Source organism: Haliotis rufescens, unplaced genomic scaffold, assembly GCF_023055435.1.
Source record: "Haliotis rufescens isolate VD_foot unplaced genomic scaffold, xgHalRufe1.0.p SCAF_9, whole genome shotgun sequence".
Lineage (NCBI taxonomy): Eukaryota > Metazoa > Mollusca > Gastropoda > Lepetellida > Haliotidae > Haliotis > Haliotis rufescens.
In genome coordinates, this window is record NW_025964383.1 from 17,338,452 (window position 1) to 17,405,752 (window position 67,301).

The 67,301-nt window shown below is 40.0% G+C and overlaps 11 protein-coding genes across 13 annotated transcripts in view; all 11 read right to left on the reverse strand.

The window, feature by feature from the left end:
• Positions 1-745: 745 nt before the first annotated feature.
• LOC124119715 lies at positions 746-1,627 on the reverse strand. Its single transcript, XM_046482318.2, has 2 exons — positions 1,455-1,627; positions 746-1,309 (listed from the first exon to the last, which is right to left on the reverse strand). The coding sequence occupies exons 1-2, from the start codon at positions 1,534-1,536 to the stop codon at positions 915-917; spliced, it is 477 nt and encodes a 158-aa protein (XP_046338274.1). The 5' UTR covers positions 1,537-1,627; the 3' UTR covers positions 746-914.
• A 7,751-nt stretch (positions 1,628-9,378) lies between these two features.
• LOC124119858 lies at positions 9,379-10,789 on the reverse strand. Its single transcript, XM_046482519.2, has 2 exons — positions 9,919-10,789; positions 9,379-9,773 (listed from the first exon to the last, which is right to left on the reverse strand). Exons 1-2 carry the CDS (start codon positions 9,998-10,000, stop codon positions 9,379-9,381), a joined length of 477 nt encoding a protein of 158 aa, XP_046338475.2. The 5' UTR covers positions 10,001-10,789.
• A 963-nt stretch (positions 10,790-11,752) lies between these two features.
• Positions 11,753-13,686, reverse strand: LOC125377534. The gene is made up of 2 exons (XM_048391263.1): positions 12,462-13,686; positions 11,753-12,316 (listed from the first exon to the last, which is right to left on the reverse strand). The coding sequence occupies exons 1-2, from the start codon at positions 12,541-12,543 to the stop codon at positions 11,922-11,924; spliced, it is 477 nt and encodes a 158-aa protein (XP_048247220.1). The 5' UTR covers positions 12,544-13,686; the 3' UTR covers positions 11,753-11,921.
• Positions 13,687-14,473: 787 nt separating this feature from the next.
• On the reverse strand, positions 14,474-16,242 carry LOC124119717. The gene is made up of 2 exons (XM_048390351.1): positions 15,013-16,242; positions 14,474-14,868 (listed from the first exon to the last, which is right to left on the reverse strand). The coding sequence occupies exons 1-2, from the start codon at positions 15,092-15,094 to the stop codon at positions 14,474-14,476; spliced, it is 477 nt and encodes a 158-aa protein (XP_048246308.1). The 5' UTR covers positions 15,095-16,242.
• A 782-nt stretch (positions 16,243-17,024) lies between these two features.
• LOC125377323 lies at positions 17,025-17,778 on the reverse strand. The gene is made up of 2 exons (XM_048390352.1): positions 17,565-17,778; positions 17,025-17,419 (listed from the first exon to the last, which is right to left on the reverse strand). The coding sequence occupies exons 1-2, from the start codon at positions 17,644-17,646 to the stop codon at positions 17,025-17,027; spliced, it is 477 nt and encodes a 158-aa protein (XP_048246309.1). The 5' UTR covers positions 17,647-17,778.
• A 1,798-nt stretch (positions 17,779-19,576) lies between these two features.
• LOC124119856 lies at positions 19,577-20,330 on the reverse strand. Its single transcript, XM_046482515.2, has 2 exons — positions 20,117-20,330; positions 19,577-19,971 (listed from the first exon to the last, which is right to left on the reverse strand). Exons 1-2 carry the CDS (start codon positions 20,196-20,198, stop codon positions 19,577-19,579), a joined length of 477 nt encoding a protein of 158 aa, XP_046338471.2. The 5' UTR covers positions 20,199-20,330.
• Positions 20,331-22,128: 1,798 nt separating this feature from the next.
• LOC124119704 lies at positions 22,129-22,882 on the reverse strand. Its single transcript, XM_046482303.2, has 2 exons — positions 22,669-22,882; positions 22,129-22,523 (listed from the first exon to the last, which is right to left on the reverse strand). The coding sequence occupies exons 1-2, from the start codon at positions 22,748-22,750 to the stop codon at positions 22,129-22,131; spliced, it is 477 nt and encodes a 158-aa protein (XP_046338259.2). The 5' UTR covers positions 22,751-22,882.
• A 1,810-nt stretch (positions 22,883-24,692) lies between these two features.
• Positions 24,693-25,912, reverse strand: LOC124119840. The gene is made up of 2 exons (XM_046482495.2): positions 25,233-25,912; positions 24,693-25,087 (listed from the first exon to the last, which is right to left on the reverse strand). Exons 1-2 carry the CDS (start codon positions 25,312-25,314, stop codon positions 24,693-24,695), a joined length of 477 nt encoding a protein of 158 aa, XP_046338451.2. The 5' UTR covers positions 25,315-25,912.
• A 3,674-nt stretch (positions 25,913-29,586) lies between these two features.
• LOC125377576 lies at positions 29,587-33,401 on the reverse strand. The gene is made up of 2 exons (XM_048391509.1): positions 30,296-33,401; positions 29,587-30,150 (listed from the first exon to the last, which is right to left on the reverse strand). Exons 1-2 carry the CDS (start codon positions 30,375-30,377, stop codon positions 29,756-29,758), a joined length of 477 nt encoding a protein of 158 aa, XP_048247466.1. The 5' UTR covers positions 30,378-33,401; the 3' UTR covers positions 29,587-29,755.
• Positions 33,402-34,772: 1,371 nt separating this feature from the next.
• On the reverse strand, positions 34,773-38,652 carry LOC124119854. 3 transcript variants are annotated; one of them, XM_048391447.1, is made up of 5 exons: positions 38,569-38,652; positions 38,150-38,315; positions 36,080-36,210; positions 35,833-35,944; positions 34,773-35,254 (listed from the first exon to the last, which is right to left on the reverse strand). In XM_048391447.1, exons 2-5 carry the CDS (start codon positions 38,271-38,273, stop codon positions 35,154-35,156), a joined length of 468 nt encoding a protein of 155 aa, XP_048247404.1. In that variant the 5' UTR covers positions 38,274-38,315; positions 38,569-38,652; the 3' UTR covers positions 34,773-35,153. The 3 variants fall into 3 exon arrangements, with proteins under 3 accessions (XP_048247404.1, XP_048247405.1, XP_048247403.1); XM_048391448.1 differs by lacking the exon at positions 38,569-38,652 and having other exon boundaries at positions 34,773-35,052; positions 35,117-35,254; positions 38,150-38,540; XM_048391446.1 differs by lacking the exon at positions 38,569-38,652 and having other exon boundaries at positions 38,150-38,539.
• A 26,661-nt stretch (positions 38,653-65,313) lies between these two features.
• LOC125377503 (glycoprotein 3-alpha-L-fucosyltransferase A-like) overlaps positions 65,314-67,301 on the reverse strand; it is a 5,121-nt gene continuing 3,133 nt past the window's right edge. Inside the window, exon 2 of the mRNA XM_048391114.1 lies at positions 65,314-67,301. This exon is cut by the window's right edge and continues 890 nt beyond it. Within this exon, the coding sequence (XP_048247071.1) occupies positions 66,999-67,301 (303 nt within the window). The 3' untranslated portion in view covers positions 65,314-66,998.

Sequence of the window (67,301 nt, forward strand, 5' to 3'; positions counted from 1 at the left end):
GCACATAATGGAAATTGGAGTATGTTGCTAGATAAACATAAGCACGTTGTTAGCATTGTTTTTGAAAGATGCCCACTGTTTCATGTCAGGATATTCTGATCTTTACTTTTTAGTGCCTTTCAGGGGAATAGTATTCATCAAGTGCTGACTTGGATCAGAAATGTTATTTGGCCTGTGTTGATGTCAATGTTTCAATTTCCTTTTGTTTTCCATGCTGTCTACATTGACAATTTTTAACATGCATGACTCTCTCCTTAAGCACTTGGGCATGTACATTTCAAAAGGAAAGAGAAACAATTAAATGCTCTGATAATATGAAATACAACCTGACATATATATCTCGCAGATCAATATCATATGGGGTTGTGGTTCGTCTGTCTAAATCCTTTTGCTATAGGATCGGCATGGATACGGAAAACGAATTGCAACGTTCCAAACTGTATTTAATGTTATGGTGCAACCATTACATTGGAATCTCTTCTTCTCCATCATACCTAATGTCCAAATGTGTTTCATTTCAATTGATCTTATATTCAATAGTCTGTATCTTTTTCCTATTTCAAAGAATAGATTAAGGACGATATCTGCGAATGATTGCCATACTCAGAACCAAGGAAAATGATCGAAGGCTTGGTATTGTGAGATACCATCTCAAATTAACCTTTTCTCTCTCTCACAAACTTTCTATACGAATGATGTCTTCAAGATGTCGTGAGCGTGTCAGCAAATGATCAAGATTATAATATCGACTTCATTATTTATTTCCTCAGCATATTCATCAACAAACAAATGTGGTTTACAATATAATAGGATGCCCTTTGCACACTGTCAGGCAACATTTGTGTACAATAACAAAAAATGAATAACAAGGTAAATGCAGCACTAGTTGATGTGGATGGGACTTGTGATTTCCCTTAGGCGTTTCTATGAAGTGCACTGTCGTCTACAGACAAAGCTCGACTGAGAGTCGTCATATCGTAGCTGCTGTCGTTGCTGTATAGGTCTCCCTGGTCTTCGTCGTCCTCACTATATGAGCTGTCGGACAAGAGTTCCGTGAAGGAAGCTTCATCATCATTGAAAGAGGTATCTGCATTCCAGTCCGCCTCCGAATCACTCTCTGCAGAAGCATCTTTGGTGATGGCGTTTACACAGGCTTGCACCTCTTGCCACTTGAGTTGTCTGTAGATGGTAAACATCTCCTTGACACCTTCCAGCACCCATCGTCTCTGGATCAGCTGTTCACCTCGGATTATGCAGTTGTTGGAGGAGTTGGCTGTCATCTTCCGCATCAGATGGTAGACTTGGGTATCTGAAAACAATAAAACGGGTAATTAGAAATCTCGCTAAATGTGTTCACAACAATGTCATTTTATTTTGTTCAATTCTAAAATTCAGTGTGATACCAATATTGCCATGTTTGCAGGGGACTGAAAAAGAGCACAGTTCATATTTACCTAATGTCAGGATCTCTTTCACTGCATTGTCGTGGGCAATAAGGAGACGTCTCAGCTTGATGGCAACTTGAACTGGATCCATTTTCTAGGGCCTTCGGACACAACACTAGAATGCAGTCGGATGAAATACTACAGGAATTCAGTAGCGCCAAATTTGGATAATTGGAAAGTAGATGTGTTCGTTTTCACGGATTGAGATGAAGTGAAGGACTCCACTTACTTACTTACTTACTTTGGAGATTTAACGTGCGCTTTCCGACTGATGCGTATTTCGCACACGGGCCCGGCCAGGCCATTTAATGTGTTTCCGAAAGGGGCGAAGGTGGTCTGTGCAACCCAAGAGGGGGGTTTTAGGGGTTGCTTATATAGAATTTGGGAATTTTGAGATTTGGAATAGATGCCGATGGGATTGGGGAGGAGAACTAAGGGAGCTGGGTATGGTGGATGTTTGTTTGTTTATGTGATTTTGATTTGGTGAGTTATTGTGTTTTTAGATGCGTTTTATTAGTTCCGTTTTGATTAAGAATACGCCTAAGGCCTTGAAGTTTTCTAGTTTATTTTGTGGGTTTAGTATTGCTTCTAGAGTTAGAGCCTTGTTTAGATTGAGGGTGGTTTGTAATGCGGTTCGATGTGTTAGGTAGTGTGTGCAGTGGATGAGTGCGTGTTCTGGGGTTTCTGGTTGTTTGCAGTGTGGGCAGTTACCTGTAGTGTGTTTTTTAATTTTTTTTAGGTGGTTATTTAGGTTGGTGTGTCCTGTTTGGAGTTTAGTGATTACTCTGTCGATTTTTTTGGATGGATGGAGAATTTTTGGTTTGGTTAGTGGTTTGCTGAGCACTTTTTTGATTTGGCTATTTGAGTTTAGATATAGGTTATGCCATTTTTTGGTGATTTTTTGCTTGTTTACACTTTTAATTTCTGATTTTGAGATGGGTAAGTTTAAGCTTATTTCTGGGATTTTGAGGGATAGTTTAGCTGCTTTATCGGCGTTTTCATTACCGTATATTCCTACGTGGGCGGGTATCCACAAGAAGGTTATTTGTTTGCCTGCCTTAGTTAGGTCGTTGGAGCTTTTAAGTATTTGATTTATTAATTTAGGTCGGTTTTTGGTATTTTTGTTTTGGAGGGCTTGCAGTCCACTTAGGGAGTCGGTAAGTATTAGGATTTTTTTGTGGTTTTTGGATTCTTGATTATGGAGGGCTGAGGCCATGCCCATTAGTTCTGCCGTGAATATTGATTGGTTGTTTGGGAGTCGGAAGGATTGTGTGGTTTTAGTTGGTTGTGTGGTATGGACTCCGAAACCTGTGTGTTTGGAGGTCGGATCTGAGGATCCGTCCGTGTAAATGTGACACCAATTTGGCCAATTTTCGTGTATGTATGCTAGTGTGGTAGTTTTAGCTATGTTTGGGTCGGTTTGTTTATTTATTTGGCTAGCTAGTGTTGTGTCTATTTTGGGTATTTTAAGTTTAGGGGTGAAGATATTTGATTGTTTGCAGTTTTGTTTAAGATTTTTAATTTGGTGTTCATTTAGGTAGTTTGTTATTCTTTGGGATATTGGGGTAAGTAAGGGGTGTTTACGAGCTAGAGCTTGGTTTTTGGGGCTGATGTTTTGGTTTATTAAGTTTTGGATGAGAGGGTTTGATTGGGACGCGGCCCAGAAATTTAAGCTTAGCTGTTCCCTGCGTAGACTTAGTGGCATTTCTCCTGTTAAGGCCTGAAGTGAGGTGTAGGAGGTGCCATGTTGGGTGCGTGTAATTAGTTTGAGAGCCTGATATTGTATTGAGTCAAGTTTTTTAGATAGAGAGTTGTTTAGGGTGTTGTATATGGCGCAGCCGTAGTCTAGTTTTGATCTAATTAGTGATATGTAGAGAGAGAGGAGGGTATCTTTGGATGCTCCCCAGTTAGAACCAGTTAGGCATCTTAGGGTGTTTAGGTCTTTACTGCATTTAGTTGTTAGGTTTTGGATGTGAGCATCCCAGGTGAGATGTTCATCGAAAATAAGTCCTAAGAATTTGGTTTGTTTTTGAAATTTGATTGTTTGATTGTTTAGCTGGAGGATTGGGGAGGCGGGTTTCATGTTTTTATGTTTGAATACTATTCCTGTTGTTTTTTCTGAGTTAAGGGAGAAGCCCCATTTGTCAGCCCACTGTTGTATTTTATTAAGAGATTTTTGGAGTAAATTTTGGACCATGTTCATGCTTTTAGTGCGGATCCAGATGGCTCCATCATCCGCGAATTTTGATGTGTTTACTTTAGGGGATAGGCCCTCGAATAGATCGTTTATCATTATATTGAAGAGGGTGGGGCTGAGGATACTGCCCTGTGGAGTACCATTTTCTAGGGGACATTGGTCCGATAGAGTTTGGTCTATACCCACGGTTATTTTACGATTGTTTAGGAAGTCGAGATTATTTGCTTTTTGGGCGGGGTTGGTTGAGTTGTCAATGTTAGGGTTTTTTTTATGTCGTTTTAAGCCTCTGATGGCGTGGATTTTGCGCCAGACCGTTCTGGCATCTGTACGGTTATTTATACCTTCGCAGAATTTTTTCCAGTCTCTACTTTTGGCTATTTGGACTAGTTTTTGAACCTGGTGGTTTAGTTCGTGGGCTATGTTTAAATATTTGTAGTCGCGTTTTGCTTTATTGAAGGCTGATTTACGTTTTCGTCTAGTCTGTTCTATTTCCTCATTCCACCATGGTACCGTCGGTTTGCCTGTCTTAGATGTTTTGAAGGGGATGGAGGTTTTGGCTGCGTTTATTATATAGTCTGTTAGGTTTTTACAATAGGTTTCTGGATCATTATTTTCTATTTCGTTTAGGTTAGCTTCGTTGCAGATATCTTGGAATTGGTCCCAGTTAGCTTTATTGTAATGGAATTTTGGTTCTTGGTTTTCTGTTTGGATTGGTACGTTTGTATTCCCTATGGTTATGTTTATGGGGAAGTGGTCACTACCTAGCGGGACGTCGTGCACTTCCCATTGAGTACTTTGGGCTAGATCTGCGGTGCATATGGTTAGGTCGATAGCCGACATTTTTTGGTTTATCTTATCGTACCTCGTGGGTTGGTTGCTATTAAGGAGTACTAGGTCGTTTGTTTCTATCCATTCGGAGATTAATTTGCCATGATTATCTATTTTATCATCTATGCTCCATGTAGGATGGTGAGCGTTAAAGTCTCCTAGGAATATAGTAGATTTATCGCTTATTTGGAGTAGTTTGTTTAGATCCTCAGGTTGGACTTTTTGTTCCGCCCAGTGGTAAATATTTATGATATTTATGTTTCGGTTATTTAATGTGATTTTAATGCCGTTGGCTTCTAGGTTTGGCGTGTCTATTTTTATTTCTTCGTAATTTATATCTTCCCTGATAAATATGATTAGTCCTCCTGCGGCTCTTCTTGTTTTCGGTTTAGCTCTGTCAGTTCTAACTGAGTTGTAGTTAGGTAGTGTGAATTTGGATTTTTTTGAGAATTTGGTTTCCTGTATACAAGCAATGTGAGGGCCTTTATTTAGTTTAAATTTAGTTTTTAGTTCATGGCCGTGGGAGGTGAGTCCGTTGGCGTTCCACTGAAAAATATTTAGTCCTTCGAATATTGGGTTCGGGTGATTGGTGATTTATTTTTTATTTTTTATTTTATTCGGTGAGTTCTTTTAGATGGAGGTTAAAGAGGAAGAAGGGAAGATCGGTTAATTTTAGATTGAAAGCTACTTTGTAGAAGGATTTCATGCTAGCTTTTGGTGAGTTTTGACTATGCATGTATGCTAGGAGTAAGGTGAGGTTGTTTAGGTTTTGGGTGTTGGCTGGTTGGGGAGTTTGGTTTGTTTTAGTTGGAGTAGTGTCTATTGTTTCCTCAGTAGTGGAGAAATCTTCGTCATCGGTTAGATTAGGTTTAGCTGATTGAGTTTCCATGGGGGAGGCATGTGATGTGGAGGATTGTGAAGGTGTTTGTGGGATGGGTGTAGCTGATGATTTCATAGTGTTTGTGTTTTGTTGTTGTGCTTGCTTGTGGGAGAGCGTTGTTACCATATTGGCTGTAGGGTGCTTGGATGAGGGTCGTGTTGTGGTGGTCATTTTGAGGTTTGTTTTGCATGCGGGGGTTGATGTTTTGGCTATGTGAGATGTGGGAGGGTTCGTGGTTGGTTGAGTGGCTGCTTGTATGTGTGAGGTGGGTGCGGTTTCTCGGTAGGGGCCCCAGACAGAGCTGTCGGTTATGGGTGTGGTGTTTGTTTGTGGGATGGTGTTTGGGTGTGGTGTAGGGAGGAGTGGTTTAGATGCAGGTGTAGCAAATTTTCGTGTTTGGATTTTAGCCGTGTCTATGTTTATGTGTTTGTTGGCCTGCTGGGTGAGTGTGTGTCTGTATGGGCATTGGTTTGAGAGTGAAGTGTGTTGGGTGGATTTGCAGTGGATGCACCAGGGTGTGCATGTGCCTGTGCAGTCTGTTTGTGCGCATTTTTTACATTTAGTTTTACGGTATGTGCATTGGGAGGCAGTGTGGTTGTATTTGAGGCACTTTGTACATTGCTTAACCTGCTTTATATAGGGTTTGACTTCTAAGTTGGTGTGGGCTCCGAAGGATATGTGTTTGGGGGCTTCAGGGAATTTAGCGGTCTTTTTGAAGTTGATTATGACAATGGAGGTTGGGACCGTTTTTCCGTTTCTAGTTGAGGTTATTCTACGCGTGCTGGTGATTAGGGGTTGAGGGTTTTGGTCTTGGTTTATGTTAGCTTCTAGAGAGTATAATTGTAAGTCCTCAGTTGTTTCCCTTGGGTTAACCCTAATTACGCCTCGTGTATATTGTTGCCAATTAGGTGTTTGTTTGATTACTGTGACGTGGAATATTTGAGTTATTTTATTTGCTGCGTTGTAAGATTCTCGGTTAGGGAAGATTATCTGGTATCCTTTGTTGGCTTTTTTAATATTGTTGTAATTTATTTTTTCTCTTTTAAACCAAAGTCCTATTTTATCTGCCGAAAGTTCTAGTGAGAGAGTGGTGCCTGAGCCTGCTGAGAAGAAGTAGAGGGCGAAGGTCGTGAGGAAGGCGGCCGGGGTGGGTGTGGGCGATGGAGGTGGAGTGGATGTGTCGAGTTTGCGTTTTTTGGTGTTTTGAGGTGGCGAGTTAGCTGGTTTGGTGGGGGTGGTGTGTGTCGTGTTTTCGCCATACTCGGTCGGGACGATGTTTTCGAGTGACCTCCCGGAAGTGTTGTGCGCTTCCGCAGGCGTGGGTGAGTTAGGAGCTGGCATGTCTGCGAGTGTGGCGTTGCGGGTGTCAGTCATGTTGTTTGGAGAGTTGGAGAGCGTCTGTTGTGGTGAGTGGTGGTGGAGTGGGAGTGGTGTTTTGGGGAGGTGAGTTGGTTTGTTGTTTTTACTTGGTGAGTTGTGTTTAGGAGGCGGAGGAGGTTGCGGTGGTTATTTGTTGTTGGTTTTAGTAGGAGGGTTTGTGAAATGGATTAATTATTAAAGATTTATTTTGTTGCTGGAAGGCTGGGATAAGGTGAGACAAGTGGAAAGCGGGGATTAGGAGATATTTAGTCGAAGGAGTGGAGGTATGTGAGTGGTGGGCGTGGGTGGTGAGTAGGAAAGAGCGTGCGTTGTGTTAAGGAGAAGGGGGGATTAGGTGTTTTTTTGTTTTTAGGAGTTGGGTCAAAGGGTGTGTTTGAGTGGTGGGCGTGGGTAGCGAGTAGAAATGAGTGCGAGCTGTGTTAGGGAGATGGGGGAGGATAAGGTGTTGGTTATTTATAAGAGTTGAGTGTTGTTGTTGGTTTTAAGGATTTAGGGGTTTAGTGATTAATTCGGTGAGAGTGATGTATGTGAATAAGGATGAAAGGATAACGTGATAATTACCGATGATGGAGTTTCCTTGGCTGGCTATCAGGCAATGCTCTGTGCTGGCTTGGGAAGTGTTGCTCGCTTGGCCAAGACTCGATTATTTACAGACCGCTGTCCTATAGCTGGAATATTGCTAGGTTCGGCGTTAAACAACAAACAAACAAACGATGAGAGTGATTTTAAGAGTATGTGAATAAGGCTGAAAGGATAACGTGATAATTACCGATGATGGATTTCTCCTTGGCTGGCTATCAGGCAATGCTCTGTGCTGGCTTGGGAGGTGTTGCTCGCTTGGAGTACAAACTGCAACTGCAGTCCGTGCAAAACATTTATACTGACCCTTAGTATAAACATAGTAGTGGAGATTTATAGATCAAAGAGAGCATTTTCGAAGCCAGTGGCGAGATCAAAGCTACACTGCAACTTCATTAGGCTTTGATCCGAAAGGAATCTCACTGTCCACTTGAGAAACCAATCAACTTCTTGTCAAAACAAGTTTCCGTATAAAGGGAGAGGTCTGAGAAGAGTTCAACCAATCTAGTCCTGTTATCTCCAGGGATTATCAATCATTGTTAATTGATTAAATCGGGATTGATCAAACGGCGCAGTACGTTGTGATACTTAAAAATCCGATGTGGTTACTTTCGCATCCACAGAAACCAAGTCACAGAAACTTCTATCAGCTTGGAAATCGTGTGATGCTTCTCTGAACGTTTAGTTTCAATTAAAAAACCCGAGAAAACCATGTCCACAATCCTAAGAAATCCTTACTCTGGTAGGCAAAGGCAAAGTGAATAAATGTACAGTCAAATCTTGAACTTATTGTACACATCTGTTTGAGGTCGTAAATGCTATGATAATCTGACCATTTTCCCAACCCGTCTTACATGATCGAAATACAGCACGTATGTTTTGAAGCATTTCAAATACTATTTTTTATGAATACCATCATCATGGTATAATTGAAGCAGCTCATGTATCTGGATATTAACCATCTTAGAAGCTTTTGGATGGACGTCGGCTACTTAAAAGGTTACTATATAAATAAATAAATAGGCATGTACAATAAAGTTTATGTGTGTTAAATGATCTAGAGACATCATCTTCAGTGTATAACTGTCATGTTTTTGGGAGAATTACAAAGCACGGTGTCATGATTTATATCTTTGAATACAGAATGCTGTTAAAGCACATGATGGAAATTGGAGTATGTTGCTAGATAAACATAAGCACGTTGTTAGCATTGTTTTTGAAAGATGCCCACTGTTTCATGTCAGGATATTCTGATCTTTACTTTTTAGTGCCTTTCAGGGGAATAGTATTCATCAAGTGCTGACTTGGATCAGAAATGTTATTTGGCCTGTGTTGATGTCAATGTTTCAATTTCCTTTTGTTTTCCATGCTGTCTACATTGACAATTTTTAACATGCATGACTCTCTCCTTAAGCACTTGGGCATGTACATTTCAAAAGGAAAGAGAAACAATTAAATGCTCTGATAATATGAAATACAACCTGACATATATATCTCGCAGATCAATATCATATGGGGTTGTGGTTCGTCTGTCTAAATCCTTTTGCTGTAGGATCGGCATGGATACGGAAAACGAATTGCAACGTTCCAAACTGTATTTAATGTTATGGTGCAACCATTACATTGGAATCTCTTCTTCTCCATCATACCTAATGTCCAAATGTGTTTCATTTCAATTGATCTTATATTCAATAGTCTGTATCTTTTTCCTATTTCAAAGAATAGATTAAGGACGATATCTGCGAATGATTGCCATACTCAGAACCAAGGAAAATGATCGAAGGCTTGGTATTGTGAGATACCATCTCAAATTAACCTTTTCTCTCTCTCACAAACTTTCTATACGAATGATGTCTTCAAGATGTCGTGAGCGTGTCAGCAAATGATCAAGATTATAATATCGACTTCATTATTTATTTCCTCAGCATATTCATCAACAAACAAATGTGGTTTACAATATAATAGGATGCCCTTTGCACACTGTCAGGCAACATTTGTGTACAATAACAAAAAATGAATAACAAGGTAAATGCAGCACTAGTTGATGTGGATGGGACTTGTGATTTCCCTTAGGCGTTTCTATGAAGTGCACTGTCGTCTACAGACAAAGCTCGACTGAGAGTCGTCATATCGTAGCTGCTGTCGTTGCTGTATAGGTCTCCCTGGTCTTCGTCGTCCTCACTATATGAGCTGTCGGACAAGAGTTCCGCGAAGGAAGCTTCATCATCATTGAAAGAGGTATCTGCATTCCAGTCCGCCTCCGAATCACTCTCTGCAGAAGCATCTTTGGTGATGGCGTTTACACAGGCTTGCACCTCTTGCCACTTGAGTTGTCTGTAGATGGTAAACATCTCCTTGACACCTTCCAGCACCCATCGTCTCTGGATCAGCTGTTCACCTCGGATTATGCAGTTGTTGGAGGAGTTGGCTGTCATCTTCCGCATCAGATGGTAGACTTGGGTATCTGAAAACAATAAAACGGGTAATTAGAAATCTCGCTAAATGTGTTCACAACAATGTCATTTTATTTTGTTCAATTCTAAAATTCAGTGTGATACCAATATTGCCATGTTTGCAGGGGACTGAAAAAGAGCACAGTTCATATTTACCTAATGTCAGGATCTCTTTCACTGCATTGTCGTGGGCAATAAGGAGACGTCTCAGCTTGATGGCAACTTGAACTGGATCCATTTTCTAGGGCCTTCGGACACAACACTAGAATGCAGTCGGATGAAATACTACAGGAATTCAGTAGCGCCAAATTTGGATAATTGGAAAGTAGATGTGTTCGTTTTCACGGATTGAGATGAAGTGAAGGACTCCAGTCCGTGCAAAACATTTATACTGACCCTTAGTATAAACATAGTAGTGGAGATTTATAGATCAAAGAGAGCATTTTCGAAGCCAGTGGCGAGATCAAAGCTACACTGCAACTTCATTAGGCTTTGATCCGAAAGGAATCTCACTGTCCACTTGAGAAACCAATCAACTTCTTGTCAAAACAAGTTTCCGTATAAAGGGAGAGGTCTGAGAAGAGTTCAACCAATCTAGTCCTGTTATCTCCAGGGATTATCAATCATTGTTAATTGATTAAATCGGGATTGATCAAACGGCGCAGTACGTTGTGATACTTAAAAATCCGATGTGGTTACTTTCGCATCCACAGAAACCAAGTCACAGAAACTTCTATCAGCTTGGAAATCGTGTGATGCTTCTCTGAACGTTTAGTTTCAATTAAAAAACCCGAGAAAACCATGTCCACAATCCTAAGAAATCCTTACTCTGGTAGGCAAAGGCAAAGTGAATAAATGTACAGTCAAATCTTGAACTTATTGTACACATCTGTTTGAGGTCGTAAATGCTATGATAATCTGACCATTTTCCCAACCCGTCTTACATGATCGAAATACAGCACGTATGTTTTGAAGCATTTCAAATACTATTTTTTATGAATACCATCATCATGGTATAATTGAAGCAGCTCATGTATCTGGATATTAACCATCTTAGAAGCTTTTGGATGGACGTCGGCTACTTAAAAGGTTACTATATAAATAAATAAATAGGCATGTACAATAAAGTTTATGTGTGTTAAATGATCTAGAGACATCATCTTCAGTGTATAACTGTCATGTTTTTGGGAGAATTACAAAGCACGGTGTCATGATTTATATCTTTGAATACAGAATGCTGTTAAAGCACATGATGGAAATTGGAGTATGTTGCTAGATAAACATAAGCACGTTGTTAGCATTGTTTTTGAAAGATGCCCACTGTTTCATGTCAGGATATTCTGATCTTTACTTTTTAGTGCCTTTCAGGGGAATAGTATTCATCAAGTGCTGACTTGGATCAGAAATGTTATTTGGCCTGTGTTGATGTCAATGTTTCAATTTCCTTTTGTTTTCCATGCTGTCTACATTGACAATTTTTAACATGCATGACTCTCTCCTTAAGCACTTGGGCATGTACATTTCAAAAGGAAAGAGAAACAATTAAATGCTCTGATAATATGAAATACAACCTGACATATATATCTCGCAGATCAATATCATATGGGGTTGTGGTTCGTCTGTCTAAATCCTTTTGCTATAGGATCGGAATGGATACGGAAAACGAATTGCAACGTTCCAAACTGTATTTAATGTTATGGTGCAACCATTACATTGGAATCTCTTCTTCTCCATCATACCTAATGTCCAAATGTGTTTCATTTCAATTGATCTTATATTCAATAGTCTGTATCTTTTTCCTATTTCAAAGAATAGATTAAGGACGATATCTGCGAATGATTGCCATACTCAGAACCAAGGAAAATGATCGAAGGCTTGGTATTGTGAGATACCATCTCAAATTAACCTTTTCTCTCTCTCACAAACTTTCTATACGAATGATGTCTTCAAGATGTCGTGAGCGTGTCAGCAAATGATCAATATTATAATATCGACTTCATTATTTATTTCCTCAGCATATTCATCAACAAACAAATGTGGTTTACAATATAATAGGATGCCCTTTGCACACTGTCAGGCAACATTTGTGTACAATAACAAAAAATGAATAACAAGGTAAATGCAGCACTAGTTGATGTGGATGGGACTTGTGATTTCCCTTAGGCGTTTCTATGAAGTGCACTGTCGTCTACAGACAAAGCTCGACTGAGAGTCGTCATATCGTAGCTGCTGTCGTTGCTGTATAGGTCTCCCTGGTCTTCGTCGTCCTCACTATATGAGCTGTCGGACAAGAGTTCCGTGAAGGAAGCTTCATCATCATTGAAAGAGGTATCTGCATTCCAGTCCGCCTCCGAATCACTCTCTGCAGAAGCATCTTTGGTGATGGCGTTTACACAGGCTTGCACCTCTTGCCACTTGAGTTGTCTGTAGATGGTAAACATCTCCTTGACACCTTCCAGCACCCATCGTCTCTGGATCAGCTGTTCACCTCGGATTATGCAGTTGTTGGAGGAGTTGGCTGTCATCTTCCGCATCAGATGGTAGACTTGGGTATCTGAAAACAATAAAACGGGTAATTAGAAATCTCGCTAAATGTGTTCACAAAAATGTCATTTTATTTTGTTCAATTCTAAAATTCAGTGTGATACCAATATTGCCATGTTTGCAGGGGACTGAAAAAGAGCACAGTTCATATTTACCTAATGTCAGGATCTCTTTCACTGCATTGTCGTGGGCAATAAGGAGACGTCTCAGCTTGATGGCAACTTGAACTGGATCCATTTTCTAGGGCCTTCGGACACAACACTAGAATGCAGTCGGATGAAATACTACAGGAATTCAGTAGCGCCAAATTTGGATAATTGGAAAGTAGATGTGTTCGTTCTCACGGATTGAGATGAAGTGAAGGACTCCAGTCCGCGCAAAACATTTATACTGACCCTTAGTATAAACATAGTAGTGGAGATTTATAGATCAAAGAGAGCATTTTCGAAGCCAGTGGCGAGATCAAAGCTACACTGCAACTTCATTAGGCTTTGATCCGAAAGGAATCTCACTGTCCACTTGAGAAACCAATCAACTTCTTGTCAAAACAAGTTTCCGTATAAAGGGAGAGGTCTGAGAAGAGTTCAACCAATCTAGTCCTGTTATCTCCAGAGATTATCAATCATTGTTAATTGATTAAATCGGGATTGATCAAACGGCGCAGTACGTTGTGTTACTTAAAAATCCGATGTGGTTACTTTCGCATCCACAGAAACCAAGTCACAGAAACTTCTATCAGCTTGGAAATCGTGTGATGCTTCTCTGAACGTTTAGTTTCAATTAAAAAACCCGAGAAAACCATGTCCACAATCCTAAGAAATCCTTACTCTGGTAGGCAAAGGCAAAGTGAATAAATGTACAGTCAAATCTTGAACTTATTGTACACATCTGTTTGAGGTCGTAAATGCTATGATAATCTGACCATTTTCCCAACCCGTCTTACATGATCGAAATACAGCACGTATGTTTTGAAGCATTTCAAATACTATTTTTTATGAATACCATCATCATGGTATAATTGAAGCAGCTCATTTGGCTTAAGTATCTGGATATTAACCATCTTAGAAGCTTTTGGGTGGACGTCGGCTACTTAAAAGGTTACTATATAAATAAATAAATAGGCATGTACAATAAAGTTTATGTGTGTTAAATGATCTAGAGACATCATCTTCAGTGTATAACTGTCATGTTTTTGGGAGAATTACAAAGCACGGTGTCATGATTTATATCTTTGAATACAGAATGCTGTTAAAGCACATAATGGAAATTGGAGTATGTTGCTAGATAAACATAAGCACGTTGTTAGCATTGTTTTTGAAAGATGCCCACTGTTTCATGTCAGGATATTCTGATCTTTACTTTTTAGTGCCTTTCAGGGGAATAGTATTCATCAAGTGCTGACTTGGATCAGAAATGTTATTTGGCCTGTGTTGATGTCAATGTTTCAATTTCCTTTTGTTTTCCATGCTGTGTACATTGACAATTTTTAACATGCATGACTCTCTCCTTAAGCACTTGGGCATGTACATTTCAAAAGGAAAGAGAAACAATTAAATGCTCTGATAATATGAAATACAACATGACATATATATCTCGCAGATCAATATCATATGGGGTTGTGGTTCGTCTGTCTAAATCCTTTTGCTATAGGATCGGCATGGATACGGAAAACGAATTGCAACGTTCCAAACTGTATTTAATGTTATGGTGCAACCATTACATTGGAATCTCTTCTTCTCCATCATACCTAATGTCCAAATGTGTTTCATTTCAATTGATCTTATATTCAATAGTCTGTATCTTTTTCCTATTTCAAAGAATAGATTAAGGACGATATCTGCGAATGATTGCCATACTCAGAACCAAGTAAAATGATCGAAGGCTTGGTATTGTGAGATACCATCTCAAATTAACCTTTTCTCTCTCTCACAAACTTTCTATACGAATGATGTCTTCAAGATGTCGTGAGCGTGTCAGCAAATGATCAAGATTATAATATCGACTTCATTATTTATTTCCTCAGCATATTCATCAACAAACAAATGTGGTTTACAATATAATAGGATGCCCTTTGCACACTGTCAGGCAACATTTGTGTACAATAACAAAAAATGAATAACAAGGTAAATGCAGCACTAGTTGATGTGGATGGGACTTGTGATTTCCCTTAGGCGTTTCTATAAAGTGCACTGTCGTCTACAGACAAAGCTCGACTGAGAGTCGTCATATCGTAGCTGCTGTCGTTGCTGTATAGGTCCCCCTGGTCTTCGTCGTCCTCACTATATGAGCTGTCGGACAAGAGTTCCGTGAAGGAAGCTTCATCGTCATTGAAAGAGGTATCTGCATTCCAGTCCGCCTCCGAATCACTCTCTGCAGAAGCATCTTTGGTGATGGCGTTTACACAGGCTTGCACCTCTTGCCACTTGAGTTGTCTGTAGATGGTAAACATCTCCTTGACACCTTCCAGCACCCATCGTCTCTGGATCAGCTGTTCACCTCGGATTATGCAGTTGTTGGAGGAGTTGGCTGTCATCTTCCGCATCAGATGGTAGACTTGGGTATCTGAAAACAATAAAACGGGTAATTAGAAATCTCGCTAAATGTGTTCACAACAATGTCATTTTATTTTGTCCAATTCTAAAATTCAGTGTGATACCAATATTGCCATGTTTGCAGGGGACTGAAAAGAGCACAGTTCATATTTACCTAATGTCAGGATCTCTTTCACTGCATTGTCGTGGGCAATAAGGAGACGTCTCAGCTTGATGGCAACTTGAACTGGATCCATTTTCTAGGGCCTTCGGACACAACACTAGAATGCAGTCGGATGAAATACTACAGGAATTCAGTAGCGCCAAATTTAGATAATTGGAAAGTAGATGTGTTCGTTTTCACGGATTGAGATGAAGTGAAGGACTCCAGTCCGTGCAAAACATTTATACTGACCCTTAGTATAAACATAGTAGTGGAGATTTATAGATCAAAGAGAGCATTTTCGAAGCCAGTGGCGAGATCAAAGCTACACTGCAACTTCATTAGGCTTTGATCCGAAAGGAATCTCACTGTCCACTTGAGAAACCAATCAACTTCTTGTCAAAACAAGTTTCCGTATAAAGGGAGAGGTCTGAGAAGAGTTCAACCAATCTAGTCCTGTTATCTCCAGGGATTATCAATCATTGTTAATTGATTAAATCGGGATTGATCAAACGGCGCAGTACGTTGTGATACTTAAAAATCCGATGTGGTTACTTTCGCATCCACAGAAACCAAGTCACAGAAACTTCTATCAGCTTGGAAATCGTGTGATGCTTCTCTGAACGTTTAGTTTCAATTAAAAAACCCGAGAAAACCATGTCCACAATCCTAAGAAATCCTTACTCTGGTAGGCAAAGGCAAAGTGAATAAATGTACAGTCAAATCTTGAACTTATTGTACACATCTGTTTGAGGTCGTAAATGCTATGATAATCTGACCATTTTCCCAACCCGTCTTACATGATCGAAATACAGCACGTATGTTTTGAAGCATTTCAAATACTATTTTTTATGAATACCATCATCATGGTATAATTGAAGCAGCTCATTTGGCTTAAGTATCTGGATATTAACCATCTTAGAAGCTTTTGGGTGGACGTCGGCTACTTAAAAGGTTACTATATAAATAAATAAATAGGCATGTACAATAAAGTTTATGTGTGTTAAATGATCTAGAGACATCATCTTCAGTGTATAACTGTCATGTTTTTGGGAGAATTACAAAGCACGGTGTCATGATTTATATCTTTGAATACAGAATGCTGTTAAAGCACATGATGGAAATTGGAGTATGTTGCTAGATAAACATAAGCACGTTGTTAGCATTGTTTTTGAAAGATGCCCACTGTTTCATGTCAGGATATTCTGATCTTTACTTTTTAGTGCCTTTCAGGGGAATAGTATTCATCAAGTGCTGACTTGGATCAGAAATGTTATTTGGCCTGTGTTGATGTCAATGTTTCAATTTCCTTTTGTTTTCCATGCTGTGTACATTGACAATTTTTAACATGCATGACTCTCTCCTTAAGCACTTGGGCATGTACATTTCAAAAGGAAAGAGAAACAATTAAATGCTCTGATAATATGAAATACAACATGACATATATATCTCGCAGATCAATATCATATGGGGTTGTGGTTCGTCTGTCTAAATCCTTTTGCTATAGGATCGGAATGGATACGGAAAACGAATTGCAACGTTCCAAACTGTATTAAATGTTATGGTGCAACCATTACATTGGAATCTCTTCTTCTCCATCATACCTAATGTCCAAATGTGTTTCATTTCAATTGATCTTATATTCAATAGTCTGTATCTTTTTCCTATTTCAAAGAATAGATTAAGGACGATATCTGCGAATGATTGCCATACTCAGAACCAAGTAAAATGATCGAAGGCTTGGTATTGTGAGATACCATCTCAAATTAACCTTTTCTCTCTCTCACAAACTTTCTATACGAATGATGTCTTCAAGATGTCGTGAGCGTGTCAGCAAATGATCAAGATTATAATATCGACTTCATTATTTATTTCCTCAGCATATTCATCAACAAACAAATGTGGTTTACAATATAATAGGATGCCCTTTGCACACTGTCAGGCAACATTTGTGTACAATAACAAAAAATGAATAACAAGGGAAATGCAGCACTAGTTGATGTGGATGGGACTTGTGATTTCCCTTAGGCGTTTCTATGAAGTGCACTGTCGTCTACAGACAAAGCTCGACTGAGAGTCGTCATATCGTAGCTGCTGTCGTTGCTGTATAGGTCTCCCTGGTCTTCGTCGTCCTCACTATATGAGCTGTCGGACAAGAGTTCCGTGAAGGAAGCTTCATCATCATTGAAAGAGGTATCTGCATTCCAGTCCGCCTCCGAATCACTCTCTGCAGCAGCATCTTTGGTGATGGCGTTTACACAGGCTTGCACCTCTTGCCACTTGAGTTGTCTGTAGATGGTAAACATCTCCTTGACACCTTCCAGCACCCATCGTCTCTGGATCAGCTGTTCACCTCGGATTATGCAGTTGTTGGAGGAGTTGGCTGTCATCTTCCGCATCAGATGGTAGACTTGGGTATCTGAAAACAATAAAACGGGTAATTAGAAATCTCGCTAAATGTGTTCACAACAATGTCATTTTATTTTGTTCAATTCTAAAATTCAGTGTGATACCAATATTGCCATGTTTGCAGGGGACTGAAAAAGAGCACAGTTCATATTTACCTAATGTCAGGATCTCTTTCACTGCATTGTCGTGGGCAATAAGGAGACGTCTCAGCTTGATGGCAACTTGAACTGGATCCATTTTCTAGGGCCTTCGGACACAACACTAGAATGCAGTCGGATGAAATACTACAGGAATTCAGTAGCGCCAAATTTGGATAATTGGAAAGTAGATGTGTTCGTTCTCACGGATTGAGATGAAGTGAAGGACTCCAGTCCGTGCAAAATATTTATACTGACCCTTAGTATAAACATAGTAGTGGAGATTTATAGATCAAAGAGAGCATTTTCGAAGCCAGTGGCGAGATCAAAGCTACACTGCAACTTCATTAGGCTTTGATCCGAAAGGAATCTCACTGTCCACTTGAGAAACCAATCAACTTCTTGTCAAAACAAGTTTCCGTATAAAGGGAGAGGTCTGAGAAGAGTTCAACCAATCTAGTCCTGTTATCTCCAGAGATTATCAATCATTGTTAATTGATTAAATCGGGATTGATCAAACGGCGCAGTACGTTGTGATACTTAAAAATCCGATGTGGTTACTTTCGCATCCACAGAAACCAAGTCACAGAAACTTCTATCAGCTTGGAAATCGTGTGATGCTTCTCTGAACGTTTAGTTTCAATTAAAAAACCCGAGAAAACCATGTCCACAATCCTAAGAAATCCTTACTCTGGTAGGCAAAGGCAAAGTGAATAAATGTACAGTCAAATCTTGAACTTATTGTACACATCTGTTTGAGGTCGTAAATGCTATGATAATCTGACCATTTTCCCAACCCGTCTTACATGATCGAAATACAGCACGTATGTTTTGAAGCATTTCAAATACTATTTTTTATGAATACCATCATCATGGTATAATTGAAGCAGCTCATTTGGCTTAAGTATCTGGATATTAACCATCTTAGAAGCTTTTGGGTGGACGTCGGCTACTTAAAAGGTTACTATATAAATAAATAAATAGGCATGTACAATAAAGTTTATGTGTGTTAAATGATCTAGAGACATCATCTTCAGTGTATAACTGTCATGTTTTTGGGAGAATTACAAAGCACGGTGTCATGATTTATATCTTTGAATACAGAATGCTGTTAAAGCACATAATGGAAATTGGAGTATGTTGCTAGATAAACATAAGCACGTTGTTAGCATTGTTTTTGAAAGATGCCCACTGTTTCATGTCAGGATATTCTGATCTTTACTTTTTAGTGCCTTTCAGGGGAATAGTATTCATCAAGTGCTGACTTGGATCAGAAATGTTATTTGGCCTGTGTTGATGTCAATGTTTCAATTTCCTTTTGTTTTCCATGCTGTGTACATTGACAATTTTTAACATGCATGACTCTCTCCTTAAGCACTTGGGCATGTACATTTCAAAAGGAAAGAGAAACAATTAAATGCTCTGATAATATGAAATACAACCTGACATATATCTCTCTCAGATCAATATCATATGGGGTTGTGGTTCGTCTGTCTAAATCCTTTTGCTATAGGATCGGCATGGATACGGAAAACGAATTGCAACGTTCCAAACTGTATTTAATGTTATGGTGCAACCATTACATTGGAATCTCTTCTTCTCCATCATACCTAATGTCCAAATGTGTTTCATTTCAATTGATCTTATATTCAATAGTCTGTATCTTTTTCCTATTTCAAAGAATAGATTAAGGACGATATCTGCGAATGATTGCCATACTCAGAACCAAGTAAAATGATCGAAGGCTAGGTATTGTGAGATACCATCTCAAATTAACCTTTTCTCTCTCTCACAAACTTTCTATACGAATGATGTCTTCAAGATGTCGTGAGCGTGTCAGTAAATGATCAAGATTATAATATCGACTTCATTATTTATTTCCTCAGCATATTCATCAACAAACAAATGTGGTTTACAATATACTAGGATGCCCTTTGCACACTGTCAGGCAACATTTGTGTACAATAACAAAAAATGAATAACGAGGTAAATGCAGCACTAGTTGATGTGGATGGGACTTGTGATTTCCCTTAGGCGTTTCTATGAAGTGCACTGTCGTCTACAGACAAAGCTCGACTGAGAGTCGTCATATCGTAGCTGCTGTCGTTGCTGTATAGGTCTCCCTGGTATTCGTCGTCCTCACTATATGAGCTGTCGGACAAGAGTTCCGTGAAGGAAGCTTCATCATCATTGAAAGAGGTATCTGCATTCCAGTCCGCCTCCGAATCACTCTCTGCAGCAGCATCTTTGGTGATGGCGTTTACACAGGCTTGCACCTCTTGCCACTTGAGTTGTCTGTAGATGGTAAACATCTCCTTGACACCTTCCAGCACCCATCGTCTCTGGATCAGCTGTTCACCTCGGATTATGCAGTTGTTGGAGGAGTTGGCTGTCATCTTCCGCATCAGATGGTAGACTTGGGTATCTGAAAACAATAAAACGGGTAATTAGAAATCTCGCTAAATGTGTTCACAACAATGTCATTTTATTTTGTTCAATTCTAAAATTCAGTGTGATACCAATATTGCCATGTTTGCAGGGGACTGAAAAAGAGCACAGTTCATATTTACCTAATGTCAGGATCTCTTTCACTGCATTGTCGTGGGCAATAAGGAGACGTCTCAGCTTGATGGCAACTTGAACTGGATCCATTTTCTAGGGCCTTCGGACACAACACTAGAATGCAGTCGGATGAAATACTACAGGAATTCAGTAGCGCCAAATTTGGATAATTGGAAAGTAGATGTGTTCGTTCTCACGGATTGAGATGAAGTGAAGGACTCCAGTCCGTGCAAAATATTTATACTGACCCTTAGTATAAACATAGTAGTGGAGATTTATAGATCAAAGAGAGCATTTTCGAAGCCAGTGGCGAGATCAAAGCTACACTGCAACTTCATTAGGCTTTGATCCGAAAGGAATCTCACTGTCCACTTGAGAAACCAATCAACTTCTTGTCAAAACAAGTTTCCGTATAAAGGGAGAGGTCTGAGAAGAGTTCAACCAATCTAGTCCTGTTATCTCCAGAGATTATCAATCATTGTTAATTGATTAAATCGGGATTGATCAAACGGCGCAGTACGTTGTGATACTTAAAAATCCGATGTGGTTACTTTCGCATCCACAGAAACCAAGTCACAGAAACTTCTATCAGCTTGGAAATCGTGTGATGCTTCTCTGAACGTTTAGTTTCAATTAAAAAACCCGAGAAAACCATGTCCACAATCCTAAGAAATCCTTACTCTGGTAGGCAAAGGCAAAGTGAATAAATGTACAGTCAAATCTTGAACTTATTGTACACATCTGTTTGAGGTCGTAAATGCTATGATAATCTGACCATTTTCCCAACCCGTCTTACATGATCGAAATACAGCACGTATGTTTTGAAGCATTTCAAATACTATTTTTTATGAATACCATCATCATGGTATAATTGAAGCAGCTCATTTGGCTTAAGTATCTGGATATTAACCATCTTAGAAGCTTTTGGGTGGACGTCGGCTACTTAAAAGGTTACTATATAAATAAATAAATAGGCATGTACAATAAAGTTTATGTGTGTTAAATGATCTAGAGACATCATCTTCAGTGTATAACTGTCATGTTTTTGGGAGAATTACAAAGCACGGTGTCATGATTTATATCTTTGAATACAGAATGCTGTTAAAGCACATAATGGAAATTGGAGTATGTTGCTAGATAAACATAAGCACGTTGTTAGCATTGTTTTTGAAAGATGCCCACTGTTTCATGTCAGGATATTCTGATCTTTACTTTTTAGTGCCTTTCAGGGGAATAGTATTCATCAAGTGCTGACTTGGATCAGAAATGTTATTTGGCCTGTGTTGATGTCAATGTTTCAATTTCCTTTTGTTTTCCATGCTGTGTACATTGACAATTTTTAACATGCATGACTCTCTCCTTAAGCACTTGGGCATGTACATTTCAAAAGGAAAGAGAAACAATTAAATGCTCTGATAATATGAAATACAACCTGACATATATATCTCGCAGATCAATATCATATGGGGTTGTGGTTCGTCTGTCTAAATCCTTTTGCTATAGGATCGGCATGGATACGGAAAACGAATTGCAACGTTCCAAACTGTATTTAATGTTATGGTGCAACCATTACATTGGAATCTCTTCTTCTCCATCATACCTAATGTCCAAATGTGTTTCATTTCAATTGATCTTATATTCAATAGTCTGTATCTTTTTCCTATTTCAAAGAATAGATTAAGGACGATATCTGCGAATGATTGCCATACTCAGAACCAAGTAAAATGATCGAAGGCTTGGTATTGTGAGATACCATCTCAAATTAACCTTTTCTCTCTCTCACAAACTTTCTATACGAATGATGTCTTCAAGATGTCGTGAGCGTGTCAGCAAATGATCAAGATTATAATATCGACTTCATTATTTATTTCCTCAGCATATTCATCAACAAACAAATGTGGTTTACAATATAATAGGATGCCCTTTGCACACTGTCAGGCAACATTTGTGTACAATAACAAAAAATGAATAACAAGGTAAATGCAGCACTAGTTGATGTGGATGGGACTTGTGATTTCCCTTAGGCGTTTCTATGAAGTGCACTGTCGTCTACAGACAAAGCTCGACTGAGAGTCGTCATATCGTAGCTGCTGTCGTTGCTGTATAGGTCTCCCTGGTCTTCGTCGTCCTCACTATATGAGCTGTCGGACAAGAGTTCCGTGAAGGAAGCTTCATCATCATTGAAAGAGGTATCTGCATTCCAGTCCGCCTCCGAATCACTCTCTGCAGCAGCATCTTTGGTGATGGCGTTTACACAGGCTTGCACCTCTTGCCACTTGAGTTGTCTGTAGATGGTAAACATCTCCTTGACACCTTCCAGCACCCATCGTCTCTGGATCAGCTGTTCACCTCGGATTATGCAGTTGTTGGAGGAGTTGGCTGTCATCTTCCGCATCAGATGGTAGACTTGGGTATCTGAAAACAATAAAACGGGTAATTAGAAATCTCGCTAAATGTGTTCACAACAATGTCATTTTATTTTGTTCAATTCTAAAATTCAGTGTGATACCAATATTGCCATGTTTGCAGGGGACTGAAAAAGAGCACAGTTCATATTTACCTAATGTCAGGATCTCTTTCACTGCATTGTCGTGGGCAATAAGGAGACGTCTCAGCTTGATGGCAACTTGAACTGGATCCATTTTCTAGGGCCTTCGGACACAACACTAGAATGCAGTCGGATGAAATACTACAGGAATTCAGTAGCGCCAAATTTGGATAATTGGAAAGTAGATGTGTTCGTTCTCACGGATTGAGATGAAGTGAAGGACTCCAGTCCGTGCAAAATATTTATACTGACCCTTAGTATAAACATAGTAGTGGAGATTTATAGATCAAAGAGAGCATTTTCGAAGCCAGTGGCGAGATCAAAGCTACACTGCAACTTCATTAGGCTTTGATCCGAAAGGAATCTCACTGTCCACTTGAGAAACCAATCAACTTCTTGTCAAAACAAGTTTCCGTATAAAGGGAGAGGTCTGAGAAGAGTTCAACCAATCTAGTCCTGTTATCTCCAGAGATTATCAATCATTGTTAATTGATTAAATCGGGATTGATCAAACGGCGCAGTACGTTGTGATACTTAAAAATCCGATGTGGTTACTTTCGCATCCACAGAAACCAAGTCACAGAAACTTGTATCAGCTTGGAAATCGTGTGATGCTTCTCTGAACGTTTAGTTTCAATTAAAAAACCCGAGAAAACCATGTCCACAATCCTAAGAAATCCTTACTCTGGTAGGCAAAGGCAAAGTGAATAAATGTACAGTCAAATCTTGAACTTATTGTACACATCTGTTTGAGGTCGTAAATGCTATGATAATCTGACCATTTTCCCAACCCGTCTTACATGATCGAAATACAGCACGTATGTTTTGAAGCATTTCAAATACTATTTTTTATGAATACCATCATCATGGTATAATTGAAGCAGCTCATTTGGCTTAAGTATCTGGATATTAACCATCTTAGAAGCTTTTGGGTGGACGTCGGCTACTTAAAAGGTTACTATATAAATAAATAAATAGGCATGTACAATAAAGTTTATGTGTGTTAAATGATCTAGAGACATCATCTTCAGTGTATAACTGTCATGTTTTTGGGAGAATTACAAAGCACGGTGTCATGATTTATATCTTTGAATACAGAATGCTGTTAAAGCACATGATGGAAATTGGAGTATGTTGCTAGATAAACATAAGGAGATGTTTACCAGGTTAATAAGCACGTTGTTAGCATTGTTTTTGAAAGATGCCCACTGTTTCATGTCAGGATATTCTGATCTTTACTTTTTAGTGCTTTCAGCGGAATAGTATTCATCAAGTGCTGACTTGGATCAGAAATGTTATTTGGCCTGTGTTGATGTCAATGTTTCAATTTCCTTTTGTTTTCCATGCTGTGTATATTGACAATTTTTAACATGCATGACTCTCTCCTTAAGCACTTGGGCATGTACATTTCAAAAGGAAAGAGAAACAATTAAATGCTCTGATAATATGAAATACAACCTGACATATATCTCTCTCAGATCAATATCATATGGGGTTGTGGTTCGTCTGTCTAAATCCTTTTGCTATAGGATCGGCATGGATACGGAAAACGAATAGTCACGCTCGAAACTGTATTTAATGTTATGGTGCAACCATTACATTGGAATCTCTTCTTCTCCATCAATACCTAATGTCCAAATGTGTTTCATTTCAATTGATTAGTCTGTATCTTTTTCCTATTTCAAAGAATAGATTAAGGACGATATCTGCGAATGATTGCCATACTCAGAACCAAGTAAAATGATCGAAGGCTTGGTATTGTGAGATACCATCTCAAATTAACCTTTTCTCTCTCTCACAAACTTTCTATACGAATGATGTCTTCAAGATGTCGTGAGCGTGTCAGCAAATGATCAAGATTATAATATCGACTTCATTATTTATTTCCTCAGCATATTCATCAACAAACAAATGTGGTTTACAATATAATAGGATGCCCTTTGCACACTGTCAGGCAACATTTGTGTACAATAACAAAAAATGAATAACAAGGGAAATGCAGCACTAGTTGATGTGGATGGGACTTGTGATTTCCCTTAGGCGTTTCTATGAAGTGCACTGTCGTCTACAGACAAAGCTCGACTGAGAGTCGTCATATCGTAGCTGCTGTCGTTGCTGTATAGGTCTCCCTGGTCTTCGTCGTCCTCACTATATGAGCTGTTGGACAAGAGTTCCGTGAAGGAAGCTTCATCGTCATTGAAAGAGGTATCTGCATTCCAGTCCGCCTCCGAATCACTCTCTGCAGAAGCATCTTTGGTGATGGCGTTTACACAGGCTTGCACCTCTTGCCACTTGAGTTGTCTGTAGATGGTAAACATCTCCTTGACACCTTCCAGCACCCATCGTCTCTGGATCAGCTGTTCACCTCGGATTATGCAGTTGTTGGAGGAGTTGGCTGTCATCTTCCGCATCAGATGGTAGACTTGGGTATCTGAAAACAATAAAACGGGTAATTAGAAATCTCGCTAAATGTGTTCACAACAATGTCATTTTATTTTGTTCAATTCTAAAATTCAGTGTGATACCAATGTTGCCATGTTTGCAGGGGACTGAAAAAGAGCACAGTTCATATTTACCTAATGTCAGGATCTCTTTCACTGCATTGTCGTGGGCAATAAGGAGACGTCTCAGCTTGATGGCAACTTGAACTGGATCCATTTTCTAGGGCCTTCGGACACAACACTAGAATGCAGTCGGATGAAATACTACAGGAATTCAGTAGCGCCAAATTTGGATAATTGGAAAGTAGATGTGTTCGTTCTCACGGATTGAGATGAAGTGAAGGACTCCAGTCCGTGCAAAACATTTATACTGACCCTTAGTATAAACATAGTAGTGGAGATTTATAGATCAAAGAGAGCATTTTCGAAGCCAGTGGCGAGATCAAAGCTACACTGCAACTTCATTAGGCTTTGATCCGAAAGGAATCTCACTGTCCACTTGAGAAACCAATCAACTTCTTGTCAAAACAAGTTTCCGTATAAAGGGAGAGGTCTGAGAAGAGTTCAACCAATCTAGTCCTGTTATCTCCAGGGATTATCAATCATTGTTAATTGATTAAATCGGGATTGATCAAACGGCGCAGTACGTTGTGTTACTTAAAAATCCGATGTGGTTACTTTCGCATCCACAGAAACCAAGTCACAGAAACTTCTATCAGCTTGGAAATCGTGTGATGCTTCTCTGAACGTTTAGTTTCAATTAAAAAACCCGAGAAAACCATGTCCACAATCCTAAGAAATCCTTACTCTGGTAGGCAAAGTGAATAAATGTACAGTCAAATCTTGAACTTATTGTACACATCTGTTTGAGGTCGTAAATGCTATGATAATCTGACCATTTTCCCAACCCGTCTTACATGATCGAAATACAGCACGTATGTTTTGAAGCATTTCAAATACTATTTTTTATGAATACCATCATCATGGTATAATTGAAGCAGCTCATTTGGCTTAAGTATCTGGATATTAACCATCTTAGAAGCTTTTGGATGGACGTCGGCTACTTAAAAGGTTACTATATAAATAAATAAATAGGCATGTACAATAAAGTTTATGTGTGTTAAATGATCTAGAGACATCATCTTCAGTGTATAACTGTCATGTTTTTGGGAGAATTACAAAGCACGGTGTCATGATTTATATCTTTGAATACAGAATGCTGTTAAAGCACATGATGGAAATTGGAGTATGTTGCTAGATAAACATAAGCACGTTGTTAGCATTGTTTTTGAAAGATGCCCACTGTTTCATGTCAGGATATTCTCATCTTTACTTTTTAGTGCTTTCAGGGGAATAGTATTCATCAAGTGCTGACTTGGATCAGAAATGTTATTTGGCCTGTGTTGATGTCAATGTTTCAATTTCCTTTTGTTTTCCATGCTGTGAACATTGACAATTTTTAACATGCATGACTCTCTCCTTAAGCACTTGGGCATGTACATTTCAAAAGGAAAGAGAAACAATTAAATGCTCTGATAATATGAAATACAACCTGACATATATCTCTCTCAGATCAATATCATATGGGGTTGTGGTTCGTCTGTCTAAATCCTTTTGCTATAGGATCGGCATGGATACGGAAAACGAATTGCAACGTTCCAAACTGTATTTAATGTTATGGTGCAACCATTACATTGGAATCTCTTCTTCTCCATCATACCTAATGTCCAAATGTGTTTCATTTCAATTGATCTTATATTCAATAGTCTGTATCTTTTTCCTATTTCAAAGAATAGATTAAGGACGATATCTGCGAATGATTGCCATACTCAGAACCAAGTAAAATGATCGAAGGCTAGGTATTGTGAGATACCATCTCAAATTAACTTTTTCTCTCTCTCACAAACTTTCTATACGAATGATGTCTTCAAGATGTCGTGAGCGTGTCAGTAAATGATCAAGATTATAATATCGACTTCATTATTTATTTCCTCAGCATATTCATCAACAAACAAATGTGGTTTACAATATACTAGGATGCCCTTTGCACACTGTCAGGCAACATTTGTGTACAATAACAAAAAATGAATAACGAGGTAAATGCAGCACTAGTTGATGTGGATGGGACTTGTGATTTCCCTTAGGCGTTTCTATGAAGTGCACTGTCGTCTACAGACAAAGCTCGACTGAGAGTCGTCATATCGTAGCTGCTGTCGTTGCTGTATAGGTCTCCCTGGTCTTCGTCGTCCTCACTATATGAGCTGTCGGACAAGAGTTCCGTGAAGGAAGCTTCATCGTCATTGAAAGAGGTATCTGCATTCCAGTCCGCCTCCGAATCACTCTCTGCAGAAGCATCTTTGGTGATGGCGTTTACACAGGCTTGCACCTCTTGCCACTTGAGTTGTCTGTAGATGATAAACATCTCCTTGACACCTTCCAGCACCCATCGTCTCTGGATCAGCTGTTCACCTCGGATTATGCAGTTGTTGGAGGAGTTGGCTGTCATCTTCCGCATCAGATGGTAGACTTGGGTATCTGAAAACAATAAAACGGGTAATTAGAAATTTTTCTCGCTAAATGTGTTCACAACAATGTCATTTTATTTTGTTCAATTCTAAAATTCAGTGTGATACCAATATTGCCATGTTTGCAGGGGACTGAAAAAGAGCACAGTTCATATTTACCTAATGTCAGGATCTCTTTCACTGCATTGTCGTGGGCAATAAGGAGACGTCTCAGCTTGATGGCAACTTGAACTGGATCCATTTTCTAGGGCCTTCGGACACAACACTAGAATGCAGTCGGATGAAATACTACAGGAATTCAGTAGCGCCAAATTTGGATAATTGGAAAGTAGATGTGTTCGTTTTCACGGATTGAGATGAAGTGAAGGACTCCAGTCCGTGCAAAACATTTATACTGACCCTTAGTATAAACATAGTAGTGGAGATTTATAGATCAAAGAGAGCATTTTCGAAGCCAGTGGCGAGATCAAAGCTACACTGCAACTTCATTAGGCTTTGATCCGAAAGGAATCTCACTGTCCACTTGAGAAACCAATCAACTTCTTGTCAAAACAAGTTTCCGTATAAAGGGAGAGGTCTGAGAAGAGTTCAACCAATCTAATCCTGTTAACTCCAGGGATCATCAATCATTGTTAATTGATTAAATCGGGATTGATCAAACGGCGCAGTACGTTGTGTTACTTAAAAATCCAATGTGGTTACTTTCGCATCCACAGAAACTTCTATCAGCTTGGAAATCGTGTGATGCTTCTCTGAACGTTTAGTTTCAATTAAAAAACCCGAGAAAACCATGTCCACAATCCTAAGAAATCCTTACTCTGGTAGGCAAAGGCATGGTGAATACATGTACAGTCAAATCTTGAACTTATTGTACACATCTGTTTGAGGTCGTAAATGCTATGATAATCTGACCATTTTCCCAACCCGTCTTACATGATCGAAATACAGCACGTATGTTTTGAAGCATTTCAAATACTATTTTTTATGAATACCATCATCATGGTATAATTGAAGCAGCTCATTTGGCTTAAGTATCTGGATATTAACCATCTTAGAAGCTTTTGGGTGGACGTCGGCTACTTAAAAGGTTACTATATAAATAAATAAATAGGCACGTACAATAAAGTTTATGTGTGTTAAATGATCTAGAGACATCATCTTCAGTGTATAACTGTCATGTTTTTGGGAGAATTACAAAGCACGGTGTCATGATTTATATCTTTGAATACAGAATGCTGTTAAAGCACATGATGGAAATTGGATAAACATAAGCACGTTGTTAGCATTGTTTTTGAAAGATCCCCACTGTTTCATGTCAGGATATTGTGATCTTTACTTTTTAGTGCTTTCAAGGGAATAGTATTCATCAAGTGCTGACTTGGATCAGAAATGTTATTTGGCCTGTGTTGATGTCAATGTTTCAATTTCCTTTTGTTTTCCATGCTGTGTACATTGACAATTTTTAACATGCATGACTCTCTCCTTAAGCACTTGGGCATGTACATTTCAAAAGGAAAGAGAAACAATTAAATGCTCTGATAATATGAAATACAACCTGACATATATCTCTCTCAGATCAATATCATATGGGGTTGTGGTTCGTCTGTCTAAATCCTTTTGCTATAGGATCGGCATTGATACGGAAAACGAATTGTCACGCTCGAAACTGTATTTAATGTTATGGTGCAACCATTACATTGGAATCTCTTCTTCTCCATCAATACCTAATGTCCAAATGTGTTTCATTTCAATTGATTAGTCTGTATCTTTTTCCTATTTCAAAGAATAGATTAAGGACGATATCTGCGAATGATTGCCATACTCAGAACCAAGTAAAATGATCGAAGGCTAGGTATTGTGAGATACCATCTCAAATTAACCTTTTCTCTCTCTCACAAACTTTCTATACGAATGATGTCTTCAAGATGTCGTGAGCGTGTCAGCAAATGATCAAGATTATAATATCGACTTCATTATTTATTTCCTCAGCATATTCATCAACAAACAAATGTGGTTTACAATATAATAGGATGCCCTTTGCACACTGTCAGGCAACATTTGTGTACAATAACAAAAAATGAATAACAAGGTAAATGCAGCACTAGTTGATGTGGATGGGACTTGTGATTTCCCTTAGGCGTTTCTATGAAGTGCACTGTCGTCTACAGACAAAGCTCGACTGAGAGTCGTCATATCGTAGCTGCTGTCGTTGCTGTATAGGTCTCCCTGGTCTTCGTCGTCCTCACTATATGAGCTGTCGGACAAGAGTTCCGTGAAGGAAGCTTCATCGTCATTGAAAGAGGTATCTGCATTCCAGTCCGCCTCCGAATCACTCTCTGCAGAAGCATCTTTGGTGATGGCGTTTACACAGGCTTGCACCTCTTGCCACTTGAGTTGTCTGTAGATGGTAAACATCTCCTTGACACCTTCCAGCACCCATCGTCTCTGGATCAGCTGTTCACCTCGGATTATGCAGTTGTTGGAGGAGTTGGCTGTCATCTTCCGCATCAGATGGTAGACTTGGGTATCTGAAAACAATAAAACGGGTAATTAGAAATCTCGCTAAATGTGTTCACAACAATGTCATTTTATTTTGTTCAATTCTAAAATTCAGTGTGATACCAATATTGCCATGTTTGCAGGGGACTGAAAAAGAGCACAGTTCATATTTACCTAATGTCAGGATCTCTTTCACTGCATTGTCGTGGGCAATAAGGAGACGTCTCAGCTTGATGGCAACTTGAACTGGATCCATTTTCTAGGGCCTTCGGACACAACACTAGAATGCAGTCGGATGAAATACTACAGGGATTCAGTAGCGCCAAATTTGGATAATTGGAAAGTAGATGTGTTCGTTCTCACGGATTGAGATGAAGTGAAGGACTCCAGTCCGCGCAAAACATTTATACTGACCCTTAGTATAAACATAGTAGTGGAGATTCATAGATCAAAGAGAGCATTTTCGAAGCCAGTGGCGAGATCAAAGCTACACTGCAACTTCATTAGGCTTTGATCCGAAAGGAATCTCACTGTCCACTTGAGAAACCAATCAACTTCTTGTCAAAACAAGTTTCCGTATAAAGGGAGAGGTCTGAGAAGAGTTCAACCAATCTAGTCCTGTTATCTCCAGGGATGATCAATCATTGTTAATTGATTAAATCGGGATTGATCAAACGGTGCAGTACGTTGTGTTACTTAAAAATCCGATGTGGTTACTTTCGCATCCACAGAAACCAAGTCACAGAAACTTCTATCAGCTTGGAAATCGTGTGATGCTTCTCTGAACATTTTGTTTCAATTAAAAAACCCGAGAAAACCATGTCCACAATCCTAAGAAATCCTTACTCTGGTAGGCAAAGGCAAAGTGAATAAATGTACAGTCAAATCTTGAACTTATTGTACACATCTGTTTGAGGTCGTAAATGCTATGATAATCTGACCATTTTCCCAACCCGTCTTACATGATCGAAATACAGCACGTATGTTTTGAAGCATTTCAAATACTATTTTTTATGAATACCATCATCATGGTATAATTGAAGCAGCTCATTTGGCTTAAGTATCTGGATATTAACCATCTTAGAACCTTTTGGGTGGACGTCGGCTACTTAAAAGGTTACTATATAAATAAATAAATAGGCATGTACAATAAAGTTTATGTATGTTAAATGATCTAGAGACATCATCTTCAGTGTATAACTGTCATATCTTTGCCGAGCAGGCATGCATATTAATACAGATTTTCTAGGGTTGTTATATATGTGCAATTCAGAAAGAGGTAGAGTTACTTGATAGGTTTAAACAATGACATGATGATTTTACAGAATTTGGACAGTTTTCTCAATGTTCCTAGTCGTGAATTATTTAAAAATAAAACAGAAACTAATATCAACTGGGAAATCCAGCGATGTTTCTCTTAACGTTTAGTTTTAATGCATAATAGCGACAAAACAATTTCCATAATTATAAGAAATTTCTACTAAAGGAGGGGAAGTAGGTGTATTGAATATGGTGTTCCACAGTCGCCTGAAGGACCGCTGTTCGCTGTGGCGAGTGACCCTTAGGTGTGGCAGAACATGATTGTGGGTTCGCATCTCGGTTCCCTCTGATTATGTTTCTAGGTTTGTCAGTACCATATCCATGTTCGTGGGTGACTAAAAGTGAAAAGTCAATCGGTTTTCTTACACATGAAGTAAGTTGACATGCCGCCGTGTCACTGAGATAATGGCCAAGGCGGCGTTCTTGTGAGTGGACTGGTGGAAAACCTTTTTACAGGAAATATATCAAGAAGCGCGCAAGACGTAAAAGTATTTATATCGTCGCCCATTCTTTTAACCAATCTGAATACCACCTTGCTGGCATGGTATGGGGCTATATGAGGTCCAGAAGAGAAGAAACACCATTTTATATATGTGCCATACTTTGTAATTTACAAAAAAGTAATGGATGCTTTGAAAGTGAATGCCCCTTCGACAAATACTTTACAATAACACATATATACGCTCCCAAAAAAGAAACGCATTTGTGAATTTTCACATATTTAATTTGCTATGTTCAAAGAAGGATAACCCATTTAATACAACATTATTTGCAGCCAGATTGCACAATAAGAAATGCAAAATGTCAGTAATCACAAATATGACAATGAAAGTTCCATAAGTGATGACGTCTGTTTACAAGTGGGCGTTAGTTCTCAGTACCTATTGTGTCTACCACCTGAAGATGAAGTCTTTGGATCCGAGCTTGTGGAATCTTATCCCACTCGTCCTGCAACGCGTGTCTCGGGTGTCTGGAGTGACATTGACCTACCTGTCTGTAATATTATGTGGGTTATCTTCAATCACAGGTAACTGTTGTATCTTTTAAAGATAGACTCACTGACTGGGAGCAATCTAGTTTAATCCTAGAGGGGACATTACACTGCCCATCGAGGTCGTCCCACAAATGCCCCCCCCCTCCCCACTCCAACACCATGACACTACCTGCGCCATATCTGTTAACTTGGGTGACGCAATTATGGGCAAAACGTCCATTCATCCACCCCGGCGTTGAAGCAAACAACCTGATTCAATAGCAAAACAAACGTGTCTTCAGTGTCGCAGATTCCAGATTCATCATTGAACCCGTCGACGTCGATGTAGCCGTCTCAGCACTGGGCCAAAATAGGGTATTGAAGCTCATAGTCCAGCCTCTCGTAAACTTGGCGTGTCGAGTCGAGTGGCATTTCGTTTTTTGATCCAATACATATTTGAATACAATGCGGTTTTAAATAAGCGGTATCACTGCTCACTGCTCACGATTCCTTCACATTGCAAACAGTTCTTTCTCCATGACATGACAATTTGTACTATCTGACGCAGACGCATAACAGTTAAAAACGGCGCGTTTTGACACGCTGAAACCTTTCCATGAGCATAAAGTGCCATAATTTCTTTTGTAAAAATGTTATAATCCCCACACCCGTTCTGAAAAACAATTGAAATTGACTCTTTCCATGCGTTTGTTTGGGGGGTTGCTAAAATAACAATAAATATACAGCAGATACAACATATCTTATTGAGGAAATAATAGTAAAGTTAATAATGATGCGTCTGTAATATACCTTTACACTTCGAGTCAGATGGGTTTGTTGAGTAAATGGGTCACGTTTCACACTGAATTACATTGAGTTAAGAGTGAGTGAGATGGGTTTAGCGCCGCTTTTAACAGTATTCCAGTTATATCACGGCGTGTCAGCTTAATGTGAAGCCCGAAGTGATGCAGGTCTCAGACGTTTACCATTTCGTTGAAACACTGGTATGGTGCTGACAAACCTAGAAACATAATCGGGGCGAACCAGGATTCGCGCCCACAATCATAGGTTTCTGGTGTGCCCAAGGGATGCAACTCTGCACAGAGAATCGCGGCGCCTAAAACGAGTGGGCCACCCGTGCCCCCGAGTTAAGAGTGGCGACTAGGGGTTGTCAAGTTGTGCCATTTATCATCAGAAGCGGCGTTTATCGAGAGGCTATATTTACATAAAGCTGGGTTCAAATTCGGTAATCTGAATAGTTGAGACAGTATCAGTTAGCGCCTGCAGACATACAGTTTTGTTTGGATTTAAAGGATTATGTATATTCCCCCTGTACATCGGACATAACATATACCGATCAATGAAGTTAGGGATCATTGATATTTTGGGGGATTTGTAGTAAAGAGTTTCTTTAAACGTGTACGGTATATACAAATAGTTCATGATCCCTAACGTTTTTTGTACCGTATGTATTCCCTGATTTATCTTAGACTCAGGCTATGCACATAATGGTCAGTGGTAAAGGCCATTTTTCCTAATTCTATTGGTAATAAAGACCACTTCGTTCCACTGTCTGTTCGTCAGGTGATAAATACCGGTACTTGATTTTCCCGTTTGCTTAAAAAGGCCCGTTCTCACCAATTCTCATGCTGTTAAAGGCTATATTTTCCCAATTCGCCATGTGATAAAGCTTATTTGTCTTATTTTCTTAGGTGACGAAGGCTAGTTCTTGTCCATTCGTCAGGTGAAAAATGTTACCTTTGTCCCTTCATTGGAAGATAATACACGTTGTTGTCCCACTGATCATGTGATATAAGCCCATTCACACCAATACGGGCGAGCGCTGTGTGTGATATGACAACTTACATAATGCTGTCAGTAGATTGATATCCCATGCACTGGACAAGCTAGCAATGGCTAACAAAATTACCCATCATCTTTAACTTGAAATACAAAGTGTAATATACAAATTCCTTTGCTTCTTCTTTCAAATACATTCTTAATTCTACCCGCATATAGTCTTCAAAGTGCTAACACTGAATGTTTATCAATATCACAGTCACTATAACTAAACTGTTTGCACCGACATTAATTACACATTAATTACATGTTGTTGGTTCGCATACAATAACCTAAACAGACTGAAGAGTGCCAGTTGACCCTGATCCGCGCCGATTATGATCCTTGGACTGACAACAGTACCCGTCCACGTGGTTTTCACAAAAGTTGGTTAACCATGACCTGTGCTTCACATAGATATACTATTCCACATTTAAAGATGAGTGAGTGAGTGAGTGTGGGATCTGTATGTGTGTGATTGGCTGCCTGGAGGTGGTGTCATACAAATTGTATCCCATATTGCCATTGATCAGGATCATGTTCAGCTTTATTTAGGAATGGAAAGGACACAATAAAGGAATGGACACAATTCGAGCCACCAGCTGCTCAACTCACTCACTCACTCACTCACTCACTCGTGGTTTATCGACATTGATATGTGATCACAGTGGAAGTCCACTTTATACAACAAACAATCATGATAATGGACTGAGTGTCTTTGTTTGATCACATATATAGATATCTCACATTTCTGTTCTCCCAGGGAAACTGAACACACACACACACACACACACACACACACACACACACACACACACACACACACACACACACACACACACACACACACACACACATACACAACCGTATTGACGTATAAAGGCATCACGTTACATATCACTAAATTTGCATCAAGTCAAAATGAAAGGCAGTTCTCTCCTCAGGAGCATCTGGAGGGTTCCGTAGTTGGAGAGTGTTGTCGTGGCAACAGAGATAGTTTCCTAGAAGTACAAATGTAAATTAGATATGGCTACTGATACAAGGATAAATCAAATTCATCATGTATTAAGTGTATGTTTGCAGTTTGCAGAGATGATGAAGAGAAAGTGTGTGTGACAACAAACGTAACTGTTTCCCCTTTTAGTGAAATGTTCGGGACAGAAAAAACATATACTAATATTTAGTACAATTGTTAGGGAGATGGGGCACGGGTGGCCCAGTCGTCTAAGGCGCCGCGATTCGCTGTCCTTTGGGCACGCCAGAAACCTATGATTGTGGGTTCGAGTCCCGGTTCGCCCCGATTATGTTTCTAGGTTTGTCAGCACCATAACCGTGTTCATGGGTTTCACAGATGTGGTAAACATCTGAGACCTGCATCACTTCTGGCGTTCAACCCAACTCATCCGCTCACTGTTGGGAAGATTTATTTATTTCTAACCAAATACATGGACGCCAGTCACTCACTTGGACAAAAAATTCCTCAAACAAATAATTGTAGACGAAAGGTTTGCATTACATTTTAACAAACCGTACGGTATCTTACTTTTGACGCTGAACTTGATTCAAATAACTGGGTTACCTGGAAATTTGACACTTTGGAACACCACATAGCTCACATCCTTTTCAAATTCCTGCGAAATAAGGAAGTGGCGTCCATCTTGAAACGCGGTTGACGGGAGAGAGCTGTGGTCCTATAAATAAAAAATAAGTATTTCGTTAGTTTATCCTAGCACATTGGTAAAATCAATAGTTTCTTGAAAGTAGTGATTGGCACGTACAAAACAGTAATAATACTCTATTGGTAATAACCATACGAAATAGTTTACCAACAACTCGACTGTTCCGTCTGCACGTGCTGTGACGTCATACACGTGACCCTTAACCTCGTGACTGAAGGTGATGGTCATCACTGGAGGCATCTGTGTTTCTGAAATGCTCGTGCAGGACAGGAAAGTCTCTGAAAAGTAGAACAAATTTATCTAATTAGGAATTAACTGTTGTGAGTTGCTGATTGTTGCGTCACGCCGCTTTCAGCACTATTCCAGCATTATCACGGCGGGGGCTACCAAAATGGGATTCACACATCGTGCCCATGTGGGGAAACCCGAGCCTTCAGCGTGACGACTGAACACCCTAACATCCCTTTATATATAGTAGGACCGCCTCCGTGGTCTAATGGTAGAGCGTCCGCCCGGAGAGCGGAAAGTCCGGGGTTCGATCCCCGACCGCGTTATACCCAAAGACGTTAAAAGATGGTACTTGTTGTAACCCTGCCTGGCGCTCGGCATTAAGGGGCTAAAACAAGGACTGGTCGGCTCGGAGTCAGTATACTGTGTCTGAGTGGGATATTCATGTTAAACTGCGGCATGGTATCTCAGTGAGCTAGCACTATTAATCGGCATCAGTCCAGACTAGTACAAGCAGCCACACAAACACACACACGTACATGCACGTGGCTATATAAGTGCAATAATCTTGGACGCGACGTTAAACCCCATTTCACCTCACCACCTTATATATAGTAGGTGAGGTGAAATTGGGTTTAACGTCGCGTCCAAGGTTATTGCACTTATTTTCGACGTGTATGCAGTAACCTCAACAGAATAAAGAGTGCCGGTTGACGCTGATCGGGGGTTCGTATCCCATATCCGCGCCGATTATGATCCTTGGACTGACAACGGTACCGTTCACGTGGGTTTCACAAACGTCGGCTCACCATGACCTGTGCTTCACTGCTTGTACAAGTCCGGAATCAAACACAGTATACTGTGCCGACCAATACTTGTTTTTTCCCCTTAATGACGAGCGCCAGACAGGGTAACAACAAGTACCATCATTTTGAGTCTTTTGGTATGACGCGGCGGGGATCGAACCCCGGACCTTCTGCTCTCTGGGCGGACGCTCTACCACTAAAACACGGAGGCAGTCCTGTATATAGTCATGCCAATGCAGCAGAATAATTGGTTTGTTTCAAAGACAACTGTACACCATTGAGCGTGCTAACATTGTTCAAGCATTTTCCACCTTATGTTTTTTCATTTCAGAGCACATGCTGGATTGTTCGAGACAAACTATTCTTTTCAATCGATCTCGACGCAAGAATCCATGTTTTTATAATCATTTATTAATTTATTAAATTTAAAGAAAAGTGGGACATGTGTGTTTCGCAAGCCATCCTTTACCTGAGAAATTCAATATTACGTGACTATTAAAAACTAATATAATAACAAAAAATATCCACCAAAAGTATCGATCAATGAAAACATTTCTATACAAAATCAAGTTGATATCTCATGCTTACCTAAATTACCTCACACCACACATGGCCAAGAGCGATAAAACCCAGCACGTTAGCCTTCAATCAGTGCTAGAGTATAATGAAAGTCCTTTACGTGTTACTATACCAATAAAAATCAAGTCTTTGGCAATGTTAAAGCAATATATCAGAGATACAAGTATGACTGTAGCTCAAATCCTCGACCCACCCAGCATTGACAACTACATTAAACATTTTCCAACGACTGGGTGACGGAAAATGGGTAATGGTCGAGCCTTGGACAAACGAGTGGTTGATAGCATGATCAACGATGACGCAAAACTACATCACACAAGCTTTTACTGGATCCTCATCGACAACTTCTATATTCTTAGGACCTAGACATCCCCGGAATCCACACCTGTACATAACTAAAACGAATCTGAAATCTGAATCACAGTAAGAGTAAGTGACTAAATAGAGTTTTACGCCGCGTTTGACCCTTTTTCAGCAACAACACGATGTAAGAACACCAGTAATAGGCTTCAAACGTGCGGGAATAAAACCCGAGTGTTCTGCTTGTCGAGCGATCGCATTTAACCACAAACCACGAACGTTACCTCCAACACAAACAGCTTACCACGTATTCTCTGTTTCTGATCTGCTCCGGTGACAAACGTGAGGCGAGGTGGATCCCCTACAGCAGACAGATGCTGGTTACTACGCGTACTGATAAGTACATTCGATGTCTGTGGCGCCGACATCGGTTGGTGTTTGACGAAAACTGCTTGAGTAACACGCCACGTCTACAGGACAACACAGAATGAAATAGTTCAAACGTACGCTAAACATACATGCGGAAGTCGCTTATCAATAACGCATACCTGATGTACCGAGTAAAAGCTATTTCAGGGCAATACTGTCGTCATTTACGACGTTGAACAAACGCTAGCCATTGGCTGAGATACCAATGCAATTGGTAACACACGACGTATTAGGCATTCACACATAAACATGTAGAGAGCAGTAAATTCTTCAAGTGTTCCAAGGAATACCAACCACTGAGCTGCACTTCGGAGAACATCGACTGCCTGTAATAGAAAGTTTACTAAGAAATTTCGTCAGATTTATTAATAGATGTTACGCAGTACGTTTAATGTAGGTTACGACAGGTGCGTGTATGTACTGTCACGAAAGTGTATATATACCGTGCAGTTGTATCTTGATGTCTATAAATAACCATGACTGTAGCCTGTGACCTACTTAGACACACATATACGATACATGCTATGAGGGCTCGGGCGTTGCTGGTGTTCAAGTATCGACAACACTTCTCTGTATGTTGCATTTATTGATTGTGAAATGTATTACCAATTATATAAATTTAAATTTTGAATATAAAAATACATATTAAATAAATCAAAACGCATTATAAACATACATACAGGCGCACACACACATAAATATATTTATATCAAAATATATATATATGCATATACATAACACACAAGTAAACACGATACACGCACGCACGCACGCACGCACGCGCGCGTAAAGCTGTGAGAGAACAATAGCTTCCCAACAGGCATCTGTCCACTGTCCGAAACCATATTGGTTGAAGTCGCGAAGGGTCATCAGACGTCCCTTGTTAAATGCTCGTCGTCAGAGTGAGTGAGTGAGTGAGTGAGTGAGTGAGTGAGTGAGTGAGTGAGGTTTAACGCCGCTTGTAACAGTATTCCAGTTATATCACGGCATGTCAGCTTAATGTGAGAGGAAAGCCCGATGCAGGTCTCAGACGTTTACCACTTCGGTGAAACCCACGAGCACAGTATGGTGCTGACAAACCTAGAAACATAATCGGGGCGAACCGGGATTCGAACCCACAATCAAAGGTTTCTGGCGTGTCCAAAGGACGCAACTCTGCACAACGAATCACGGCGCCTTAAACGACGAGGCCACCAGTGCCCCACCCATCGTCAGTGTATGGATCGACGTCACTCGTGTAATCTACTTTGACCTCTCAACAACTCTTCCTTGTATAACTTATATCCGCTCATATCATATCATTTGTTTGAAGCCTGTAATCGATCAGTCAAGATTAGATATTAGCCGGATTTAACAGACTGAGTATTACAGCAGCACTTCAATTTCCTCATTTCAAGTGTTTGTTCTTTTACTGCGTATCTAAAACGGTTGCTCGGTTATAAAAGTCAGCTCGGTCATTCAATGAAAATGATGCAGGATATATGAATTAATAAATAGTACTATATTCATTTGAAACATAAAGGTGTATATACACCTAGAAATTAATTAAGAACCCTTGACAAAATGAAGAACAGTTATTAAATTCAAGTTTCATGATACTCATTCATTGAATGGCTGTCGGTCTGGTGAGGTGAGGTGAAATGGGGTTTAACGTCGCGTCCAAGATTATTGCACTTATATAGCGACGTGCATGTACGTGTGTGTGTTTGTGTGGCTGCTTGTACTAGTTCGGACTCTGCACAACGAATGTAGGTTACGACAGGTGCGTGCATGTACTGTCACGAAAGTGTATATATACCGTGCTGTTGTATATTGATGTCTATAAATAACCATGACTGTAGCATGTTACCTACTTAGATAAACATATACGATACATGCTATGAGGGCTCGGGCGTTGCTGGTGTTCAAGTATCGACAACACAGCGACAGCGACGTGCATGTACGTGTGTGTGTTTGTGTGGCTGCTTGTACTAGTCCGGACTGATGCCCATTTATAGTGCTAGCTCACTGAGATACCATGCCGCAGTTTAACATGAATATCCCACTCAGACACAGTATACTGACTCCGAGCCGACCAGTCCTTGTTTTAGCCCCTTAATGTCGAGCGCCAGACAGGGTAACAAGTACCATCTTTTAACGTCTTATGGTATGACGCGGTCGGGGATCGAACCCCGGACCTTCCGCTCTCCGGGCGGACGCTCTACCACTAGACCACGGAGGCGGTTTGGAGTATAGTCATGACAATAACTGACTGTGTCGCCCAAACACACAGACACATGAACGTGAAGCATGATACCTTCGAGTTTCAGGAAAAGTACTTTGATATTGATGCGGGGCGGTCGGGTTGCCTAGTGGTTAAAACGTTCGCACGTCACGCCGGGTTCGATTCCCGACATGGGTACAATGTGTGAAGCCCATTTCTGGTGTCCCCCGCCGTGATATTGCTGGAATATTGCTAAAAGCGTCGTAAAACCATACTCACTCACTCACTCACTCCTTACCCGGGTCTTCGGCGTGACGAGCGAACGCTTTAACCACTAGGCTACCCGACCGCCCCAGACTCGTAAGGAGAAGACACCGACAGACACGTGAAGTAAAGAATCGTCCATGACCAGGGCCACCCCTAAAAACAACTGTACGTGAAGACAGTGCTCTAGCACGCCTTGTGAGGTGGCAACCCTTTGCTTCTAGTGAAGATGTGAGAGAACAATACCTTCCCAACAGGCATCTGTCCACCAGAACTGTCCGTAACCGGCGAAACCATATGGGTTAAGTCACGAGGGGTCATCAGACGTAACTTGTTAAATGCTCATCGTTAAAGACTTCGACTGGAGTAGTGTATGGCCCGACGTCATTGGAATCTCAGGACGTGGCTACGGATTCATTGGTCAGATGAAAGCAGATTCTTGCTGCACGTCATAGATGGGCGAATGTGGGCATGAAGCGGACTTTGTTGATGCATGTCATCTTATTATCCCATTTGCGCTAATCGATGCTCTTGACGTCAATCATTAAATTGCCTGGTCAAGGCTCGATTATTCACAGACCAACGTTATATTGCAATACGTGATTATTTGCTTTGAAATGTCTAATTAATAAACTCTCTAATAATCTACATAAATCCTTTCCTTTAGAACAATTGCAAAATAGAAAATAAATTACATCTTTCGACCTACGTTTATTTATTTTTTTATTTATTTATTTAGGACGGTAGGGTAGCCTAGTGGTTAAAGCATTCGCTCGTTACGCCGAAGACCCGGGTTCGATTCCCGACAAGGGTACAATGTGTGAAGCCCATTTCTGGTGTCCCCCGCCGTGATATTGCTGGAATATTGCAAAAAGCGGCGTAAAACCATACTCACTCACTCACTCACTATTTATTTATTTATTTAAGGTGGGATTGTTTGAAATCCTAGTCATGTGTTTACAGCTAACTGTGTCTGGCATGTATTTATGTTTGTTTGTTTGTTGTTTTACGCCGCACCAATATTCCAGCTATATGACGGCGGTCTGTAAATAATCGAGTCTGGACCAGACAATGCAAAGACATGCTTCAACCAAGTCAGCAAGCCTGACCACCCGATCCCGTTCGTCGCCTCTTGCGACAATCATAGTCGCTTTTTACGGCAAGCATCGGTTGCTGAAGACCTATTCTCACCTGGATCTTCACGGGTCATTTGATGTCTGAATTAGCGTGCATTGTGGACGTAAACAAACATGCATGGCGTGATTGCGTTCCTACCCCTCAAAGACGGTACAACACATAAAATACGTTGTATTATCCGACACTGTAAATGCAACGGAAACGCCGATGTGAAATCGATAACTGATACAGAAAACCCATTAACCCACTGACAAAGTCCAGTGAACGTACCAACAGTTTCGTAACTCATTGCATAACTGAAGTTAGAATATTCGATAAAGCTTCAACCACCTGCTGTCTTAGTGCCGCGTCTTGACTGGATGGCAGATGTTTTACAGTTTAACCATTTTGTCAAAGCGGGTTGTGTTACATTTAGCTCGAGTCCTTGGACTCTAAACAGGAAACGGTAAGACCTCTTTGTCTTCTGACTGTGACTTCCCATACTTACCTTTTCGATCATTATTTTGTTTATCGAAATAGGAAAACTATTTAGGCTTTTTCTATGCAACTTTCGTTGTCAAAAACATATGCGTGTGCATGAACGAGTTAACATGTTTCATGTATATGTGGGGGCGGTCGGGTATCCTAGTGGTTAAAGCGTTCGCTCGTCACGCCGAAGACCCGGGTTCTATTCCCGACATGGGTACAATGTGTGAAGACAATTTCTGGTGTCCCCCGCCGTAATATTGCTGGAATATTGCTAAAAGCGGCGTAAAACCATACTCACTCACTCTCTCACTCATGTGTGTGTGTGTGTTTGCGTGTATACACTCGTTCTATTCACAGTGTATGACTACGGCTTGAAATTAATTGCATTGACCAGATAAACCAGTGATTGACATTATGAGCAACGATCCACACCTTTGGGGCACGATGACATGTGAATCAGTCCTCGCTAGGGGAGTCCTCCTTATGAATAACGCAGGAGTTTGTGCTGTATACTGCAAGTGGAATCGCTTGAGCAGGGAAGAAATACAGGGTTATCTATTTTAATATTTAAGATAATATTTAATATTATTTGCCTGTGTCAGCATCTTTCCCACGCTGAGAGAGCTGAACTTTGGCGTGCGTGTTTCTTTGGATGATATCCTATTTTGTCCACAGAAAGAATTTAGTCTTAGTGTCAAGTCCACAGCATTTAAGAAGAACTATTTAACATCAATGGTGACAGCATATATTTTTCAAGTGGCCGTTTTGTGTTGACATTTAAAACTGTTAAATGCATATCCAGCTGAGCTATGACGCCGTTGCTCTATTTCTAAACATTTCTTTTGTGGTTCCTGTTGCGTTTGTTTCAACGTTATTTTCAATTCAGAAGTTTGTTGTGACCCGTTCTGACGACCAGCAATATAATACGTGATTATTTACTATGAAATGTCTCATAAATGAACTCTGTCATTTTTTACTTTTATGTGTATCCTTTAGAACAATTGCAAAAGCTTGAGATGGTAAAGAAATCTTTCGACCTACGTGTAATTATTTATTTGTTATATTTGTTTAAAAGTGATCAGTAACAGCATTTGATTTTCTATTTGGTTGCAATTAAAACTTTACCAATTCGATTATTTCTTACACTGTTCTTGTGGTGAACATTTGCTGGATTGTTTCTACATTATACAGGAAGACCGCTACACCTCACAGAGCTAACCATGAGGCTTCAAGAGAAGAGGTACCCTCTACTGATACTGCTTATTCCCGTGTGGTTCAGTTCTGCTGAAAGAAGACGTGTTCCTTTTAAGAACTGCCTTTCAACAAGAACTGACAATGACTTCACCACAATCAAGCCGGCCAGAAGTAGGATCGAGTGTTCTGTGATCTGTCTGAATGAGCCGGACTGTCTGTCAGCCTCCTACTGCAAGACTACCGATGGCTACGCCTGTCACCTGAGCGGAATGTATTCAGACGGGAACTGTTCCGGGCTTGTTGAGGATGGGAACTGCACTGTGACTGTACTTGTGAGTTATCTTTTGCTTTTGTGCAAAATCATAAGTTTGTCTAAACTTCCAGAATCCGGTGTATCAAATCTAAATCCAATGATCATTTTTCAAGTGATTTGATGTAGTTAAGGCCCTTTTTTGTTACAATATAGATTTTGATTATTAAGCAAATCTTCGTCGTCTAAGGCGCCGCGATTCGCTGTGCAGAGTTGCGTCCCTTGGGCATGCCAGAAACCTATGATTGTGGGTTCGAATCCCGGTTCGCCCCAATTATGTTTCAAGGTTTGTCAGCACCATACCCGTGCTCGTGGGTTTCACCGAAGTGGTAAACGTCTTAGACCTGCATCACTTCGGGCTTTCCTCTCACATTAAGCTGACACGCCGTGATATAACTGGAATACTGTTAAAAGCTACGTCAAACCCAACTCACTCACTCACTCACTCACTCACTCAACTTATCCTGGCTAACCAAGTTTTCGGTCCGCACGACATTGAATCTAACTGATGTCAATACATCGATACATTAATTCGTTTGGCCTTTGATCCATATTCAGTCTCCACAAGGTGTAGAAATATGACTGTTATAAGTTCGCGTGATAGTGTTAATGGGTTTCACGTATGGTTACTAAAGAAATATGTGTTTTTGTTTGTTGTTAGCTACACAAACTTCAATGCCTTCAATGTCTGTGAAAACATAGGCGGTGACCAATGAGACAACAGACAAACGACCTTGACCATGTCTTTAAGAAATAAAGTTTGCTCTACCCCCATGTAATTAAGAAATAAACGACTTGTGGTCGGTGTATTTAGTACAATAAAACACTGCAGGAGCATAAACACCTCGGGGCTGCACATTGTATCTATTATAGTTGAAGTACGAGGACGATTGCACTCCGGCGCAGTGGAGACACAGCATAACACCAATGCCTCAGGTTAATTTGCATATCACGTGACCGCACTTTTCTCTTGTTTGTAAACAAACGCGCTTTTTCAGAAATCAGTATTGAACGGACTAATGCAAGTATTTGGAGGCGCTTTACATATTGTTTTGCATAATTATATAGATATGCTACTACAACTGCGACAGTGAGTTGCATGACGTTATATATTTATGCATCAAAGTGACCGTATCGCTAGCTCTCCGTTGGGCTTCGATGACAGCACGTGGAGCCGTACAACCAATGTAAACAAACGATAACTACGCAAAAACAAGTAGATATTCACGTATTTGCGTACTTTCTTAATGAACCGTAACCACTCTTTGACATTTGTTTATGACAATGTGTAGACTTGTCAAACATGAAACGGATGAATAGCATATGCAATATCTTGAATGAACCGTTAAAGATGTGACGAATCGTCACATGGCGCTGGCCTGTGGCAGCAGTACTATGCTGGCTGGCTGCCGGCCGCATGGAACTCTGGGTAGGATAGTGCCGAGTACTTTGACGTTATAATAGTTCCCGGCAAAACTTTACTTTCTTATTCTATATAAGATACCTACGCGGTAAGCTCAAAGAACAATGAAGAACGAAGCGTTTTTCATTTCACGATAAAACATTGTTCCATCAAGACGTCATTTCTGGAGATTCGGACATGCGATCGCAACTTGATAGATGTAGCTGGGCACCGTAGATAAACGCAATGGCCGAACGGTCGTTTCCAAAAGTGGGAGAGATATGACAATCGGTATTGGGAGAAAAGGAACAGATAATCGACGAGAAAAGTGTGAGAATATGCTGGAAAGACTAAATTTAACCCCCTGTTCATAGAATGGACTTGTCCGACATTTCCGCGGTCAACTCCATGCAGGGAGTCATCATTATTGAAATTCGGGTAAATATTTTTAAGGCGTGTATCCTTAACGAGGCTCACGTAAAGTTGATATCTCATATAAGAAATAAACGACTCGTGGTCGTTGTTTATCGTACACTAAAACACTGCAGGGAGAATAAACCATGAGGGGCGCAGCTCGTCCTTTATTTCTTAATCAAGGGGGTAGAGCAAACTAGTTTACTTTTCTTAGAATCTGCCGAATTTATAATTTAACCTTGTGTTTTATTTGAGATGGGTTTAAAAAGAAACTTGAGCTCGGCCCTCTGACAGGTATAACTGCCAAGCCGTTCCACCTATAACCTTACGTTGAGAGAAAATTAAAGCACTTTTAGCCGAATAAAACACGACTACAATGGGTAGTTAATGGTTTAATTAAGCCCCACTTTATTATAAGAAGGATTAATATTTACGTTTTTATAATAATTTGGTTCAGTTTAATCATTTGACTCGAAACATTCCACACGTTCATTGTTGGGCCGAGGTAACGCGAGTAAACAAACCGACGTTCCGTGTCTCTGGTTATTGTGAGTTGAGATGTTTTCTGTCGTGAAAGTTGCAACTTGTTACCCCGATGATGTCAGCAGACTTTAGCAACTGCAAGCCATAAAAAAATGTGCCTCTGGTTATTGTGAGTTGAGGTGTTTTCTGTCGTGAAAGTTGCAACTTGTTACCCCGATGATGTCAGCAGAATGTAGCAACTGCAAGCCATGAAAAAGTCTGCCTCCCCAGTTGGTTGCACTGCATGCTACCCTGAATCGACATGAATGCCCGATAGTGAGCAGCCGGTGTACATGTGTCATGAAAGTCTTCATGAATTGCTCATGCCTGTGTCATCATGAATTGCTCATGTCTGTCATCATGAATTGCCCATGTCTGTGTCATCATGAATTGCTCATGTCTGTCATCATGAATTGCTCATGCCTGTGTCATCATGAATTGCTCATGCCTGTGTCATCGTGAATTGCTAATGCCTGTCATCATGAATTGCTCATGCCTGTGTCATCATGAATTGCTCATGCCTGTGTCATCGTGAATTGCTAATGCCTGTCATCATGAATTGCTCATGCCTGTGTCATCATGAATTGCTCATGTCTGTCATCATGAATTGCCCATGCCTGTGTCATCATGAATTGCTCATGTCTGTCATCATGAATTGCTCATGCCTGTGTCATCATGAATTGCTCATGCCTGTGTCATCGTGAATTGCTAATGCCTGTCATCATGAATTGCTCACGCCTGTGTCATCATGAATTGCTCATGCTTGACATCATGAATTGCTCATGCCTGTGTCATCATGAATTGCTCATGCCTGTGTCATCATGAATTGCTCATGCCTGTGTCGTCATGAAGTGCTCATGCCTGTCATCATGAATTGCTCATGCCTGTGTCATCATGAACTGCTCATGTCTGTCATCATGAATTGCTCATGCCTGTGTCATCACGAATTGCTCATGCCTGTGTCATCATGAATTGCTCATGCCTGTCATCATGAATTGCTCATGCCTGTGTCATCATGAATTGCTCATGCCTGTTTTATCACGAATTGCTCATGCCTGTGTCATCGTGAATTGCTCGTGCCTGTGTCATCATGAATTGCTCATGCCTGTGTCATCATGAATTGCTTATGCCTGTGTCATCACGAATTGCTCATGCCTGTGTCATCATGAATTGCTCATGCCTGTGTCATCATGAATTGCTCATGCCTGTGTCATGAATTGCTCATGCCTGTGTCATCATGAATTGCTCATGCCTGTGTCGTCATGAATTGCCCATGCCTGTCATCATGAATTGCTCATGCCTGTGTCATCATGAATTGCTCATGTCTGTGTCATCATGAATTGCTCATGCCTGTCATCATGAATTGCTCATGCCTGTGTCATCATGAATTGCTCATGCCTGTCATCATGAATTGCTCATGCATGTGTCTTCATGAATTGCTCATGCCTGTGTCATCATGAATTGCTCAAGCCTGTGTCATTATAAATTGCTCATGCCTGTGTCATCATGAATTGCTCATGCCTGTGTCATCATGAATTGCTCATGCCTGTGTCTTCATGAATTGCTCATGCCTGTGTCATCATGAATAGCTCATGCCTGTGTCATCATGAATTGCTCATGTCTGTGTCAACATGAATTGCTCATGCCTGTGTCATCATGAATTGCTCATGCCTGTGTCATCATGAATTGCTCATGCGTGTCATCATGAATTGCTCATGCCTGTGTCATCATGAATTGCTCATGTCTGTGTCATCATGAATTGGTCATGCCTGTCATCATGAATTGCTCATGCCTGTGTCATCATGAATTGCTCATGCCTGTGTCATCATGAATTGCTCATGCCTGTGTCATCATGAATTGCTCATGTCTGTGTCATCATGAATTGCTCATGCCTGTGTCATCATGAATTGCTCATGCCTTTGTCATCACGAATTGCTCATGCCTGTCATCATGAATTGCTCATGCCTGTGTCGATAGACAGCCTTTATTCCTAGGGCAGCAACCCCCTCCTCGGACAATACTCTGGCTGCAGCGGCACGGACACATGTTTGAATGTTTGGGATATGGGGTATGAGAGATGGTTGACATCATCTTGACATATTTCTTCCCAAGTGATAACAGTCAATTATTCGACAAGTTTAAAGAAACTATTTCGCCGATAATTGAGGTGGACGCGCCATTTTGATTAACAGTAATGAAAGGACAATGTTACCAGGGATAGGATCCAGAATGTTTGTTTTTTTACATTTCAACAAAATTTACAGTGTGGAGATCCGTAAACAAGTGAAAAGTGTGTGGCCTAAGTCTGTAACAATCCTTCTTCACAGGTGAATCCATGCGAAAATGTGTGGCCTAAGTCTGTAACAATCCTTCTTCACAGGTGAATCCATGCGAAAATGTGTGGCCTAAGTCTGTAACAATCCTTCTTTACAGGTGAATCCATGCGAAAATGTGTGGCCTAAGTCTGTAACAATCCTTCTTCACAGGTGAATCCATGCGAAAATGTGTGGCCTAAGTCTGTAACAATCCTTCTTCACAGGTGAATCCATGCGAAAATGTGTGGCCTAAGTCTGTAACAATCCTTTTTCACAGGTGAATCCATGCGAAAATGTGTGGCCTAAGTCTGTAACAATCCTTCTTCACAGGTGAATCCATGCGAAAATGTGTGGCCTAAGTCTGTAACAATCCTTCTTCACAGGTGAATCCATGCGAAAATGTGTGGCCTAAGTCTGTAACAATCTTTCTTCACAGGTGAATCCATGCGAAAATGTGTGGCCTAAGTCTGTAACAATCCTTCTTCACAGGTGAATCCATGCGAAAATGTGTGGCCTAAGTCTGTAACAATCCTTCTTCACAGGTGAATCCATGCGAAAATGTGTGGCCTAAGTCTGTAACAATCCTTTTTCACAGGTGAATCCATGCGAAAATGTGTGGCCTAAGTCTGTAACAATCCTTCTTCACAGGTGAATCCATGCGAAAATGTGTGGCCTAAGTCTGTAACAATCTTTCTCCACAGGTGAATCCATGCGAAAATGTGTGGCCTAAGTCTGTAACAATCCTTCTCCACAGGTGAATCCGTGCGAAAATGTGTGGCCTAAGTCTGTAACAATCTTTCTCCACAGGTGAATCCATGCGAAAATGTGTGGCCTAAGTCTGTAACAATCTTTCTTCACAGGTGAATCCATGCGAAAATGGGGGAACGTTCCACCCCGGAAACAGGACCTGTCAATGTGTTGATGGCTTCGTCGGGGATTACTGCCACAGGCGCTACCGAGGTTTGTAATACATTGCCTTTGCCATGGGTAGCCCAGTCACCAAGGCGCCGCAATTCGCGATGAAGAGTTTTGTCCCCTGAGCACGCCAGAATCCTATGATCCCGGGTAATATAAACTATTTGTTAAGGATATTCGCTGTCCAGTTGGGAGATACATTTTACAGGATGTTCGGAGATGTTGAGGTACGTAAAGGGTGCGATTTGGGTGGTAGTTGTGGTTGGCACTCGGCGATTTGGGCATGGGACTGACGCATATTAACTCCTATTTCAAGCTATGATAAACTGAAGAAAACATGGGAGCGTGTGTGTTCTGCACTATCGTAATAGGTATAGCGTAGTTTAAATAGCAGGTGTTTGTGTTGAGACAATGAAGTGGAAGAAGTTGATCTTGTTACATACACGCTTCACTTCTCTCCCAAAATGACGACGAAATGAGTCCTAATATCACTCAAGTCAGTGAGTCTGGACAATACTACTCAACTCCCCATAGGGATACTGTGCTAGCTCACACTCTTACGAAAGTCGGGGGCCAACAACGTATAAAAGTTTTTGCTTTTGTTTCTTATGAAATGAAGCTTAACATATGCCAAGTCCAGCCCAAATTGTATTTGTACGTGCATCTGGACATTCAGAATATCCTTATCAAATATTGAGTAGTATATATCGAAATGAGGCCTGGGAATATTTTTATTAGCTTGCTTCAGAATTTTGACGAAACCCTCGGTCGGTTGCACCAATAACGTTATTTCATTACCTGCATGAGTGATATGGTGGTTTCATTTACAATTGAGTGAGTAAGTATGATTTTACGCCGCTTTTAGCAATATTCCAACAATAAACCACTTAAACCACTAGGCTACCCGACCGCCCCCATTTACAATTGACTTGCCTGTGCATGTGTTTGTGACGGGTGCAATCGGTGGGGCAGGATACGCTCACCTTTTCGTGAACACATGGTAGGATCACTTTTTGATAGTAATTCATAAACAAGTCGGATTCGAACAATCGGCTATGCTATTAGCAGATATTTCCTATGATTATTGAAAATATTATCTAATCCGGGATCTTGTCCCCATTATCCGCATGCCTTTGCGATTCGTGTTTCAAGAAGGAAATTCTGTAATTAAAATGCTAGTGTCGGTGTTCGTTATTTAGATCAACAATGAAGTGTAACTTTAGCATTCTGTTAGTGAACCCATGGCTAAATATTTAATATTGAAATGCAACAATAACGTCATATTTCACATGTCTGGAAATTATTTAGCAGTCACCTTTACACTTCACACAACTTCATATATTCAGAGGGGGTAAGAGTGGCCCAGTCGTAATTCGTTGTGCAGAGTTGCATCCCTTGGGCACGCCAAAAAGTATGATCGTGGGTTCGGATCCCGGTTAAGCCTGATTATCTTTCTAGGTCAGTCAGCACCACACCCGTACTCGTGGGTTCACCAAAGACGTAAACGTCGGAGACCCAACTCACTCACTCACCCTTATACACCTTATACACCCTTATTCTCGTGAACATGTCCTTTTCTGAAGGGTTATGAAAATTGATAAGTCTATAAAGATCCTCCAGAGAACTATCATTTGCCAGTTCTAATAATTCTTAATGTTGTCGTAAATGTCCATTTCTAGGACTTAACTTTTTGTTCTTTGCATTTGCCTCAAATAAGAACGCGTAAGCACTATTAGAATCTGATGAATACAACTCCGCATTCCTAACGATCCAGGTTGTTAAAACAAGATGACCAGGATGTACATGTACTCACGACCCGTAAAGATCCGGGTAGAATAGCTCTTTAGCAACCCATTCTTGCCGTAAAACGGGATCGGGTGGACAGGCTCGCTGACTTGGTTGATACATGTCATCGATCCCAATTGCGTGGATCGATGCTCATGTTGTCAATCACGGTCTTATCTCGTCCAGACTCGATTATTTACAGACCGCCGTCATATAGCTGGAATATTGCTGAGTGCGGCGTAAAACAACAAACCAACCGACTATTCTGTACGCTTGTTTCTGTCTTTCACTTCAGATTGCTCGGAGGCACCAGAAAGGACAACACCAGGAAGGACAGATCAGTACCTCATTCAGCCGTGGGGGAGCACTCAAGTATTCGAGTGGTTTTGTAACCCTGTGTCTTCAAATTTAACAGCTGTTATACAGTTTGTGGATTTTTTTAACTATAATCTTAAACTGACGTGGCAGCAGATGAGAAACGGCGTTCCACTTGACACACTGTTTTTTTTCCTTGGCCTTGAACAGCTATACCGCTTAACCAGTCAGGGAGTGTACGATTTGCTTGTCACACTTAATGCTGCTGGCGAGGATATTGGCCTTGTGTTGTACACAAACTTCCGTGTAGACTCAGAGGTAGAGGGTTATGTCTGGCATTGGGATTCCTTCCACAATGATCAAAGTAGTGGTTACATAGGCAGTGATCAGTATTTAGATGGGTTTGGAGGTGCAGGGGATTTAACCAAGAACTTGAATGGAGCACGCTTTGGTACTTTTGACCGTGACGTGAACGACTGTGCCCGCATGAACAACGCTTCGTGGTGGTACAATCCAGTTGGTTGCGCAGCTATTGGACTTGATGATCTATCATGGCCGACCAACCGACGTGGGACAGTTAAACTAGAGCACATGGATGCTGTTCTATTGTGGTTAGTTCCAAGACAATGGTATATCGAAGATGACCTTGTCCTTTGATAAGGTTATGCATCTTATATAAGGGGTTGAGCTTGATTTGTAAACTCAATGTTTCGAACTAGAACTTTGTGATCGTTTTTTGATTGATATATAAACATGCCCATACGTGAAGATCCGGGTTAGAATTGATCTTCAGCAACCCATGCTGGTCTCCCCCAGTGAAGATCAAGGTTAGAATTCATCTTCAACAACCGATGCTTGTCGTAACTGACGGGATCGGGTGGTCAGGCTCGCTGACTTGGTTGATGCATGTCATCGTATTTATTTACAGACCGCCGTCTTTAGCTGGAATATTGCCGAGTGCGGCGTTAAACAAAAAAAACAACAACACTTATGTCCAAGTAGTCTACTTTAATGAGAGCCATCCACCATGCCTTGATTTTTTTTACAAAGCAGGAGCACAGAAGGTCCAGTCGTCTGAGGTGCCGCAATTCGATGTGCAGAGTTGCGTCCCTTGTGCATACCAGAAACCTATGATCGTGGGTTCGAATGACGGTTCGCCCCGATTATGTTTCTAGATTTATCAGCACCATACCCGTGCTCGTGGGTTTCACCAAAGCGGTAAACGCCTTGGTCCTGCATTACTTGGGCTTTCCTCCACATTAAGCTGACACGCCGCGATAACTGGAATAATGTTAAAAGAGGCGTTAACCCCACTCACTCACTTACTCATGATGATCATGGTTCTTATTTATATGCAAAATAATAACTTTTCTGCTGGATATGTTTTAAAACGAGACACTTTGCTGTGGAAACAACCGATGATGCAATTGTGGATAATGACTTAACAAATACTGAATATTAAGATGTCTCAAATCATCACATCTTTTAGTACCACATACTCAGTTGTAAATGGGAATGTTGTGTGTGGAAATTTCAGCTCTGATACAGCAGCCCTCTGTTTTCTGGCTGGGAAATAGGTCAGCGACATCACTACACGGCAGCATCCATTTTAATGAGTAAGGTGATGACGTGACAGGACACCCATCCTTTTCTACCCCCCAAAACCACCCCACCCTATATGGGGAATCGAACGTGGACCTTCGGGGTGACAAGCGACACCACCGCCCGGGAGAAATTGTTACCCAAATATACACAAAGAAAAAAGCTGAGCACACCCTAATATATTTCATTATTGCTTGGTCCCAATATTTGTAACAGTCATGAAAGATATAATTACGGGAAGAATTATGTTTTCTCGAGATGATGTAACCAGTCATGCGTGACGAAAGTTCACGTGCCATGCATGGTATGCCTAAGCTTACACTTCCCGTGCAGCATCGCTGGAAGCAGTAAATCCAAACGTTAAGATTGCTTTCTTAAGCTCGGTTTTAAACAGTTATTCCATGACATTGTGTGACCATGGCACGAAGGCGATTGTCAAACGCCACAAGATGGCAAATAATCGGCATGCATAACGCAGGAACGTCTTGTAAGGCCATTGGTCGGAATTTGGGGTATCATCACTCTGTCGTAAGCCGTTTAGTCGAGAAACATGCTCAGACAGGTGATGTACAGGACCGTCCCAGATCCGGAAGACCTCCTGTGACGACATATCGCGAAGACAGGGACCTTCTTCGTCTCATACGCCGAGAACCCTTTTTAGCAAGTACTCGTCTGAAACAGCTGTGGTTGCTAAATCGTCGTTTTAGCACCAGAACCGTCAGGAACCGACTGAAAGCAGCAAGACTGATGACTAGACGAGTCATAAAGCGTCCCTTGTTGAGAGATCATCACAAAGCTGCTCGTTTAGCATGGTGTATTGCGCGACAGAACTGGAATCTGAGAACTTGGTGTCGGATCCATTGGTCAGACTAAAGTCGCTTTCTGCTTCACGTCACTGATGAAAGAACGAGAATTTAGAGGCATCGGAACCCGGCCTACACCCCCAGGAACATTAAACCGACTGTTGAAGACGGCGGGGGCTCGGTAATGGTTTAGGGGTGATTCTCTCATGATGCAGGTTGGATTTGGTCACCATTAGGAGCAACTTAACAGGGGCTCAGTACATCCGGGGCGTTTTGAGGCCAGTCGTCGTTCCTCATTTTGACAACAACCAACTTGCTACTCGACCTCAGTACATGGATGACAATGCCAGGCCGCATCGTTCGCATGCAGTCGTGGATTACATGAGGGCCAATGCAATAACGACTCTACCCTTGCCTTGAACATGTTTGGGATATTCTGGGGCGGCGCATACACGCACGAGATCCTCCTGTACACGATGTACGCCAATTGGAGGCAGCATTGCATCAAGTGTGGTTGTTGTTGACCCATCAACAGATCCAACGTCTGACTGGAGGCATGAGACGTAGGGTGGAATGCGTCATCTGGGCACGTGGTGGTTATACCCGCCACTGATCTGTTTCACGTGTCATGTCAAGTAGAGACTTTAAGGAACAATTTCACATGAAACTTCTAACGTAACTCGTTTACATAATCCCGCAGCTCCATACTTTTAAGGTATTGTCTAAGGTCAAAAACTGTACCTGTGTTACCCTGATGTTTTTGTCAGTAAATGTCAATCACAACTCACCAATATCTTCTTTATTTGTTGTCAAATGTCTGTTCTATCCAATGACATTGGTATCGCCCAGCTCCTGTGGTCAGTCATCCAATGCCGTGATTTTAGCCATTTGTCATGACTCAGAACTATGGGGTGTGTTTAACTCTTTTCTTTGTGTATAGAAGCTTCACGTCTTCATGTTAACTTATTGTCCTCCATATATGACGCGTAATTTCTCAGAATGTACTTCATTCTCTAGCAGCCTTAAGTGGCTGGAGTCCTTGGCGTTCATACGTTTGGACAATGGGACCTAAGTGTATGGGATGGAAATATGTGTATTGTCAATATGTTCAAAGTGTGTTTTTTCATCTACTCTGATATATATGTTGTACATATAAGATGTATATAAGACGCCTTGAATTCCATCACTCTTTTTAGATATTTATCCACAATCATAAGAGGAGACAGTTTTTCGAATGTCCAAACTGGCTTGGCGCTTTCGTAATAAATAGAATAAAACCGTAGCTATGCTGTGAAATAATCTTTATATTCGAAATACTAAAATCATATAATCAATTTATATTTACATGTGTGGTGATGATATATTACTTTTTTAATGTTGACATTCATCGATAGTGCACTATAACCTTACAGGATGGACATCACTTTTAACAACGCGAACATATCATGTATTTGTCTGTGGTGTTTGATGTAAATGACGCAATACTTTCATATGTATTCCATGCTACGAATCAGTGTTTTTATGTTTCATTTTAAGTGTCGTTTCCATGCATACATTCTCCATTAAACGTCGGAGGTCGTACCTATTTCGCCAGGTTTTTTCGGGAGAAGGCGTTTTTTTATGTATTTATCAATATCTCTCCTCGATGTCTCTTCGTTTCGTCGATTGAACCTAGTTGCATTCTTAAATTTATAGGAGGCACGGGTGGCCTCCTAAGTCGAAGGCGCCTCAATCCGCTGTGAAGAGTTGCCAGAAACCTGTTGTCCCCGATTATGTTTCTAGGTTTGTCAGCACCATACCCGTGCTCGTGGACTTCACCAAAGTGGTAAATGTCCGAGACCTGCATCACTTCGAGCTTCCCTCCCACTTCAAGCTGACACGCCGTGATATGACTGGAATACTGTTAAAGGCGACGTTGCACCTCACTGACTCTTAGATTTAGAGGTTACAAAGAGGCCAGGCTTTGCTTCGGCAGCATGACGTGGTACTATATACACTCACCAGTAAAGTGTTGAACGTGCCTTTTGCTATTTGTCATTTTATACATTTTTAAGCTTTTATTTTTTAACTATTTCTTTGGCGGCAAGTCGGATTCATATTGAAATGGAAAGATTAATTTCTGAAGTATACTTCATTAATTTGTCAGTAATTTTTATGAAACTCGACTTCTGAGTCGAACCGAAATACTTTGACATACAATTCACTTGACCTTCAATGTCCAGCGATTTCGAAGGTCGAGTGTTATAAACCTACTGAACAGAACAGTGTAGTTCAAAACACTTTTCATCATAGTATTCACACTATACTAATGCCAAGATGTGGCGAGCTTTTAATGCTCTGTATCACTATTTTCTTGTCAAGTGTTTTACCAATTTGAATATCTGAGTTATACACCTCTCAGTATATTTTATCACATGTTTGATTTTTAATTTAAAATACTTTAAGTCCGCCATATTATATCCAGAAAAAAAACTGTACTGGTGTTTAGTGAGTGCTCAAAGAGTACTTATAGACGGTTAGATATTTTTTAATGTAATTTCCTTTAAATATTAAAAAAAAAAAAAAAAAAAATTATCATAAAAAATAACAACTGAAAGTTATCTTAGACATCTTATATTTGAAAATAAACAAATTTGTTTTTTGGTCACAAATTTACATATAAAACAAGGTATAGTCATGTGGCTGCAAATTCATTTCTTACCCTTGTCTTTATTCAATCATTTATATTTACACAAAATTACCTAGCCACAGATTAATTTTTACAAAATGTTGCAGGAATGAGTAATGGTTAAATAGACATGATCTAATTGAACATCAGCTCTTTTAATTTTTTATCACAAAAAAACAAACTCAGTTTATACACCTTATATGTAAACTGTGCTTAGTCCTTTGGCTATGCTGAAAGCGACATAGACTAATACTCACCTTACATAACATATATTTGCTTGTCTGAAATCAGTAAACTATTATCAAATTATTTGTTTATTGTGTTTGTGTCACACCATATTGTTCAAACTGTATGCCGACAACCTGTGAATGATTGGATCTGGATCAGATAATCTCATTAAATGAAAAAGTGTACGAGAAACAACAGTCTTTGTCCTGTACAAGAAACAACAGTCTTTGTCCTGTACAAGAAACAAAAGTCTTGTCCTGTACACGAAACAACAGTCTTTGTCCTGTACAAGAAACGACAGTCTTGTCCTGTAAAAGAAACCACAGTTTTTATCCTGTACAAGAAACCACAGTTTTTATCCTGTACAAGAAACCACAGTTTTTGTCCCGTACAAGAAACAACAGTCTTGTCCTGTACAAGAAACAACAGTTTTTGTCCTGTACAAGAAACAACTGTTACAGTCTTCGTCCTGTACAAGAAACCACAGTTTTTGTCCTGTTCAAGAAACAACAGTCTTGTCCTGTACAAGAAACAACAGTTTTTGTCCTGTACAAAAAACAACAGTCTTGTCCTGTACAAGAAACAACAGTTTTTATCCTGTACAAGAAACCACAGTTTTTGTCCAGTACAAGAAACAACTGTTACAGTCTTTGTCCTGTACAAGAAACAACAGTTTTTGTCCCGTACAAGAAACAACAGATATGTGCTTCATTAGAAGGTACCATATTTAGCGAATATTTCGTATTAGTTAGGCACGCTTAACTCTAGACTACCAAACTGGTTGAAGATATGTGCTTCATTAGTAGGTACCATGGGTAGCGAATATTTCCTAGTAGTTAGGCATGCTTAACTCTAAACTACAGTAGTGGTTGAAGATATGTGCTTCATTAGAAGGAACCATGTTCAGCGAATATTTCCTAGTAGTTAGGCGTGCTTAACTCTAAACTACAGTAGTGGTTGAAGATATGTGCTTCATTAGAAGGTACAATAATCAGAGAATATTTCCTAGTAGTAAGGCACGCTTAACTCTATACCACTGAACTGGTTGAAGATATGTGCTTCATTAGAAGGTACCATAGGTAGCGAATATTTCCTAGTAGTTAGGCATGCTTAACTCTAAACTACAGTAGTGGTTGAAGATATGTGCTTCATTAGAAGGAACCATGTTTAGCGAATATTTCCTAGTAGTTAGGCACGCTTAACTCTAAACTACAGTAGTGGTTGAAGATAAGTGCTTCATTAGAAGGTACCGTATTTAGCGAATATTTCCAAGTAGTTAGGCATGCTTAACTCTATACTACCGAACCGGTTGAAGATATGTGCTTCATTAGAAGGTACCATGGGTAGCGAATATTTCCTAGTAGTTAGGCGTGCTTAACTCTAAACTACCGAACTGATTGAAGATATGTGCTTCATTAGAAGGTACCATGGGTAGCGAATATTTCCTAGTAGTTAGGCACGCTTAACTCTATACCACTGAACTGGTTGAAGATATGTGCTTCATTAAAAGGTACCATGTTCAGCGAATATTTCCTAGTAGTTAGGCGTGCTTAACTCTAAACTACAGTAGTGGTTGAAGATATGTGCTCCATTAGAAGGTACAATAATCAGAGAATATATCCTAGTAGTAAGGCCCCGTTAACTCTATACCACTGAACTGGTTGAAGATATGTGCTTCATTTGAAGGTACCATGTTTAGCGAATATTTCCTAGTAGTTAGGCACGCTTAACTCTATACTACCGAACTGTTTGAAGGTATGTGCTTCATTAAAAGGTACCATGTTTAGCGAATATTTTCTAGTAGTTAGGCATGCTTAACTCTAAACTACAGTAGTGGTTGAAGATATGTGCTCCATTAGAAGGTACAATAATCAGAGAATATTTCCTAGTAGTAAGGCCCCGTTAACTCTATACCACTGAACTGGTTGAAGATATGTGCTTCATTTGAAGGTACCATGTTTAGCGAATATTTCCTAGTAGTTAGGCACGCTTAACTCTATACTACCGAACTGTTTGAAGGTATGTGCTTCATTAAAAGGTACCATGTTTAGCGAATATTTTCTAGTAGTTAGGCATGCATAACTCTAAACTACAGTAGTGGTTGAAGATATGTGCTTCATTAGAAGGAACCATGTTGAGCGAATATTTCCTAGTAGATAGGCACGCTTAACTCTACACTACAGTAGTGGTTGAAGATAAGTGCTTCATTAGAAGGAACCATGTTTAGCGAATATTTCCTAGTAGTTAGGCATGCTTAACTCTATACTACAGTAGTGGTTGAAGATATGTGCTTCACTAGAAGGAACCATGTTTAGCGAATATTTCCTATATATTTTACGAGCGTTTCTTAAGGCTGTCGTCACGCACTAATATACGTCATATCAAGTGAGTGAGTGAGTGAGTGAGTGAGTGAGGAATATTCAGTTATTTTTCAAATTGACTGAAAAATATGTCCATCTGTATGAATATGACAACGAATTCCAAACATTTTTATGTTCAATATCATCACTAAGAGACTGATAATGTTACGATGAAAAGTACATTTCTATATTGTTTGGCTTCTAATCCTACATAATAATCTATTGTGATGTTTTAAGGCCTTTTTGATCGTCTTTTTTAATTTTAGTCAATCTGTTAAAGAAATTGAAAATTTTTTTCAGTCTAAATGAATGAAATGTTTACACATTTTATAAATTGCCTAAGAGAATCACATTTCACAATTGACTGTAATATATACACGCTTACAAAGGAAAAGACTTGTGAAAACAACGTCTATCGCGGATCGAAGAATTTCCCAACCAACATGTAGAGGAACAAGAATGAATCTGTCCAATGCTACAGAAAATGAAGGAAATCAAAATGCAAATATCATAATTGCAACCTACCAAATTTATTTGTATAATTATAGGCAGCATCCTTGTTCGAGGAATGTATCCGTGAATATCCACACAAATGAAAAATATCCCACACGTCTGCAGCTGTACAAAGAAACTTATTTGATGTCACGTGTCTCTTAACAATCAAATATTTCAAAATATATATATCTTTCGAGCTTATAACCCGTGTTCGTTTCTCAACTGATCACTTAGATTGTTTCAAGTGTTTCACAAAGGTGTCAAGTCTCAAAGGTCGACTGAGAAAGCCCAAGTGACAACTATTTTCATAACGTCCACGGTTCCTAAAATAATCCATTGAGTTAGATAACAATGAGCAATCAATCAATATATTATCGGTTAACCCTTTGAACAAAATATGTTGTTTTCACATCGGCACTTCACGCCATGATATGAGTGTATTCCCTTTGTTTCAGTAAACCTAGACATGTAAACACTCACTTTTGACATATCGACTGTGCAAGATAACAGTGGTTAATCAATCAGAGTATTTTCTGTTAATCCTTTGATGACTAGAAACGATCCGTTGATTTACAAAAAAGTAAATCAACTGATCATTCATCTCTTACTGGGCTGCCACGTGCATTTTACATAACACATTTCACCTCACTTCAGACCTGAATTTAGATTGAATAATTACCCCAGACACAATAAATGCCAATTTGGAACCTTTGTCAGGTAATCTGAGTGGTGCTATAACTAATTATCCCTGTAATAAATTCATTAACTGAGCATCAAGTGAATGACGACAAATACACAAGTGTAGGGTTATACCATAAAACGTGGATGACAAAAAGGGAGTAGTAACAGGAGAAATGCCACTCAATCTACGTAGGGAACAATTAACCCTAAATTTCTGGGCCGCGTCTCAATCCAACCCCCTTATTCAAAACCTAATAAACAAAAATATAAGCCCCAAAAACCAAGCCCTAGCTCGAAAACACCCTCTACTTACTCCAATATCCCAAGGAATAACCAATTACTTAAATGAACACCAAATAAACAATCTTAAACAAACTGTAAAAAATCAAATATCTTCACCCCAAAACTTAAAACACCCAAAATAGACATAACACTAGCTAGCACAATAAATAAACAAACCGACCCAAACATAGCAAAAACCACCACACTGGCATACATACATGAAAATTGGCCAAATTGGTGTCACATTTACACAGACGGATCCTCAGATCCGATCTCCAAACACACAGGTTTCGGAGTCCACATCACACAACCAACTAAAGCAACACAATCCTACCGACTCCCAAACAATCAATCAATATTCACGGCCGAACTAATGGGCATGGCCTCAGCCCTTCATAATCAACAATCTAAAAAACAACAAAAAATCCTAATACTTATCGACTCGCTCAGTGGACTACAAGCCCTCCAAAATAAAAACACCAAAAACCGCCCTGAACTAATAAATCAGATACTTAAAAAGCTCAAACGATTTAACTAAGGCAGGCAAACAAATAGTATTCATTTGGATCCCCGCCCACGTAGGAATATACGGCAATGAAAACGCCGATAGAGCAGCTAAACTATCCCTTAAAATCCCAGAAATAAGCTTAAACCTACCCATCTCCAAATCAGAAATTAAAAGTGTTAACAAACAAAAAATCACCAAAAAATGGCACAACCTATATCAAAACTCAAATAGCCAAATGAAAAAGTTTCTAAAAAAAACCCTAACCAAACCAAAAATTCTACAGAGTAATTACTAAACTCCAAACAGGACATACCAACCTATATAACCACCTCAAAATAATAAGAAAACACGCAACAGGAACCTGCCCACATTGCAAACAACAAGAAACCCCAGAACACGCACTCATACACTGTTGCACTTTAACATGCGCACTTTGTCGAATGTGGATCACGGTTAACCAATCAGAGTTCAAAAATGAGTAAAACAAATATTACCTCCAAGTTTATTTAGCTGTCCTTGCAGACGGTAGCCCAGTCTCTTGTCACGCTCAGTTGCGTTGCGTATCATCCGGATACTCACGGGGAAAAAACAATAACAAAGGCAACAACCAGTTCCGGGAAATTGCTTTAGATCAGTGCCCCTTTAAATACATCATTCAGAATGAAAGGCGGGTGTGTGTCTAATGGACATGTTAAATACATCAATGACATTCAGAATGAAAGGCAGGGGTATGTCTATAGGACATCTTAAATACATCATTCAGAATGAAAGGCGGGTGTGTGTCTATAGGACATCTTAAATACATCATTCAGAACGAAAGGCGGGTGTGTGTGCATAGCGGACATCCTGAATACATCATTCAGAATGAAAGGCGGGTGTGTGTCTATAGGACATGTTAAATACATCATTCAGAATGAAAGGCGGATGTGTGTCTATAGGATATGTTAAATACATCATTCAGAATGAAAGGCGGGTGTGTGTCTAAAGGACATGTTAAATACATCATTCATAATGAAAAGCGGGTGTGTGTCTATAGGATATGTTACATACATCATTCAGAATGAAAGGCGGGTGTGTGTCTAAAGGACATGTTAAATACATCATTCATAATGAAAAGCGGGTGTGTGTCTATAGGATGTGTTAAATATATCATTCAGAATGAAAGGCGGGTGTGTGTCTAAAGGACATATTAAATACATCATTCAGATTGAAAGGCGGTGTGTGTCTATAGGACATCTTAAATACATCATTCAGAATGAAAGGCGGGTGTGTGTCTAAAGGACATTTTAAATACATCATTCATAATGAAAAGCGGGTGTTTGTCTATAGGATATGTTAAATATATCATTCAGAATGAAAGGCGGGTGTGTGTCTATAGGACATGTTAAATACATCATTCAGAATGAAAGGCGGATGTATCTATAGGACATGTTACATACATTTTTCTTAATGAAAGGCGGTAGTGTGTCTATAGGACGTGTTAAATATATCATTCAGAACGAAAGGCGGGTATGTGTCTGCATATCGGACATGTTAAATACATCATTCAGAATGAAAGGCGGGTATATGTGCATAGCGGACATGTTAAATACATCATTCAGAGGGAAAGCCTGGTGTGTGTCTATAGGACATGTTAAATACATCATTCAGAATGAAAGGCGGGTGTGTCTATAGGAAATCTTAAATACATCATTCAGAATGAAAGGCGGGTGTGTCTATAGGACATCTTAAATACATCATTCAGAATGAAAGGCGGGTATGTGTGTCTATAGGACATCTTAAAATTATACATCATTCAGAATGAAAGGCTGGTGTGTGTCTATCGGACATGTTACATACATCATTCAGAATGAAAGGCGGGTGTGTGTCTATAGGACATGTTAAATACATCATTCAGAATGAAAGGCGGGTGTGTTTCTATAGGACATGTTAAATACATCATTCAGAATGAAAGGCGGGTGTGTCTATCGGACATGTTAAATACATTATTCAGAACGAAAGGCGGGTGTGTGTGTCTAAAGGACATGTTAAATACATCATTCAGAATGAAAGGCGGGTGTGTCTACAGGACATGTTAAATACATCATTCAGAATGAAAGGCGGGTATGTGTGCATGGCGGACATGTTAAATACATCATTCAGAACGAAAGGCGGGTGTGTGTGTCTAAAGGACATGTTAAGTACATTGTTCAGAATGAAAGACGACGGAGTGTGTATACTCAGAACTTTAGCGAAGTGAAACGGAGTACATTTTGTCGCAAATTTGAATCATGTAAATTTCACAAAGAGAAAAGCATGTTTTTGTTATATTTATTTTCTGGTGGTTTGAAATGAAATGACGTTTGGGATTATCTGCCCTTGGACAGAGGTGAAGGTTGGAGAGGTTAAAAATGGCGGTAAGAAAATGACGTAGAACTGCAATTAGTTGTCTGTGATTTCACGTATGTGGTTGGAACGATTTAAGGCTTGGCCCGGAGGTTATTAAACTTCCCTGAGTTCGATTTCATGCTCAAATCCGGTTTCGTGCTCAACTCAAAACTCAGACTCAATAAACGGAGGATATAAAAAATCTGAGTACGTTTTCGTGCTCAACTTGAGCATGAAATAGGTACGATCTCAAGTACGCATTGGACCGTGCTCAACGCTGAGTTCGAGATCAACAATAGCAGCTCACCTGCGTCAGACTCTTCAAGCGAGGCGGGACCCGTGTTCCGAGAGTGTTTCGCGATCGCTCCATCCCCCTGGAAGATTTAGATGTAGTTTATTTACTTGGTCTTCTCGATGTAACCAGGGACACTGTTCGGTTCCACCACTGTTACAACTGCTAGTCTGCCTTGGCTTTTGGGCGACAGGCGCTATGCATCTGCTGGTTGGGGACATCCTAAACATTTCCCGATCTACTGCCGGCAGATGCATACGGGCAGTTTCGTTGCAAATCTCGAAACTGGTAGGGAGGTTTATAAAGTTCCCAGTTGGAGGAGACGCTGTACGAGCCAAGGTGGGTGGCATTCGGCAACATTGCAGGTAGGTACGTGGGATTTTACCAATGTGGACATAAATAAATGATTTCATTGGTGTGATTCGTATCTGTGCTATTTTGATTGGTCAGTGAAAAGAATATGGATTGGAGGTCGAGGTCATGTATATAAATAAAATAAAATTACAATCAAGCGATGGATTTTAGCATAGGTTGTAAATGAAAACTAGTAATCACTGTTCAGTACAGTATACCATCTATTGTGATACCATGACACCTTATACTTTCAGGATTTCCAAGTGTAGTAGGGTGGTGCATTGATGGCACATTCATCAGGATACAGCGGCCTTCCGCTAATGAGGGAGACTTCGTGAACCGGAAAGGTTACCATTCCCTAAATGTACAGGTAAATATCTTTAAGAAAGACATAATTTTAATAATCAAATATGCGTAATAATGTATGTGTTGCTTTAGGGATGGGAAGATGAGTGACATTTGTAAGTCTTTTGTATGTATTGTAAGTTTGGGTTTAAATTTCTGATTTGCTATCCCACGGGTGTGCTGTGATGCAAATTTCTGCATCACAATTGCAACGACAGGTGGCCGGGGATCTGTACATGACAGCCGCATTTTCCGGACGTCAGGCAATTTGAAAATGGTAAGACACGATTTTAGAACAATTTGGTAATAGTCTTGTTCTAGTGAAACAAGCATATATTTTATCCTGTTTCAAATAATGCCCAAATAGTATCATTTCTGTTATAATAATCATTTGTTAAGATGTCAAGAAGTAGCATGCAAAAAAGTCAATCAGTTAGTAAATTCAAATCAATATACTGATATGTTTGTATGACCTCTCATTGAATTAAAGTGACATACAAAGGGGACTTGATTTGGAACCCTGGATAAGTCACTGCTGTGCAAAAAAACCCTCAGAATCTCCATACCCCTGTACACCCATAAGCTTGGATTAATATCCTCCTTTTCAATTATTTTTTTCTCACAAGTTATTTTAGAAATAAACAACTACATTAATTAGAGTGAATGTATTTGTTCCAGGAGAACGTTTTATTTAATTCATCATGTTCAAGAAAAATATTGAAGTATTGTACTTCTTGATGAGACAAATGTTATTCATACATGATGATTTTTACTTTTTACAAGTATTCAAATCATAAAACAATCTGTTATTCTTTGAAAAATGATGGACTTGATTTTATTATGTACAGTACACAGGTTTTCTGCTGAGGGAATCAGGTTATGCATGTCGTTGTTTCCTCCTGATGCCTCTACTGAACCCCACCAACCGTGCCGAGGAACGTTACAATGGGTCATTGTGCAGGACAAGGGTGCTCATTGAGCAGACCTTCGGTGTCCTGTAACAGCGGTTTCAGTGCCTGAACAATGAGCTCAGGGCGACCCAAAGACAGACTGTGACCTATGTTGTTGCAGTGTTGTGTTACATAATTTGGGTATGGAAAGGGGAAATATTATAAATAATGATGAAAATCTGGAAAAACATCATTTCTATATTTTCATATATCCCGAGTTAGTACACATAGAAAACACGTAAAGCCTCGTCATTTCTATATTTTCATATATCCCGAGTTAATACACATGGAAAAACGCTAAGCCTCGTCATTTCTATATTTCAGATATCCTGAGGTAATACACCTGGAAAAACGCTAAACCTCATCATTTCTATATTTCATATATCCCGAGTTAATACACATAGAAAACACGTAAAGCCTCGTCATTTCTATATTTCGTATATCCCGAGTTAATACACATGGAAAAACGCTAAGCGTCGTCATTTCTATATTTCATATATCCTGAGGTAATACACATGGAAAAACGCTAAGCCTCATCATTTCTATATTTCATATATCCCGAGTTAATACACATAAAAAACACGTAAAGCCTCGTCATTTCTATATTTCATATATCCCGAGTTATACACATGGAAAAACGCTAAGCCTCGTCATTTCTATATTTCATATATCCCGAGTTAATACACATAAAAAACACGTAAAGCCTCGTCATTTCTATATTTCATATATCCCGAGTTAATACACAAAGAAAACACGTAAAGCCTCGTCATTTCTATATTTCATATATCCCGAGTTAATACACCTGGAAAAACGCTAAGCCTCGTCAATTCTATATTTTCATATATCCCGAGTTAATACACATAGAAAAACGCTAAGCCTCGTCAATTCTACATTTTCATATATCCCGAGTTAATACACATAGAAAACACGTAAAGCCTCGTCATTTCTATATTTCATATATCCGGAGTTAATACACATGGAAAAACGCTAAGCCTCGTCAATTCTACATTTTCATATATACAGAGTACACGTGGAAAAACCTTAAGCCGACTCTTTTCTTTATTTACTACATGCCTGTGAAGAGATTACTCGTTTAAGAAACATACAGCTGTATGACAGGTTGTGTAATACCAAAGCGCGTCCTTATTTACTGCGGGAAAGAAAGTTTCACAGACAAATATTGAAAACCCTCAACATCTCTAGGCTTATTCAACGACATTGTATGTAGAGATGATAGATCACTAACAGGAGTTTATGCACAGGTGATGACCCAAGCAACCTAGTTGCTAGGCTGACGTCACATGACATTGTTTCGCCGGTGGATCTCGCAACAAAATTCCACAAATTACGTCAAAAGTATGGGAGTTAGGATAACCTTAGCACTACGAGAGCTTTGTGGAGCGGACCCTTGGATTCTGAAGGCAGTTCGTTGTATGGTATTTAATAATTACGTGTCAACTTTTGAAGCGTTTGAAGTAGTATTCTGTTCAATTGGATTATGATGTGGATCGAGTGGTTATCTTCCTGTTCAAACATTCCCAAGCACTACGGCAGATCTTTTGGCTGTTCCAGGCATTGTCCATCTTTAAGCCAATGTTTCATATCTGTGTATGATTTTCTCGTAGTATTTCCATGTAACTTGGCACACAGCTGACACCTCCAATCAAAATCTGTTCCTTCTGAATTAATGGATTCATACTTGTGCTTCCTTTCTAAAATCGCCCCCATAGCTGTCTCATTCCCCTCCAAATATCGGATATAGTTCGCCAAACTCTTTGGACTGTCAAATGATGCCGTGTTGATGAAGGTTCCTTCTGGCAGAAGACGTGCATAGTCAGCTCCTCCACG

What these genes read in the sequence shown, in the direction of transcription:
- LOC124119715 (XM_046482318.2), bottom strand. Translation starts at nt 1,536, where the DNA reads ATGGATCCAGTTCAAGTTGCCATCAAGCTGAGACGTCTCCTTATTGCC. An exon ending in GAAAGAGATCCTGACATTAG is followed by an intron (nt 1,310 to 1,454) that starts GTAAATATGAAC and finishes TATTGTTTTCAG; the next exon opens with ATACCCAAGTCTACCATCTG.
- LOC124119858 (XM_046482519.2), bottom strand. Translation starts at nt 10,000, where the DNA reads ATGGATCCAGTTCAAGTTGCCATCAAGCTGAGACGTCTCCTTATTGCC. An exon ending in GAAAGAGATCCTGACATTAG is followed by an intron (nt 9,774 to 9,918) that starts GTAAATATGAAC and finishes TATTGTTTTCAG; the next exon opens with ATACCCAAGTCTACCATCTG.
- LOC125377534 (XM_048391263.1), bottom strand. Translation starts at nt 12,543, where the DNA reads ATGGATCCAGTTCAAGTTGCCATCAAGCTGAGACGTCTCCTTATTGCC. An exon ending in GAAAGAGATCCTGACATTAG is followed by an intron (nt 12,317 to 12,461) that starts GTAAATATGAAC and finishes TATTGTTTTCAG; the next exon opens with ATACCCAAGTCTACCATCTG.
- LOC124119717 (XM_048390351.1), bottom strand. Translation starts at nt 15,094, where the DNA reads ATGGATCCAGTTCAAGTTGCCATCAAGCTGAGACGTCTCCTTATTGCC. An exon ending in GAAAGAGATCCTGACATTAG is followed by an intron (nt 14,869 to 15,012) that starts GTAAATATGAAC and finishes TATTGTTTTCAG; the next exon opens with ATACCCAAGTCTACCATCTG.
- LOC125377323 (XM_048390352.1), bottom strand. Translation starts at nt 17,646, where the DNA reads ATGGATCCAGTTCAAGTTGCCATCAAGCTGAGACGTCTCCTTATTGCC. An exon ending in GAAAGAGATCCTGACATTAG is followed by an intron (nt 17,420 to 17,564) that starts GTAAATATGAAC and finishes TATTGTTTTCAG; the next exon opens with ATACCCAAGTCTACCATCTG.
- LOC124119856 (XM_046482515.2), bottom strand. Translation starts at nt 20,198, where the DNA reads ATGGATCCAGTTCAAGTTGCCATCAAGCTGAGACGTCTCCTTATTGCC. An exon ending in GAAAGAGATCCTGACATTAG is followed by an intron (nt 19,972 to 20,116) that starts GTAAATATGAAC and finishes TATTGTTTTCAG; the next exon opens with ATACCCAAGTCTACCATCTG.
- LOC124119704 (XM_046482303.2), bottom strand. Translation starts at nt 22,750, where the DNA reads ATGGATCCAGTTCAAGTTGCCATCAAGCTGAGACGTCTCCTTATTGCC. An exon ending in GAAAGAGATCCTGACATTAG is followed by an intron (nt 22,524 to 22,668) that starts GTAAATATGAAC and finishes TATTGTTTTCAG; the next exon opens with ATACCCAAGTCTACCATCTG.
- LOC124119840 (XM_046482495.2), bottom strand. Translation starts at nt 25,314, where the DNA reads ATGGATCCAGTTCAAGTTGCCATCAAGCTGAGACGTCTCCTTATTGCC. An exon ending in GAAAGAGATCCTGACATTAG is followed by an intron (nt 25,088 to 25,232) that starts GTAAATATGAAC and finishes TATTGTTTTCAG; the next exon opens with ATACCCAAGTCTACCATCTG.
- LOC125377576 (XM_048391509.1), bottom strand. Translation starts at nt 30,377, where the DNA reads ATGGATCCAGTTCAAGTTGCCATCAAGCTGAGACGTCTCCTTATTGCC. An exon ending in GAAAGAGATCCTGACATTAG is followed by an intron (nt 30,151 to 30,295) that starts GTAAATATGAAC and finishes TATTGTTTTCAG; the next exon opens with ATACCCAAGTCTACCATCTG.
- LOC124119854 (XM_048391447.1), bottom strand. Translation starts at nt 38,273, where the DNA reads ATGTCGGCGCCACAGACATCGAATGTACTTATCAGTACGCGTAGTAAC. An exon ending in TCAGAAACAGAGAATACGTG is followed by an intron (nt 36,211 to 38,149) that starts GTAAGCTGTTTG and finishes TCTACTTTTCAG; the next exon opens with AGACTTTCCTGTCCTGCACG. An exon ending in CCAAAGTGTCAAATTTCCAG is followed by an intron (nt 35,255 to 35,832) that starts GTAACCCAGTTA and finishes TTGTACTTCTAG; the next exon opens with GAAACTATCTCTGTTGCCAC.